The 72,089-nt window shown below is 40.9% G+C and overlaps 4 protein-coding genes, 1 long non-coding RNA gene and 1 other non-coding gene across 6 annotated transcripts; 2 read left to right on the forward strand and 4 right to left on the reverse strand.

The window, feature by feature from the left end:
* The first annotated feature begins 22,217 nt into the window (after positions 1-22,217).
* On the forward strand, positions 22,218-24,237 carry LOC121757755. The gene is made up of 3 exons (XM_042153249.1): positions 22,218-22,244; positions 22,862-23,386; positions 23,617-24,237. The coding sequence occupies exons 1-3, from the start codon at positions 22,218-22,220 to the stop codon at positions 24,235-24,237; spliced, it is 1,173 nt and encodes a 390-aa protein (XP_042009183.1).
* A 4,863-nt stretch (positions 24,238-29,100) lies between these two features.
* On the reverse strand, positions 29,101-30,161 carry LOC121757756. Its single transcript, XM_042153250.1, has 2 exons — positions 29,820-30,161; positions 29,101-29,711 (listed from the first exon to the last, which is right to left on the reverse strand). Exons 1-2 carry the CDS (start codon positions 30,159-30,161, stop codon positions 29,103-29,105), a joined length of 951 nt encoding a protein of 316 aa, XP_042009184.1. The 3' UTR covers positions 29,101-29,102.
* Positions 30,162-32,100: 1,939 nt separating this feature from the next.
* LOC121758486 lies at positions 32,101-33,778 on the reverse strand. The gene is made up of 3 exons (XR_006041480.1): positions 33,644-33,778; positions 33,434-33,551; positions 32,101-32,720 (listed from the first exon to the last, which is right to left on the reverse strand). It is a non-coding gene; the product is annotated as an uncharacterized LOC121758486 (long non-coding RNA).
* A 6,591-nt stretch (positions 33,779-40,369) lies between these two features.
* On the forward strand, positions 40,370-47,525 carry LOC121759443 (la-related protein 6B-like). Its single transcript, XM_042155019.1, has 10 exons — positions 40,370-40,976; positions 41,259-41,340; positions 42,121-42,215; positions 42,324-42,395; positions 42,992-43,071; positions 43,440-43,521; positions 45,916-45,963; positions 46,058-46,126; positions 46,507-46,662; positions 47,016-47,525. Exons 1-10 carry the CDS (start codon positions 40,620-40,622, stop codon positions 47,277-47,279), a joined length of 1,305 nt encoding a protein of 434 aa, XP_042010953.1. The 5' UTR covers positions 40,370-40,619; the 3' UTR covers positions 47,280-47,525.
* Positions 47,526-48,627: 1,102 nt separating this feature from the next.
* TRNAR-UCU lies at positions 48,628-48,700 on the reverse strand. Its single transcript has one exon. It is a non-coding gene; the product is annotated as a tRNA-Arg (tRNA).
* A 551-nt stretch (positions 48,701-49,251) lies between these two features.
* Positions 49,252-50,086, reverse strand: LOC121757757 (secreted RxLR effector protein 161-like). The gene is made up of 2 exons (XM_042153251.1): positions 49,517-50,086; positions 49,252-49,425 (listed from the first exon to the last, which is right to left on the reverse strand). The coding sequence occupies exons 1-2, from the start codon at positions 50,084-50,086 to the stop codon at positions 49,252-49,254; spliced, it is 744 nt and encodes a 247-aa protein (XP_042009185.1).
* Between the last annotated feature and the right edge of the window lie 22,003 nt (positions 50,087-72,089).

A 72,089-nucleotide genomic window follows, 5' to 3' on the forward strand; every position in this document is an offset into this window, starting at 1 on the left:
GTATATATCAAAAAGATGGCCAATCAAACCTATTTTATTTCTCGATTCAATAGAAGCTCAAAGAGGTGAATAGGGCCCCCCCAAAAAATTAACGAGAGATATGGAAAAAGTAAATATTAAAAATAGTGTCGTGAATAGTAACATGAACAGTGTGAACAATGCTAAATAGTAGTACTCCATGGAAACAAGAAACATGTGTTTTGACTTTCAAATTATCCACAAATACATTTTGAACGCAAGCTTCACAATCGTAAGTGGAAACATCGATAAAACGAGGCATTTGCCTCAACGTTGCTTACACGAATACATTCTATAACTTCCCAACACCTACTTTGTTATTACATACAAAATTTTCAATCAAATTATCTTCATCAAAGTCTCAAGCACAAAAAGGAAGGAGACAATAGATAATTGTAATTTTCATCACTCAGGCCAAAGTCTTTTTCTTCCTTTATTATTTGGGCAAGTCCTTTATCAAATATTCATACTCCCTCTATCCTTAAAAGGATGAACATTTGGTTTGGCGCGAGTTTTAATATATACTTGGTAAATAAAATGATGTGAAAGGGTAATGCGTTGTTTTATTCTGTTCATATTTTTATGGACGAACTAATAAAGATATAGTTCATACTTTTCAGGGACGCATGAAGTATTATCTCCAGCATGTGTTTTGTTGAAAAATAAGAAGTTTTAAAACAGCAGTCACTTTGGAAGTTAAGAAAGAAAGATCTAACGGTTAAAATTTGATTTCCTTCAGCAGAATGATATAGTTTATGAGACATTATTTGGACCTCCGATGGTGAGCAAAACTAAGATTGTCCCTTCTTCGACGAGAAAGATATAGAATGAGAGAGATGGAGGAATATGCATTGCTTACTGGAGTTTTGCAAAGTAAGAAATAAGTGAGAGAAGTTCATTAGTATTCAAATTTATGTTCATTTAACCATTAAAAAAAAGGAAATGAGTGAAAGAAATGGGCTTTGATTGGTAGTAGAAATTTTGTCCTAGTTATTTGATGGATGGACTCCTTTTATTAAATGGTTTGGGCTTCAAGTATTCAGTTTTTGGGCCTTAGACTTTAATTTGTGTTTTGGATTGACATATCTAGTTTGTATTGGACAAAATAATTGATAAAGTATTCTTTTAATTATTTGGACTAGAATTAATTAATTCTTGGGTTGGAATTATTTAATTGTACAGCTTGTGTATTTTAGAGTATCTAGACCAGTTCACACAAATTATCAAGTTTAACTAATTAACTCTAATAATACTACAATACTGCAAGATTACAGTGTCGCAGTAGTATTTCAAGTGTCGATCCACAGGGAGGTAGGAGATTGTTTAAAACTTAAAAACTTAAAAAGATGTAACATAAAGATTTAATTTTTGGTTTTGAAAGATGTTGACAAAATGAAGTAAATGATTAACTAAAGAAATACTTTTCAAACGGAAATTATGTCACTCCAAGTTGCTCACTAGAGTTGTATTGTTGTTCTACACCTTTAACAATGAAACATATGAAGGGATCAAAACATCCACCTAATCATATACACTGAACATGTACACGATGAGTAGTTCTGAACACATAACCTATGAACCAATTTTCAATGTTTATAAACTCCTGCGGAAGCGCTGGAGAAATAAACATCTACTATGATCGCCTACTTAATCCACTATCAAATTATCCTCTAAACAATTCTAATTTGATAGTATACCAACAATCAATCACTCCTAAACTACGTTAAAGAGACAATAGCAAAGGAAAGAACAACACTACATTATTAACAAAAAACGTAGTGTATAAATATTGAGCACGTTGTTGGTAACAAACACATGAGTTCAATGGTATAGAAACATCCATACAAAGCCTAGATTACAACTTGGAGCAACATAAAGAGTTTAGCCTAAACACGTGGTAGAATTTGCAACAAAAACCAAAGGAAGCATGCTCTCGTTGAGTGTAATTGGGATTTGGAGATGGATCGTCAGAATGTTGGCCGGAATTTCTTCACTTTCTTCTTCCTCCTCTCTTTCTCTCTTTTCCCCTCTCTTTTCTCATGTCTGAATATGCCTGAATACCTCCAAAAACTGCTCCAGAAACGAATTTGATAACTAAAATTCGACAGTTTCCGAGAAAAATGCCCGACCCGGGCACAATGATGCCGACCCGGGCGTTTCTGGACCCGGGCGTTTTTTAGTCCGAAAATGCCCAAGTCGGGCATTTTTGCACCGCTCCGCGCAGCCTTCATCAAATTGCCATAACTTCTTCATTCGAGCTCTGATTGAGGCGTACAAGGTACCCACGCGAAGCTCTTTCAAAGACAAAGATAATGGTGATAAGATAAATGAATTTGGACATTGTCTTGAAAGGAAACGAACACTTTGAATCAGACCCCACCGTTTTGGCTTATTGTAGCCACTCCACATGTAGATCTATCAACTAATATATAATAATCAGACTTTAATGATCGATTGAAAGATGATTTAAATATACAAAATAGGAAGAGTAAAATTAATATTATTTGATTTACATCAGATACAATTCCCTTGAATATTTTTTAATCTAAGAAAATCCTCAGATTTATTTAGTTAATTACCTTTCAAGAATTAAATCTCCTAATTTAGTTAAATCGAAAAGAGTTAAGCAAGAAGTTGAGATGCATATCCTACGTGTATATCATTCGCTTTTATTATTTCTCGAAGCTAAATAGATTATTTTATATTGGATAAGGTCCATGTTAAGAGACACCTTCTATTAACGAAGCGAAAATCGTCTGTTAACGTACGAAACACAGTAAAACGGAGCCTAGAATAGGGTCGGCGGCCAAATGATGAAACTGGCGCAGAGGAATTCTCCGTCGGCAGTGAAATAAATTTGAGATTTGCTACGCAAGTAGTTTGGGCAAATAATTCTTTATTAATTGAAAGACGGAATTAATGAAAGCCCTATTTATAACCTCTAAGGACCCTAGGGTTGGTTCTACCTAATCCTATTTATCGGGAAAGAACTAACAAAGAAAACCCGATTAATTAAGTTCGATAAAATAATAAATCCATAAAAAACAATAATAAGTTTAATATAAAAATAAATAAAAGACTAACTACTCCACGCTCTTCTTATCCTATTTGGCGACGAAGTCATGAAGACGATCCGGTGGCTTGAGCTGGTCTCTCGGCCGGAGCTGTCTTCCCACCGGTGCCTCCTCTGCTGCTACGGTAGGCTACTCTTCCTCCGGTTCCTCCTCTGTAGGTGGCTCTACTTTCCTCGCATTGTGCAACTCCGTCGGTGAGTTAGTAGTGTTCGTAACAACTCCCCTCCCCTTCGAAACCTCGTTGTCCTCAAGGGGGAGATTAGGGAAACACTTTTGTCTCTTCGAAATTGATTCCCAAGACGACGACTCTGTCCCGTCCGACTATCTGATCAAAACATGCTCCACCGACTCGCCTTTGTACCACATAACCTGACAGTCCAAGATTTCCACAGGGTGAGCTATAGGGCGGTCCCCTTTGAACTTGGCCGATAGGGCCACCGTCTCGCCGCCCTTCACAAAAGCACGTAAAAGGCTAACATGGAAGACATTGTGGATCCGACTCCCTTCGGGTAGGTGCAATCGGTAAGCTACTGGTACGATGCGCTGCAAGATCTCGAACGGCCCATAGAACCGTTTGGCTAGCTTTGCCGAAATCGGTTTTGCCACCGAGTGTTGCCGATACAACTGTAACTTCAACCACACAAAATCACCTACCTCAAAATCCAAGTGTCGGCAATGCCGATTAGCAGAAGCGCTCATGCGTTGTTGCGCCCGCTCCAAATTCCACCGCAATTCCACCAATAGGACTCCACGTTGCCGAATTAGTTCTGCCGCATTGGGTGGCGTTTTGGCCGAAGATGGTGACGCCACCAGAAGCAGAGGCTCACGCCCATACAACGCCCGGAAGGGCAACGTCCCCAAATTTGCACTGTAAAAGCAGTTCAATGCCAATTCAGCCCATGATAAGAAGTTTGATCACGTCGAAAGTCTGTCCGCCGTAAATGCTCTCAGATACTGTTCCAATCCCTTATTCCTGATCTCCGTTTGTCCGTCTGATTGCGGATGGTAGGCGGCGGTGAAGATTAACTTTGTACCACTGAGCCGTAGCATTTCTTCCCATACCGCATTCAAAAATACTGAATTGATGCACTATTTATTAGCACTAAAAATACTTGCAAGTATACAAGGTAGATCTAGTATAGCTAAAGGTCAGTACCGGGATATCGAACACAGGGAATAAGATTGCAACTGTCTATTATATAGTACGCATCTTATACTATTTAGAGATACACGATTTTTTGGTTTTGGATTTATAAACTAGGCAAAAATATAAACAAATATAAAAACAAAATATACAAATCAGGCTAAAGAATGTAGAGTTTTAGGATCCAACTACTACGACCTAGTGATGAGTAATCTCGCAGAACCTTTACCTTTATGTGTCTCTAGGATTACTAGGAAAGTCATGATTCTAGAATAAGCCCTCTCTCGAGTGCACCTATCTAGTAGATTAGACTCTAACTATCAAAATCTCCTTCCAATAGATTAGATTCTAACTCCTTAAGTTCCTAAGTCTCAAGTCCTCACAAAGGGTCCCCTCTCGAGTGCAGATATACCTATGTGTTGTACTCGTTCCTTTTACCACGTAAAACTAGTTATCTCTCGATTAGTCTAGTTAAACGGACATAGTTCTAAAGTTGGCTAGACAAAAGAACAATAAAAGCACATGAACAAGCAAAACAATCACAAGAGCTAGGAAAAGGTTCAATTCAATAAATCAAAACATGTTCATGATAGTTTTTACCAAAAAATCTACAAATGATGTTTAACTACTCATATATAAGTAGTAAAAACAATAAAAATGCTAGACATGAAAGAAATCGATAAAACCCAAGGTTTTTTTTTTTTTTTTTTAGTTAAAACCCAAGGTTGAATCTTCAGTCTTTAGTCTTCACTTGCCTGGATCTGCAGAGCTCTGCTCCAATGAAAGATGGATGAATTATGCGTGGAATATGGAATGGAAGAATGTGTAGAGGGGGAAGGATTGGAGGCTCTGTGATCGAAGAAGGTGTAGAGATGGAGAAGGATTGGAGGCGGTAGAGAGGGAGAACGATTGAAGCCTCTGAGACAGAAGGAGTAGAGATGGAGAAGGAGTGGAGGCTCTGAGATCGAAGAATATAAATTAGGTTAAAAGGTATTTACAGGGTGGAAAAATGTTTAGCTTTGATAATTTTCGTGCCCTACAATAAATGGGAGAGATTTGGGCAACACTTTATTTTATTCCTTTAATTTCCGCCTATATTTCCGTCAGCTTTGACTGCACTGCGCAATATTCGTAGAATGATCATAACTTTCTCTACAGGACTCCGATTGAGACGTTCAACGTATCCACGTGAAGCTCTTTCGAAGACGAAGAGAATGGCATGTAGTAAGCATTGATAGGACTTTAAACTTGCTGGAAGAATGGGCTCGAACAGAGGCTGCTGCACCTTGGCCTTTTTGCTCCTTTTTTCTATCTTTTTCTACCTTTGATCAACAAACACATCAAAAATACCAAATGTATAACATATGCAATTTTAGAACATAATTTGCATGATTGACATTTAAAATGAGACAAATCTAGTCCTTAAAAACATGATAAATCCGTGTTTGTCACGAATCCCGGTCGGACACCAATGTCTTTGGAAAACCATGGTGGCGTACCACCGTGTTGACAAATAGATGGGCGACTCGTAGAGCATCAAACCGTGTTGGCAACGTAGCAAAATGAGCATACTTTGATAATGTATCAACCACCACCATTATCGTCGTGTAGCCCCGCGACTGCGGCAATCCAGTGATGAAATCCATCGACACATCATCCCATACCTGCGAAGGCACATGCAAAGGCTGAAATAGTCCGGCGGGTTTCTGTGTGGAATACTTTGTTGACTGGCATATTACATCGCAAACATCCTTTCGCATTTTTGGCCAATAGAAACCTGCCGCCAGTATCCGGAATGTTCTCTCGTGGCTCGGGTGTCTAGCTAGGGGGGTGCTGTGGTGTTCTTGCAGCAACAGGTTCTTCATAGCTGACAAAGAACTAACCAGAACGCGACGGTTGAAGTAAACTAATCCCTCTGAAAATGATAAGTACGCAGGGCCTCGCCGGACTGAATTTTCCACACCAATTCTTGTAGTTTCGGTCGAGACGCAGTCTCATCGCGTAGCACTTCCAACACTCGCGACAACGGGTGTGCGAAGGCGGTCAGAACCGCACCATCCGCGACTGCCTCTGCTGGGTCAACCTCAGCCGCTACCTCCTCCATGGGTTCCGATTCCTCGCGACGCGACAAAGCGTCGACTGCTTTATTCAGAATTCCCTTCTTATACACGATGTGAAATTTATACCCCATCAATATCTGCACGTACAGTTGTTGATATGGGGTCTGCACCATTTGTTGTAGCAACTCCTTCAAGCTCTTATGGTCGCTACGGATTACAAACTCTCGCCCCAATAAATATTGTCGCTACTTCTGTACTGCTTCGACGATCGCAAAGTGCTCCTTGTGGTAGGTGGAAGCCATTTGATACTGTACCTATACCCACATCTGATGCATCGGTTTCGACACAGAAAGGCTTTGTAAAACCTGGTAAACTTAACACCGGCGCGGTGGTAATAGCTTGTTTCAAGGCAGTAAATGTCTCCTCAGCAGAGGTGGTCCAGCCGAACGAATCCTTCTTAAGTAGGTCTGTCAATGGTGCTGCGATCACTGCGTAGTTCGCCACGAAGCGGCGGTAATACCCCGTTTAACCTAAAAATCCCCGCAACTACTTCACATTTTTTGGCACGGGCCAGACAATCATGGTCTATATTTTGGCTGGATCGGCCTTCGGCAGTCTCTCGGTTATCAAATGGTCGAGATACTCTACCGTTTTACTGAAGGGGTTTGCTGCGGAAGCGTGCGTTCTAACGGATCACATAAAAACTGATCTATTTAGCAGATTATTTAGATAAACTCTATTCGCGTAATTCTCACATGTATCATGCTCACAACTTGAATTTAAACATGCTTTAGCACAAATAATCCCTAAAACATGCTTGCTACGGAGTTAACCAATTTACCTCGTTGATTTACTTAAGAAATGAAGATGGCTTGCGTCTTCTCCACGTGAAGATCTTGAGTACTCGACCTTGGATCTTCTGACTGGTATCCCAGACTATAATCTGATATTTGTGTGGGCAAATCTCATCAGAAGACTAGGACTTGAATAAAGAAGACAGAACCCTGCTCACGGAAGGAGAGCAAAAATCGTTCCTCTTCTTAGAATAGGGGGGACGAAAATTGTTAAATAAAACAAGTGTATTTTCTGTCTCCTTTATTCTCCTATTTATATTAAGTCACATATTGGGCACAGTCATGGATCTAAGGAAGAATTTGGATATGACATCCCCCAATTATCTTTTTACTAATTAAATTGAACCATCAATTTAATATGAGCTTATATTGGAATATTATAATCAGCCACTAAAGAAGTAATATTGCACTGCCCATCCAAATCCGAAATTACAAGTATTCCGGGTTTCCATTTGTTTGTCATTTATTTCCCTCGCTTAAGATAGAAACATCCATTAATTAATCAATGTCTGCTATGCACATAATTAATTAACATATTACAAACTACAAGAGTGGACTTAGCAAGAAACTCTTATTTATTATTCATAGATTAATCAAACTCCAACTAGCTAGGTTCTGAATAATAAAACCTTGTTTCGAGCTCCTCTTGTGGATGTTATCAAACGAGACTCACCTCGCGCACGATTCAATATAATAGCAATCCTAGCACCGCTAGATATTAATCGCCACTGCCCAAGATACCATGATCGTTGGGTTACGAAAAACCCGCACCTATTGGTAAGTCAAAGTAGTAGATAATCAATATCGTATGCTCAATGCTAATGTACATTGATTAAGAAATTAATTATCAAGACCTCGTCTTTCAGTAGATAGCATAAAGACTCGTCTTGCCGTTTAAGATCCAATTCAGTGCTATACCACACCAACGTCATCTTATTTCAATAAGGCTTAGAAATAATCGGACTGACATTGCAACCTTTCACGATAGGTAGTCTAGGTCTATCTAGGTTGTGAAATTCTTATATTTCTTTGTTCAGAACTGACCGTGTTACCTTAAAGTGGACGACGCCCACAACCGGCCTACTAAAACAAATACTTAGACTTTGTTATGTTCGCTTATACATTTAAATATGCAATAAACATCCATTAAATGTAAAATATAACAACATTATGACAAAATTAATCTGTTGCATTCATTGGAAAAGAATATACAGAGTTTTACAAAGGTGATTTCTAGTATACAAAACTAATTTGTTGCATTCATTTGCCTTCAAGGTCCCAGCTTTCGACTGAAAAACGCTATCGGGTGGCTATCCTGAATTAATACTGCACTTATACCCACATCTGATGCATCGGTTTGGACACAGAAAGGCTTTGTAAAACCTGGTAAACTTAACACCGGCGCGGTGGTAATAGCTTGTTTCAAGGCAGTAAACGTCTCCTCGGCCGAGGTGGTCCAGCCGAACGAATCCTTCTTAAGTAGGTCTGTCAATGGTGCTGCGATCACTGCGTAGTTTTCCACGAAGCGGCGGTAATACTCCGTTAAACCCAAAAATCCCAGCAATTACTTCACATTTTTTGGCACAGGCCAGACAGTCATGGTCTCTATTTTGGCTGGATCGGCCTTCAGCGGTCTCTCGGTTATCAAATGGTCGAGATACTCTACCGTTGTACTGCAGAAGGAACACTTCGACATCTTCACGAAAAACTAATGGGTTTGCAGTAGTGATAGGACGCTGTCCAGGTGCTCGTAGTGTAATTCCATGGTCGGGCTGTAGACCAAAATATCATCAAAAAACACAACGACACATTTCCGTAAGAGTGGTTGGAAAATATTATTCATTGCGACCTGGAAGGTAGATGGAGCATTTTTCAGTCCGAACGGCATCACCAAAAACTCGAAATGACCATCGTGCCTTTGGAAAGCTATCTTGAAAATGTTTGTCTCGTGCATCCTTATTTGATGGTAACCCGAACGCAAATCAAATTTCGTGAAGAATACCGACTGTCCCAGCTCATCGAAAAGTTCATCAGTTGTTGGGATGGGGAAGTGATCCGGTACCGTTGCCAAATTAAGCGCCCGATAATTGATGCAGAAACGAGACGTGCCGTGTTTCTTTCGGATCGACAATACTGGTGAGGAAAAAGGACTCTGGCTTCGCTGTATAATGCCCTGCTCTAGCATTTCCTGCACCTACCGTTCAATCTCGGTCTTTTGAAAGTATGAATAACGATATGGTCGCACGTTGACCGGCCTCGTGTTTGGTAAAAGGTGGATTCTGTGATCAAATGCTCGTTTTGGAGGTATCCCAACCGGCATATCAAAAACCTGCACATAAGCCTGCTGAACATTGTGAATCGGCTGTGGCAAGCCTGCTGGGAGCTCGGCCTCGGCTGACAGCAGCGAACCCGCACTCTCTTCGGCCTCCAAAGGAACTATTTCGTAAAACTTATGTTCCGAAGAATATGAGGTGATCAATGCCAATGAATGTAGTGAGATCTGTCTCGGGTTATGTAGATTACCCCGCAGTAAGACTTTCTGGTCGCCCAACTGAAATTCCAAGGTTTTGCCCATGATATCTGCGCGCACACATCCCAAAGACTCCAACCATGCCATGCCCAATATGATATCCGGGCCATGGATGTCAACTGTTTCCTGCATCGGCTGCTTAAGGCTTTCGATGAATATCGGGATCAGGGCGTAATCAGGGAAACCCTCAACCCAATTTAGGTATTTCTCAAAGGTATCATGGTATTCTGTCACTGTACCGGTTTGCACGAGTTTGGCCAAGGGACTGATATAGTTGAGAAAACTCTGCGGGTCGAACCTGTGGCGAATGTTCTCCAAAAAATCCGGCCACTCTACAAACCAGTTATTAGCCCAATAATTGAAAACCCATTCCGCTGTAGGAGGGTCAAACAGCATCACAACGTAGTGCAATCTGTCTTCTTCCGGTACCGAGATATGGTCGAAATAGTACTCGACTCTTGATATCCAATTCGTCGCATCCGACCCATCGAAGTGCGAGGCCTTCATCTTCACCCCACGTCTATTATCATCCCCCTGGTTACGATAAGCATAATCCCATTGTTGAGGCGGATCCTAACACGTAGGACGACGCTAATCCCGCCTACCACGATGTCGAACTGCTGGTGGGTCCCAACTGGATGTTCGCCAGTTAGTCCGACGCGATGAGCCTCTATCCCGTCTATGAGCCCCACGGTAAGCGTGTGCCCCTCTGCGGCCACGCACGGTCGCCCCGCTATCGCGAGCCTCAATCAGGAAAAATCTAGGGTTAGGGTTTCGCGGTTCGAAGTTGCGCTCGCGATGTGTCGCGTATTCCCGATCATCCGAGTCGTAATCCTCGTCTGCAGATTCTGAATCTCGATCAAACGGATTCTCCAAGTTTTTCACCATGCGATCTCATCTATCCATACGAGATTCAAGTTTGTCAAACCCTTGTGTTAGAGGGTCGATGGCGGAATCGTCGCCCAACGGCCACTTGCCCGACGGATGGTCCCCGCGTGGTGGCAGGCGAGGATGCCCTCCAAAATCATGGTTGCTCCCCATATGTTAGCGGTGGGGGGGCCCTATCGACAATTCCTACGCGTTTCCACCGGTTAAGACGATCGATGGATCACTCACGTCGTTGTGAGTCTCCATAAGTTCAAGGATGAAAAGCACCAGATGTTAAGAGATACCTTCTCTTAACGAAGCGAAAATCATCCGTTAACGTACGAAACATAATAAACCGGCGCCTAAGAACAGGGTCGGCGGCCAAACGATAAAATTGGAGTAGAGGGATTCTCCGTCGGCAGTGAAATAAATTTGAGTTGTGCTACGCAAGTAGTTTGGGAAAATAATTCTTCATTAATTGAAAGACAGAATTAATGAAAGACCTATTTATAACCTGTAAGGACCCTAGGGTTGGTTCGACCTAATCCTATTCATCAGGAAAGAACCAACAAAGAAAACCCGATTAATTAAGTTTGATAAAATAATAAAGCCATAAAAAACAATAATAAGTTTTAACATAAAAATAAATAAAAGACTAACTACTCCACGCTCTCCTTCTCCTATTTGGCAACAAAGTCATGAAGACATCTGGCGGCTTGAGCTGGTCTCTCGGTTAGAGCTGTCTTCCCACCGGTGCCTCCTTTGCTGCTATGTCAGCTCCTCTTCCTCCGGTTCCTCCTCCGTAGGTGGCTCTACTTCCCTCGCAGTGTTCAACTCCGTCGGCGAGTCAGTAGTGTTCGTAACAGTCCATCACAAGGAATTTAATTCAATTTATTTTGCGAAGTTTGGAAGCACACAAGATGAATTGGTCAATCCTACATGGCTACATACAAATGTGGATGAGAGCATGAAATATTTTTGAGATGATATTTATTTATCTGAATGATGTTGTCTTGCCATAAATGATTTGTTTAATGTATAACGTCTATCTTTTTCGAACTAGAGGTGCTATGTCAAAAGTTATTAATTGGAATCGGGTCTCAGTAAGGGGAGAGTCCCTACTCGGACTAGTGTACACATGGACCGTGTGTCATCATAAGGGTTGGTTGGTCCCGTGTCCGTGGATAGTGGAAACTTTTGCGGGACAAAAAGAGTGCTCAGATATGCGAAGTACAGAAAGAACTTAGTCTACAGACGCACCTTTAAGAAAGAGATTTTAGTAAGCTCGGGCCTTTTAAGAAAAATCTCTGAGTATTATTGTGACGATGGATTGAAAATATTTTCAAATATATAATTATATCTTTTGGCAGTTTGAGCTGTGAGAATGGAAGGTGCTGATCCGAGTGGGCTTACTCTTGTGTTTAAATAGTATTCTTGGAGGTTCATGTCATCATACATGGAAATAGGGGTGGCAAATCGTGCATGTTGTGTCATTATCGTGTCGACACGATAACGGCACGACACGATAACAACAAACACGAATAACTCAAAACTCAAACACGAACACGACCCGCTACCCTCAGACACGAACACGGCACAAACATGACACGAACCCATTAACGACACGAACCACTTTGGGTCAACACGGCACAATAACAACACATATATGACACGACACGATAACGACACTATAATAATAATATTATAATATATAAATATTATTTCTAATATTAAATTTTAAATTTTAATTTTAAAATTTTAAAAATTTAAAATAAATAATTAAAATAATAATATTATAATATATTAATATTATTTCTTAACGTGTAACACGAATACGACATGAAGTTTTCGTATCGTTATCGTGTCGACACGATAAGAGCATCCCCATCCATGCTCTTGCCAAAGAGCATGGATGTGGGCCCGGACCCACTTTTATTAATTTTTTACTCCCTGCCACATCCATGCTCTTCCGCAAGAGCATGCTCTAGGGTCCCACCATTCTATTATCTAATTTAAATACTTCAATTACTAAAAACATTTCCACAATAATAAATGCATTAATAATACACGAAATACTATTACAAATTACTAAAAAATTAAAAGTTACATAATTAAAATCCTAAAATTTTTTAAAAATCCTAAAAATTGAGATTGAGAGAGATGTTTGGTATAATGTCCTTTTTTGTGTTTGAAATGAGAGTATTTATAGATGAAAGTATAAATTTTGGGGTAAAATAATGAAAAAATAAATTAAAAGTGTGAAAAAATGGATATATTTTATTAAGAAGTGGGAAAATATTTTTTTTAGATTTTTTAAAATTTTTTCAGATTTTTTCAATTTTTTTTAAAAAAATAATAATAAAAAATGATAAACCAATGACCAACTAGAGCATGCCACGTCGGCTGCTCGTGCTCTTGCCGTTGGTACGGACGTGCTCTATGTATCGAGCAGGGCCATGCCGTTCGAAAGAGCACAGTGGCGAGCAGGGGTCTGCTCTTGCCGACGGCACAGATGTCGTCCTTGCGCAAGAGCACCAATGGGCATGCTCTAAGGACACGAACCCAATCTTTGACACATACCCATTAATTTCGTGCGGGTTCGTGTCGTGCCAAAAATTGTCAGTCCTACATGGAATCGCGTTCAATTGTTCTATTGTGTTATTCAACAGTTAAATTCTACCTTCCCCTTAAGACTAATAAATCGTATTATATGAACCTTTAACTCGAATATTTATGATCGAGCGTAACCTATTCAAGTATTCCCTTTGAGACACTATGGCTGAAGAAGTTGATGAGAGAACTAGGGCTCAAGTCATCAAAACCATGCCAACTGCGTTGTGATAACAAGGTAGCAAGTATATCAGAACCCAATCCAACATGACTGAACCAAACATGTAGAACTGGATCGACAATTCAAAAAAGTGAAGATCAAAGCTAAAGTTTTGGATATCGCATTTGTGAAATAGGAAGACCAAGCGGATATTCTGACAAACTTTGTTAGAGTGTTAGTTCAAACATTATGAACTTCAATCGATGTACCAATCCTAGGGGTGGCACGGTACGGTATACCGCACTCAAAATGTCATACCGCATATCGTACCGCAAATTGCGGTATGAGAAAATATCATACTTATACCTTACCGAATTTTTCGGTATACCTCATTGCGGTATACCGCAAAATTCGGTATGATTATTTTCGATACCGTTACCATACCGTCTATGCGGTATACCATACCGTATTGCGGTATACCGTACTTTTACATTATTCCGAAATAAGGTATGGCATATCGAGTACGGTATACCAAAATAAGGTATGACATACCGTAATACTTGTGTTTCATACCAAAAAAATTCTATTATAGCCAAATATTTAAAATAAAATTTCACGTATTTAAATAATTTCCAAAAGATTATAACTACACCATAATCAAATCTATACAGTGGACTTGATTTGCATCCTTGCATATGTATGTTTGGGGTTGGGGGCGGTTGAACTAAAATATGAAAGTATGGTTAGGGATTTTAACATATTGTAACACCCGTACTTTTTAAGTACTAAATTAATATATGTCATGAAAAAAAATATAATAATAATAAATAAATAAATAAATAATAATAATAAAATTATTTCGGATATTATGCTTCTCGTTAATGTACTTTGGAATGGAGTGTCGTGTTTATGTGTTTGATGTGAAAAGGGACGTACTTTTTATTAAATTGTGGAACTTTGGGAGACATGTTGAAAGTCTCGTTGAAATAATGATGATGATTTTGTTATGCTTAGCATAATGGATGAGATGTTTGAGATGGATGTTATGTCGCGCATAAATCGAGGAGCGGTCGATGTTTTTATATTTGGAACAACATTAAATATAAATGGTTACGATGGGCGAATTTAATCGTCGTTGGAGACGAAACAACGAAATTAATTAAAGTTTCCCCGAATTTTAATTATTTGAAAGAAATGTGAGAATGCAAAGTATGTATACATTTGGGCTTCTCAAATTAAATTAGAGACCAAATGTATATATATAAAAATGGCTTTGGGCCATAACTTTTAAAAAAAATCTAACCAACCCATTGATAATGTTATTCAAACTTGGGCTTTCAACTAAATGAGCCCAAATCAATTTAAATAAATTATGTTGAACCCAATACTTTTTCTAAAATATGGGAGCAAGCCCAAAGATCTTCTTTTTCTTCTCTTCATGGTCGACGGTTCTTCAAGTGGAGACTCCCCATCTTTCAACTTCTCCACTCTCCATCTTCCACCATTAATCCTACAAACCAAAGATCACACATTACTTCTTCATGTAACCTCTTCCCTAACTCCTCACAATACACACTTTACAACAAGCAAATTGAGAGAGAGGGAGGAGCCGAGAGGAGAAGAAGTAGAAGGAGTTGTTGTTTACATTTTGTTTCAACCACAACCAAGTTCAAATTCTTGAGGTATAATCCCTTTCCAATCCCAAAGCATGAAATTTTAGTAGCTAATTTCATACTTTCACTCTCATAAGAAATTCAAACAATTTAACAACAAAGAAGTAATCGAACATCGCCGTACTTCATCGAACACACGAAAGAACTTAACCTTTGTATTGAGAACGTAACTTGCGGGTTGAATCGGGGTTGTTCGGAGTGTTTCCGGGGAGGAGGAAGCTGTTGGCAGAGGAGGGAGGCGCCAGCAGCGGCGGGCAGCAGCGCCTGGCGACTCCAGCAGCGAGCGGCCGGTGACAGCAGCGGCACACCCCCCCCCCCCGCAGCAGCAACAACCGTCGGCGAGCAGCAGTGGCGATGCAGTGGCCGGCGACTCCGGCGAGTAACGCAGCGAGCAGCGGCGGCGTGTTCGGTACAGCGATGGATCGCAGACGATGGCGGTATTGGAGGAGACAACGGGATTCTGGGAAGGTCCCTAATTTGCCGAGAGAGAGAGAATAGGGAGATAGGGAGGAAGAGAGTAGTGTAGTTTCTGTCGAAGAGAGAGAGAGGAGAATAGGGAGAGAGAAAGAGGTGTGAAGGAGGAAGGAAATAAGATTGGGCCTCTACTTGTTTTTTTTTAAGTGGGCCTATTAATTAAAATGGGATGTTTGGTTTGTTGGGCTTTAAAATATTAATTGGAGGTATAAGGTGGGGAAATAAGTCTTGGGCCTTTTAATTAAATCTTTTGGCCAATAATTAATTGTGGGGAATTTCTTAAGTAATTCTTGATAAATGTCAAGGATGAATAATATATCTCAAGTCCGAAATAATTAATTCGAGGGAAAGTAATTGGTGAAAGTGAGTTACGCGCTTAATTAAATCCTACGTTCTGGAGGAAAATTATGATGAGTCAACGAAGGAGTTATAAGCGTAAACGGCCGACCGGCGTCGCCCGCGACGCCTTGGGCGGCCGCCGAATAATCGAAAATGCACGAAAACTGAGAAAACGAAATAAAAGACGTTAATTAGAGTGCATGCATTCTAAATGTCTTCGTTATGGAGATTGATGTGTACTTTATGTATTTTTCCGAAAAGGTGGTTCGCACGCCCGCTAAAGTCAGAACGAGAAGCTATTTAAGGATATTCTAAGCTTTCGAGGTGGGCTCTATTACTTAAACTCTTTTATTTGCAATGATATGTATATGGTGAGATAAGGGTGGTTTGAATGTTATGTCATGCCGTATTATATGTTTTGAATTGCCTATCTGATTGTCTACTAGGATAATGTCCTACTAGACTTTGATGGTTAACGAATTCGGGTCTGACTAGGGAGTGAGTCCCTACTCAGACTAGTGCACTGATGGGGATCGTGAGCCATCCTTTGTGGTCGGCCGGTCCAGTGATCGAGTTTGTGGCCACATTCTCGTTTCACATGATGGTTCAGATATGGTACATGATGGGGGACGATGATGATGATGGGCTGTACAGCCATGTTTTACGATGGAAATAATTTTAGTGTTTCTTGGCAGTAAAACCGAGTTTCACTCAACGAGGGCTTGATATAACTTTATTGATAAAATGTATTTTTGGGCATGAGTTCACTGAGTGCATCAAGTACTCAGCCCCTGCATATGTTTTCCCTATGTGCAGGTTGAGCGTGGACGGGAGACGGAGGATGTTGAGCATTGGACTGAGACCATATTCAATAAACGTTCCGGTTGCTATTGTGTCTTCATACATAGTAGTAGCTAACTCTCAAATACTTCCGCTACGTCAAGTTTTAGGACTCTGATGTTATCTTTATTCTGTTGGACTATTTTTCCTACGAACTTTGTTGCTTCGTTATTTCAGACTATAATTGGGTAATAAAGTTCATCTTTTAATCTACATATCGTACCCCTTGATTGTTTTCCCCTTTCTTCCCCGCTTCTTTATTCCCCCATTAGTCGCGACTCACCGTACTTTCTATCCTTAGGAAGTGCGGTCGTGACACATATTAACTATTTTTTTATATAAATTTTAAATACAATATATATATCAAATTTTTGGCAAATATCGTAAATGCGGTATATTGCGGTATACCGCGGTATAGGAAAATTTATACCTTTACCGTACCGATAGATATCGGTACGGTATCATACCATACTGCAACTTGCGGTATACCGCAAATTCGGTATTTTCAGTACGATAAGTACGGTATTTCGGTATTACGGTACATTTTGCCAGCCCTAACCAATCCCTATCAGAGTATGAGAAATATCAAATTTGGCCTAAACTTTCTAGTATTAGATGCTATTATCACCTTATTTTATTACCATATACTCTCTTCGTCTTATAAAAATATAAGCAATTAGTATGGTACGAGAATTAAAATAAAATTGGTAAAATAAGAGATTGATAGTTAAAATAGTGTTAGTGGATAGTAGGACTCACATAATTAGTAGTGTTTAATGGTGATATAAGTTGTAAATAAGTTGATGTATATGAGTAATAAATTGGGATAATTTTCAAAAACGGAATGCACATATTTTTGTGAGACGAACGAAATGGAAAATGCACATATATTTATAGAAACAAGAAATTTTTTATTAAGTAAATTCATGAATTTCTAAATAGTTAAAGTTATTTCTTTTTAGGTTTGGAATTTAACAAATTGATTAAAGTAAACGAATCTAGATCATGGCATAATATGGAAAATGGCGTCAACTTTTAACCTCAATTTGATTGTAAATAATTGTTAAAAAAGGAATGGTCATTGTAACGACGCAATAAACTAAAATGACCCACAACTTAAATATCCAACTCTGTTGTACCTTAGAGCATCTCCAATGGTCGGCGTCACCACCGGAGCGCCGATTTTTCGCCCACGCCGGTTTGACGCCGAACCATTGGAACCGGCGTGGGCGAAATCGGCGTCAAAATCGGCGTCGCCATGCCGATTCCCGCGCTGACGCCGGTTCCCACGCCGATCCTCACGGGCGCCATTGTGGCTCCCGGATCGGCGCCAAACCGGCGTCGGATTTAAATATTTTTTTTTTTCGCAAAACACAATATATACGCGCGTTGAACCTCATTTTCATTCGCACCACTTGTTTTAACGAGTACTCTCTCTCTACCTTACTTTCTGTACAAGATCAATAACGAGCAATGGAGAACAACTACGAAGGTACTCCAGTTAATCCCGGGGGATGGTCTCAGACTCCCCCGGCTCCCGGTGTAGGGTCTCAGACGCCCCCGACTCCCGGGGCAGGGTCCCATACTTCCCCGGCTCCTGGGGGAGGTGGTTGGCCTCCAATGAGCGGGTACTACAACGTGTACCCGTGGCAGCAGATGATTCCGGGGTGGGCACCCGGCATGCAGCCCCCTATGCAGATGATGCCGGGGTGGGCACCCGGCATGCAGCCACCGGCGCAGCAGATGATGCCACCGGCGCAACATATGATTCCACAGTCGCAGGCGACGCACGGGGGGGACAACGCCTATCGGCCGACTTTTGATTTTTCCACCGGTTCTTCGCACACATCGACCCCAACGGATGCACAGTATTCGGAGACCTTCTCCTTAGCGGACTTGGGTTTTGATATTAACGACGTTTCTGAAACTCTCATTCAAAGCCAGGGAGTAGGGCGGGGTAAGAAGAAGGGCAAGGCGAAGAAGGTCGGCGAGTCGTCGCAGCCCCGCGCCGAAATCCGGGGCCGGAGGAAGTGGACGGACGCGGAGAACGTTGCGGTTGCCAAGGCGTGGGTGAGTGTTTGCGACGATCCTCTCGTTTCAAACAACCAGAGGATCGTCAACTTGTGGGCGAAGATAGCTGCAGCCTACAGGGCATTTTGCCCTGAAGGGAGACCGTGCACCGGGGAGGAGGTCCGGAAGTGCTGGGACCGAATCAGGGCTGGCGTCTCTCGATTTTCGGGTTTGTACGCCAACGCCCTCCGCATGCAGACCAGTGGCCAAACAGAGGAAGACTGCAGGAGGATTGCGGAAAGAGCCTACCCCGATCCGGATAAGAAGTACTATGAGTTCACCTACTGGAACTGCTACGTTGTGCTCAACGAGTCGGAGAAATTCCGGGCAGGCGTCGACGCTGGCTGGCCGAAGAGGCAGAGACTGAACTATACCGGAGATTATAGCGGCAGCAGCGGTGGTTCGTCAGATCTCCCCGAGACGGCCCAGGAGGTCCCGACTCCTCGGTCGTTCGGTCGCCGACCTCGCCCGGTTGGGCAAAGGCGGGCGCAGCAGGTTGCGAGGGGGGGCACACCGAGTTCCCAGGATGTCCATTCGGCATCCCCCCTCGGCAGGTCTACCGAGGAGCTCAAATTCTTCGCGCGCCAACAAACGCGCGCTCAAATGGTGAAGACCTTAGCCGACTTCCAAGCGGCGGTGGACCCCGAGGTGAAGGATTTTCTTCGCGTATTGCTCCAGAGCCAGCGTGAAGAACTGGAGGCGATGAGGAGGGACACCGGCGGGAATAGCCGCGGCGTAGGTGGCGACGGAGGCGGCGGCGACGGAAGTGAAGAAGCGTTGGGCGACGACGGAGACGAGGACGGCGGCGATGAGTGATTTTGTTTTACTTTTTTAAATTAATGTACTTTTTACTTTTTGTAATTTTTTTAAATTGTTGTACTTTTTTTTAAAAGTAATGTACTTTTTAAATTTTAATATTATTATTCGAATTTTCCGTATTTGTCTCGTAAATTAAATTATGTATGTTGATACAATTTTAAATTAAATTATATAATTGTTATTAGTGATGTGGATAGGTAGTGTGAAGGCTATTTGATGGCTATTTGATGTCCAGTTGATGTGGCAAGCTGATGTGGCAGGAGAATTGTAGTGCTGATGATGTGGCAGTGTGAAGGCTATTTGACGGCTATTTGACGTCCGCCAGCATTGGAGATGCTCTTATCATTTCCAGTCCACACACGTGGAGAAGAAAATAATTCCGTATGTAATTTCCGGACTAAAATGTCTTCTTTATAATGAACTCCGGCCATGTTTGATTAGGGCTGGCAAATCGTGCGAATTGGGTCGTTATCGGGTCAACTTGATAATGACCCAACCCAATAAGGCCTAACCTGAACCCGACCTGTTAAGGAAACTGTAAATCCGAACACGAACCCGACCTGCTACCTTCAAATCCGAACACGACCCGCACCCGACACGAACCCGTTATCGGCACGATATAATATGGGTTGACACGACACGATAACAACCCGAACCTGATATTACACGATTAAAACCTAATATTACACGATTAAACCTTAATTTTTAACCTAATTTACACAATTAAAATTCGTTTTATACTATTTAAACCCAATTTATAAGAAATTAAAAAATTAAAGTAATATATATATTTTTAAATAATAATAAAAATAATAATATTATTTCTTAATGGGTTACACGTATCCGACCCGAACCCAACCCGAAATTATCGGGTTCTTAATGGGCCAACCCGATAAGGACACGGATCCAATAAAACTTGACCCCAACCCAATAATTTCGTGCGGATTCGTGTCAGATTATCGTGTCGTGTCGAAAATTACCAGCCATATGTTTGATTGTCAGGATTCTGTCTCAAAAAGATTCCTTAAATTTTAAATTCTTGTATTGTTTTGGTTTTTAATCAAATTGGGAAAGTAATCAGAATCCGAGAATAAGGAAAGTTAGTACAACTTTCCAGAATTCTGAATTTTTCCCCAATTTTAGGATTTTTACATATTTAACGCAATACTATATTATACTAGTAGTTTTTTTATTATTAATTATAATATTTTAAAAATAATTTAAAATTTTAAATTGTACTTAATTTCATTATAATAAATAATTGCAGTTAAAATTATCATAATTATTAATTATAACTATATCTTATAATAATTCATAATAGTAAGTAATAATTTATTAAATAATTAAAATATAATTATATAATATAAATTTTATAATAAATATTAATTATTATATTTTATATATTAATAAATAATCATAAACTCATAGTGAAATTTTAGATTATAAAATTTATTCAATTATAATATATGTAAATATTATTTATAATAATAATAATAATAATAATCATGTTTATTAGTATTATAATAAATGATTATAATATACTATGTAACTATAATTATAATTATATTATTATATATTTTGATGGAAATCCATATTTAAACTATCCATCATAATAATAAATATAATAATATAATTATTATTATTTGTAATTAATAATTTATTAAAAATTTTATATTATTATTTTTATTATAAATAAAAAATAATAAGTATATTTTTAGTTTGAGTTTAAATTAAATATAAATTTAAAATCTTGATATTTTACAAACACAAGAAAGTAAAGTTACTAGGAATCATATTCCCGGGATTTATTTTCCCAAGAATCATTATCCTTGCCAACTTTACTTTCCCGTCAACCAAACATGGCCATGTATAATTTGGAATTTATTTCAAAATAACATTTAATTTAAAAAAATAATTCTCGCTTGTCTGCTATTAAATGTATTTTTTTTATTTGCTAGCCAATAAATATTTTATCTCACTCATAGATTATATTATAAATTTAATTTATAAAAATAAGACTTATATTTCAATAATTTTTTCTATCCACTTTCATTATTTATGAAGTTAAATAATTTCTTAAAATAAAATAAATATTGGAAAGATAGTCTATTATTGTAAATAAAAGTAGAAAGAAAGATAACAGTAGTAGTTGATTGTTGTTGTCTGCGAAATAAGAAAGACAGAAATTGCAATAATGTCCTCATTATAACAGCAGAGGATGGAATACAGAACACTCACACACACACGTAGGGCTCGTTTGGTTGGCATGTTAGCCATAGTTACTCCTCACTATCTACCCTACTCTCCATGTTTGGTTGGCATGTTAGCAATCTTTGTGACCCGGTGGTGGCATCCAATTACCCGACACAGTTTGAGTTACGGAGAGCCAAAATACCGATAACTCAATCGGCAATTCTCCGTGCGATTGTGCACAATCCTACATGGTGAAGATTTCAAATTTCAAGCTCATTTACTGCAATACCCCTTCATTTACTCTTTCCCCATCTACCCACTGCCATATTGAGCCAACAATTGCAGATCGGCGAAAATTCTTGAGTATTGTAGGTGTTTGCGTGTGGAGTCAGTTGAGATGGGTTCAATCGAAGTCGAATTTCTAACTCCACATTTGTGTATATTCGTATAGGTCGCAACGACCGACCTGGGTAAATCGATCGCCGCGGAGCGATGGCCGACGACGAAGCTGTTCAGCCGGTTAGTTCCTCATAACTCCTAACCAGACGTCGATTCATACGTTGATGAATACACACTTTGGTGTTTAGGCAAATTCGAATAGATTGAATTGATTTCATCTGCTTTGAATAAACCCATTTGTATATACTGTATTTTTTTGTTTAATAGATTGAATTGATTTCACATGGTGTGACTGGCTAGATTGAAGTGCGTATGTTAACTGATTTGATTGCTAATTATCGCGCTCTTGCATACAGAGATTTGTTGTTGAGATAACTAAGCCGACCTATAGAATTTGCTCCTGAATACCCAAGGCCTTGACAATGTGTTTGTAACTGGCCGACTGGTATGCATAGCGAGAGGCCATGCATATTGCTGCATATACTGTATTGATTTGATGCTGCTACTGAAACGCTTGAAGTCCGTATGGGGTCCTAATTTGAGTTATTTATCTACCTTGTTATGCTAAGAGGTTATATGCACTAAACAATCACCTAATGTAGTTGATTAAAATATCTATGTTATGCATTTGTGATGACAATGTGAAGTGGATGCTCCTGCTGTGCTTGTTTGTCATTTGTTATTGTGCTACTGTGTGTGAAGCATTTAAGTAAGCTTGTTGATAAATGATCATATAGGTGGATGCTAAGGAACCAATCGAGCTACTGATTTTGCTTGAGGAAATACTAAGAAACCATAGGCAAAACATGCTCCTTGTATGCATGCTTATATCTGTGGCCAAATCCAATTCACATAAAAGGAAATGGGGTGGAAGGGGGATCCCAGAGGTAATGATTGACTCCATTCCTGCTCATGTAAAACAGTTGGACAGGCTTACTCGGGTTTCTGATCGTTCATGTCTAGACAATCTGCGTATGGATAGAAACACTTTCGGTAAATTATGTCGAATTCTGCGTGATCGCACTGGATTAATAGACCAAAAATTTGTAACCGTCGAGGAACAAGTTGCTATGTTTTTGTCCATTCTTGCACACCATAAAAAGACACGGGTTGTACGCCACGATTTCATGCGTTCTTCTGAAACAGTTTCTAAATACACACATATGGTGCTTCGTGGTGTGCTCAGTTTGCATGAGTTGTTGTTAGTTAAACCTGAACCGGTTGACGATGACTGCACGGAATCAAGATGGAAGTGGTTTAAGGTATGTGACATAGGTACGCCCCCATAATATTGATTTTTCACTGCCATGGAAGTGACAACCCGAAGCTCAATTTTTGTTGTAGGGCTGTCTTGGAGCGTTAGATGGGACTTACATACACGTACGAGTGCCTATTGCTGACACACCACGTTATCGTAATAGAAAGGGGCAAGTGTCAACAAATACACTTGCAGTGTGTGATCGCCAACTTCGGTTCATTTATGTGCTGCCAGGTTGGGAGGGTTCCGCAGGTGATTCGAGGGTATTACGTGATGCAATCAGCCGTCCTCTCGGCCTTAAAGTACCCAAAGGTAAAACATTTTGTTATCCACTCTATAGTGACGAGGGCAGGCTTGAAGCTAACCTTTTCATGGGCTTTCACATTTGCAGATTGCTATTACCTATGTGACAATGCGTATGCCAACAGCGAAGGATTCATCACCACGTACAAAGGCATTCGGTACCATCTGAAGGAGTGGGGTAACGGAACTCAAGCACCTCAAACACCCGAAGAATTGTTTAACTTGAAGCACTCTAAAGCACGGAATGTGATTGAGCGTTCGTTTGCATTGCTCAAGATGCGCTGGGGAATTCTTCGCAGCCCAAGCTACTATCCTATCGAGGTCCAAACGGGTTTGATAATTGCTTGTTTCTTGCTTCACAATTTTATACGTACTCACATGGAGGTGGATCCATACGAGGAATTGTTAGGAGTTCACTATGACGACGGGTATGTGAGTGATCACGATGACCCTGTGTTGGCCACTATCTCAACCGTCGCGCCGACACCAATGTGGTCGAAGAAGAGGGACGACCTTGCTGCTGCAATGTGGGCTGAGAGGAATACCGTGTGATTGACTTCTGCATCCAACTATGTCATTACATGTATAGTAACACATTGTTTTTTATGTACTGCGTATTTGTTTGACAATTTATCACTAGCATAAAGCGAAATTTCAATGACATGTTGCCAAGCTTAATATCCAAAAACAACAGCCATTTCATGAGAACATTTATATAAACAACATAAGTACTCCAAAATATGAGTCGCCTTGTACATTCCACATTTGAACATATAATTACAACGAAGTTACACTTCCAATCAACGACCACATAGGCAACTTAAAGTACGAAACAACTTAGTACTACGGTAACAAAAGATATGTAGATGGGTCGGTGAACCTCACAGCTGCTTACAGGGGTGCTTTGCGCGATGCAGCTGCCGGACTCCAAGACGCGCACGATGAGCCGTTAGGCGATGAGTACAACTGCTTCACCGGTAACGTCTGAGTTTGATTAAAGCTCCCAACTCGCCCAGCATCCACGCTAGACGACACTTCAGCATAATTCATTGACGGTTCATCGAAAAGCTTTCGGCGCACAAGTGTAGGCGGATCGATGAAGGGAGAATTCACTTCTTCCTGCTCAGCCAGCGAATGACCATATTTCCCACGAGTAGGTGCATACGGTACGGGTGAATCAGTTATCACGATCAACTCAGTGGTGTCGGATATGGTAATCACTTCTTTTGTCGGCTCCTTCTTCACACCATGCAGCCCAAACATGGTTGTTAAGCGGCTATACTCATCCTCGTCTCGGTAATAGTAAGCTCCTGCAAGGGGGTTTGTCTGAAGAAAAAAAAAAGGATACCACCGCGGTTATGTGAGTAGCCTGCGGCATGATACTTCTATGCAACATGTAACTCGCAACGTCATACCTGGAACATAAACATCCATGTTGATTCGTCTGCAACAATGAGCTTGTCGTCAAGGTCCCAACGCACTCCCGGTGTGCTAACAACTTTGTTGAACGTCTCGTAGCGAACCCGGAGTAGTTCCAAGCGACTGACAACATCGGCACAAGTTATTTCAGTCGAAAAGCGAAGCTTAATTACCTTACAAGCCTCATTCAGCTCCGCTTCAGTCACGGAGTCATCATTCGATGCGCGGCCAGCTCGCATTTTGATCACAGTAGAGAGTAGCAACGTATCCATCGCTGCGGTCCATTTACCCATGTAGAAAAACGTTGATTGCGGAGGGATTTTCTTGTTCATGGATCCAATTTGCTGAGTATTTGGGGGGGAAGTTTCTTTCGATGTGTTCTGAACGTGGCACCTTCTGTTATAGCCGGGGAAAGGCACGGTGGTACAACTCCATCATTAGTGCGTCCATACGTATTACATCAAGGTAGATAACGGTCACCTCCCACATAAATTAACTTACACCGCCGATACCACGTACCTCCCCTATGCTGCATAGCTTAACTCATATCATGTATATAACACCACATGTATCATGAAAGTGTTGCGTGTAGCTTGAATACTATAGGGATTACTTCTTCACATTGTAGTAAATGCACAACAATATCATAAAGACCCCACTTCATCCACCACCCTGTTCACGTATGGAAACATGCATCGGTTCAATGCATGAAGTAATTGCAAACCAACCCCTTCAACCTTTTCAGTCAATTTTCATTGACATAAACTGTGACATTTGTCCAAGGGTGTTTATTAAATTTTGGTCAATCACCTATTAAGCCATCATAAATGCTGGTCACTATTTTCTGCACTAAACGTAGCATGAAACGGCAACACTTTTTGGTCAAGGACCGGTTCAAGCTTCATAAATGTTAACCTCCTTCCTCACCCATTCTCTTTAATACAAATGCTGTAGCTTTCAGTATAAAACACACTATGAACCATGTACCCGGCATGCTAGAAACGCTCTACACTGTACTCGACTATTACGACAACTTTTTTCGACTATCTTCAACCAAAATGGCAGCTGATGGTCCGCACGCCGTCCCGAACGTCGGCCCTGACTATCAACGAATCCCTGCATTCATGACGGTTTTCCACCAGGGGCGATTCCATGATGACATGATATGTGGCCTTATGTGTTGATATATTATGAAAGAGATGGCCCGGATTTGATTGCACGTCAACTTTTTCATGCAGCGACTGCCAGACGATTTCGTTGGGGTTAACGGCCATGACATACCGTTCGATTGCAGGCTTGTATGGCCGAATGGAATGCGTTATAGAGTGCGAGTTCTAAAGCTTGGACATGGGTTCTTCTTCTCCTCCGGATGGAGAGATTTTATTCGTGACACCGGCGTTTTACACGGCGATACACTTACCTTCACTTTGGTAGATGTAGGAATGTTCAACGTTAAAAGGTTTAATAGCGAAACTCAATGCCCCCCGCAAGGAGACGTCAACGGTAATCTAAATTCAACTCATTTAGTTTGTTCACCTTTGGTTTTACCACACACATTCATTTTTTGTAGTTGTCGACGAAGACGATGGGGAAGGTAGCCATGCAATGGACCTCGCAACGTCCGAAGATTACGTGCCATCTGGGACTGACTCTGAAACAACGTTTGATGACGATTATGTGGATGATAGCAGGGCACTACTCATCGACGGCTTCCCTACATTCGCCGTTACACTCACCTCGACGAACATCAATCGTCGTCTGGAGATTCCATATTGCTTTTGGCGCCGCCATATCCCAAACGGTGCAATACATGCAGGCGTGTATCTATCAACCGAAGGTGGGACATGGCTATGTACTCTAAAACACAATTCGACGAAGCTATGGGTGAAACATGGGTGGACTCGCTTCAAACACGACAACAATATAGTTGTTGGGGTGCGTTGCCACTTCAAGCTTGTTGATGCATTTGCTCCACAATTTCAAGTTTGGTTTGACCGTCCTTAGTATTGTTGGATGTAATAACTTAATCCGTGTGAAGGCTTAGTGATACGCGTGTGAGCGTATGTTATGTTCGGTTTGTGTACCTGCCTTTTCGGCAAAATTTTCAATGCAAGTGCTCTTGATTAGGTGATCAAAGGGTTTAATGTTTGTTGTTTTTTGGTTAATGGTTGTCAAGTAGGATATGGATATAAGGCCCATCTTTGCAACACTTAACTGAATTCGTCTTGGTTCACACAATTGCTCGATAGTTTTTATAGAATCAAAGTAAAAAAAAAACCCATTACAATTCGCGATTTTGGTTTGGTTAATTCGTGTGTGTAACAAAACGTCAACATTTTGACGTAGATTCATTAACAATAACTCCACCCACTACCAACCATACTGTTTGCATTTGGACAGCTGATGTTTTCAATACATTCATCAATTGCAAACCAACCCATTCACCTTTTGGCAGGCTTTGCCAATGACAAATCATGTCATTGGTTGTAAATAAGGTGGGTTTTGATAGGTAACGAAGACCAATAAATAAGCTACCACATACTAAAGTAGCCTTGCAACTTCATTGAACCTATCTATGGCATACGACGACTCGTATGACGCCTACCATAAGCTTCCTTCCTTCATCAAAGTGTTTTCCGGCGCTCGCAACAAAGAGGAGATGGTATATGACATATACTGCGCCCATTTTAATTTAGTTCATTATGATTAAACTAAAATTCTTTGCCAAATCTATGTTGTATGCAGCGACTACCTCCACAATGGGTTGCGGAACACGCGGAAAATCTACCGTTTGATTGTCGACTTGTAATGCCAAATGGATCCAGTTGGCCAGTCCGTTTGTTGAATATCGCGAGTGGGTGCTACTTATGCGTTGGATGGGCTGACTTCCGGCGTGGGAATAATATATGCCATGGAGAGATACTTACCTTCACCCTTGTCGACGGGGGGATTTTCCATGTCAAAAGATACAAGTCGGGGACCGGGTGCCCACCTCGCAGCGATCTCGCCCGTCAGTATCTTGTAAATCCATCCTTTTTTCCTTCATCGATACTTGTGCATGTATCTAATCACGTACCTAATATTTGTATATTAGAGTTGGACGAAGAGGATCTTGACGATGAGATCTACAACCCCGACATTGATTCTTCGGATGATCATGCCCCATCCGACGTGGAAACGGAGTCGGCGGAGGATAGTGAGTACGACGACGAGCGGGGTGCGCTTGACGATGATGCGTATCCCACATGGACATTGAAACTGACCACATCAAACATCAGGCGCACAATAGAAATACCGGCCGACTTCTGGAACGTACACGCCAGTGCCGCGCCTCAGCAGAATATGGTGCATTTTCTGGTGGATGGGAAGACATGGCGGGTGTTTCTCAAGCATAGCAAGGGTAGGATATGGGTCAAGCATGGATGGCGTCGATTCAAAGAAGCTAACGCTTTGTTCCCGGGCGTTCGTTGCCATTTTAAGCTCGTCGATGCTCAAGACATCCAGTTCTATGTGTGGTTTAATCGGCCTTGAAGAGGGGCTGGTGAATTTGATCGTGTGGTGCGCCTATGCTATTAGTTTCTATGGTTTGGTACCTTAAATCTACTTTGGTGTGCGCTGTGTCCATTATGTAGTAAAGCCACTGCTTGTGTAATGTAGTTGTTTCTATAACACGTTGCCTTTTATCGATAACACGTATTTTGTGGAGTTGACAAGAATGGAGTTGCACATCAGCCAGTGTCTAAATGAATGTTAGAATGAGACCAAACAATGCTTCGCATCACATAAACATTACAATTGCAATTCAGAATATATAGAAATTAGCTTACCAAATATTGGATTGATAATAGTATAATCCGTTAGTTCAAAATATGGCTATCCATCCCCAAGGTAGTTTTCATAGTACTTACTGATGCAGCCGGCCTAAGTAGTTACATAGCATAATGTTTTAACTACGATAGATAACAAAATAAACACAAAAGCCACATAATTTATCAATGTCAAATCATTCGATCTGTCTCAAGGAGATCAAGCACAAACGCCGGCCGTGCCCATTCATCCAATCCCCTAAAGAGATCCATAAGCTCGGGCTCCTTTACTAATTTTTTTGCCGCATAGAATTGTTGTTTGAGGGTCAGCCCGGGCATGCCTTTAAGCTGGTTGAAGACCTCGGTTCTCTTTGTGCTTAGATCAAACTCATAACCAATTCGTGTAGATATGTCCTTCAACCGATCGTTGGTGTCTTCATGGATGCGATTCATCAAAGCAAGGACACTGTCCATCTTGTCCTCGGCCTTCCTCTTTGTCGGTAGTTTTTTCTGTACCCTTGTAGGTACTCTCAAAGGTGTCGGTGCCGAGGTGCTCTCATCAACCATCTCAGGCATTACACCGCCAGGGAAAACTTCATCGGGGAATAGTTCATCTAAAGTAATTGGTGAAGATTTAGCTGAACTGTCACCAACATCAGCCTTATAACCATATATCTTTTGAACAGCCTCCCCGGTGTCCATGCCCTTTAGCCCATCAGCACGGTCCTTGCCGAAAATCTCCTTCCAGTCACTGAACATTGGCCACGACTTATTCCTCATGTACTTGGCATTGCTGTCTTTCTGAAAATACATTAAACCAAAAACTCCAATGACATAGTGTACAGCCAGCTGGATAATGCATAAACCCATACTACTATATAAACATACACAAAATGAGAATAGTTATACCTCCACAACTTGTGCCCATTGTTCATCATCGATGTCTATCTTGTAGTCGCCGTCCGCATTGAAACCAACTCCACTACGGTCAAGTATTTGCATAAGAGAATAGTAATTCTTTTTCCATGTGGTGATTTTCGACTTGATGTGAGGGTGAACAACAATATCAGTTTTTGGAAATTCACGTTTCAGGGCCTCCAGAGCACGGGTTAGATAACCTGACTGGAACCCATTATCGGACTTCCAACCAGTTGCAGCCAACTCTTTCATAGCTGTCATAAGAATCGTCTCCTCGCGTTCTGTCCAACAACGCCGTGCGCCAGCTGCTGTTACGCTTTTGTTGGGAACCATGTCCGAGCTACCTGCACCGAATAAGCAGTTATCTATGACGGTCGTCGCTAATACACACAAGAATGGAGCTTAAATGAAGACATTACCCTCTGGTAATGGACTGCCGTGATTGCCATTACCGCTGCGGTGTTGAGATGCCATTAAATCAAACGGTTGGGATACTAAGATCCTGGTATTATTGGCATCAAAGCAATTAACAAACACAAAAGGTGAATATCTACGGATGCAGAATGGCATTGACCGAACTACATCAAACAACTCAACCTGAACGGTTGGACCCAAACTAATGGTTGTAATATCCTACTTTTAATTAATTGGCATTCGCCGTGTTCACCCACATAACTCTACAGACAGGAAAACGTTCAAGCATAAACATTTAGGCCATGAATTGATGACCAGTGGTTTCCAAATGTCATCACACAGGTATACCATCACATACGGAATTTATGAAATACCTCAGATGACCGAGGCGAGCGATGGTACGGTGGAGCGTCAATGTGTAGTCGTCGGCGTCGATTCCACAAGGTTCGCGTCAATTTTCACAATTTCATGCGTGGGCGGGAGCTAGGTTTTGCTGGTGCTAAAACATGGCATCCCCAATTTAGGGATAAAGAGGCCCAATTTGGGTATTTTTACAAATAACCGAGGATAAAAACGTCATTACGTTTGGCTATCTACACTTTCTGCATCCCATACCAAACAGAGTTCTTACTTGAGAGGGGATATGAATCTGTTCAACCAAACAATTGGGTATGATTGTTAACTCCATCCCTAAACATACTATTGGAGTCTACAAACTTCAAACTTATGTTGGAGAATCATGCCAACCAAACGAGCCCGTAGTATATAGAGAGAGATACAGAGAGAGATGGGTGGGGAAAGAAATGGCGATGTGGAGAAATCGACGATCATGATTCCCTCAAGTGAAGTTCACAAAGCTCTTCATCAGTGGAGAGTTCGTTGATTCTATATCAGGTATGTATATCTACTTAACTAGCTTTTATTCCTTATGAATTATGACCACATCAAAACATTCCCTCATTAACGAAAGAGTTTAGATTTTCTTACTGAATGAGCATATCAATAGAGTGTTTTAGTTCGGGCATGAGTCATGATCTTAACATAATTTAGAGTTAAAATTTCTCGTTGACTTAATCTTCGTAAATTAACGTTCAATTCCAAGAAGAAAAAAAATACTCCTATCCCTATGTATCCTAAAAATAGGTACTTTGTAAACGACACATATTTTAATGCAAAATTAATAAAAGTTAGAGAGAAAAAAATGGATAAAGTAAAATAAAAGAAGAGATAAAATGCGTAAAGTGAGACATAAGAAGAGAATTATTGTTAGTTGATTGTAAGATCCATTTTCTAAAAATGAAGAGTTACTATTTTTAAGAACGGATTCAAAAAAGAAAGAATTTTTATTCAAAAAATATGCCTATTTTTTTAAAACACATCGTCGTTGCCAAACAAACATAAAATATTTTGTGCTAAACTGTAAGAAAATTTGATAAACAACTACGATACACGTTACCAAATTGATATGAAATTCGATAGGCGAGAGATTAGCCGTTGAAAATATAAAATATTCGTGAGGAATTAAAATAAGGGAGGCAGTTAAACCTTATTTTGTAATTAATTGCCATAATCTACAAGTATTTCACTCAAAATTCCCTCTGTTTCCGACCACTATATAGTTTTGCTTGGAAAGACGTGGACATATATATGTATGTGCAGTGGCGGACGCAGGAATAAATCTTGGCATGGGCTTCACTAAAAAATCTTAGCCGGGGAGAGAGACACACACATATATATATATATTATATAAAAAATAATAATAAAAATTCTAAAAATAAATAAATATCTAACACATAAAATAAATCCAAAACAAGTTTGACAAAAAGCATAATAATATAGTTTGCTAAAGCGGCGGCAACTGAATTCTACGTGTTTTCATCGATTGAAAACGCTGCAGGATCGGCTCGTTATCAATCGTTGAAAAAATATCCTTCTCAATGTACACAACTAGACCGTCATTCATCCACTCGTCTCCCATTCGATTTCGTAAATCAGTCTTGATAGTCTTCATTGCAGAAAATGCTCTCTCAACAGAAGCAGTAGCAACAGGTAAAACCAAGGCCAACTCAATAATCCGATACATCAATGGAAAAACTAAATGCTTCTTAGTTTTGACCATTTTCATAGCAAAACTTCCCAAATCACTAAGCGCAACAAATTGAGGATCACACTGCACATTAGCAATAAAATTACTAACTTGTCGTGGAAGATGTAAACATTCGCTCGCAGAGAAGTCATCGGGATATAAAGTAGCAATATGAATGACTTGATGCTCATTGAATTCAGAGAAAGAATTTCTTGGATCAAGACACGCTATGCATTTTAGCAAGTCGGTGCTAGCTTCAGAAAAGCCTCTATTGACTTTCGTTTTCCTGGATCAGCATCAATATCATTCAAATCCAATTCAACTACAATTCTAGCACTTGAAGAAGATGAAGAACCACCACTTTGCATTTTTTTAAAGTAACGTTCCATCTTCTGTATTAGCAATTTAGCAAAATAGTTCAATAAATCACAAAATACTATGTAAATAAAAGTTATGAATATAAAGTATCTAACACATTGTGATTGTGTAAACTATGACAAAATAAAAGGAAAAACTGACCTTACTCTACCAATTAAAGTTGTGAAGAAGACAAGTAATTCTCTTTTGGAATTTGGGGGAAATTTTCATTTTTTTTCTCCGTTTGGAATTTGGGTAGGGCTCGACAACTTTTATTAGGTTTAAATAGGGAATAGGGCAGATTTTTTTTACTTTTATTATTTTATTCATTTAACTTAATTGTAAGACAGTGTCGATTAAATAAGGAATAGGCAGAATGCATAGACTTTTTGTACTTATATTATTTTATTAAATAAGGAATAGGTAGAATGCATAGACTTTTTGTACTTATATTATTTTATTGGGATAGGCAGTAGTTAGGTATAGACTTAACTTTTATTATTTTATTCATTTAACTTTAATGAATTTACAAGTTAATCGTCTTCCTCCTCAATTCAGCTCCGCCATTGTTGCAAGAATTCGTCTGTAATATTAATTTCAGCCCCTCCTTTCTATTAAATCTCTAATAATTTAGACATCAGAGTTATTAACTTGGCGAGGGCTGACTATAGGTTCGAATTTTTTTTTAAAAAAATTGCAGTAGAAATTTATTTTAAAAAATGGTTTGGGAGTGGCTTAAGTCCCTCACCTCCTCCACCTGCGTCCACCACTGCTTGTATGGCATCCACAAAGTCATGGCACTGGATTGTCTCGCAATTCGGGTAGGCTTTCACCGCTGCATCCTCCCCATACGCTCCCGGGACACCCTGCACCACCCTACTTACCGTCAAAACCAAGATATAGACCGAGACCGAGACCGAGACTGAGACTGAGACTGAGACTGAGAGGTAGGGACGACCTGGTAGGCTATTCGAAGCTTTGGAATGGAATGGTTTTGGAGATGACCAGACATCATTGAAATTTTGTTATGGCTGCAGCTGCTTAATATTGCTATTTTGTGTAGAGGGGTATCAGGGAGCCTCTTGGCGAATGCTAATTGCACGGCTAACATTCTAAACTCTAAAACAAGACAACCAATATTATAGTGGTATGATATTTTGATTAAGTGTAAATTTGTATACACCTTCCTGTTCGTATAGATATACAAAAAGAGGCACGTTTCATCTTATGAGCTATTCAAAAATTTTATCGTTTACGCTAAAAATAATAGCACACCTTCAAATTTAATTTTGGAGACAAAATAAGCAGTTCTAGATATCCCACTAATCCCAAATTAGAGGTGGGCAGGTGTTATGGTATATAATGAAAATAATGTGTTATGCTACTTTATATTGTAAAATCTACTAACTGATCATCATTATAATCCATATCACTCGTATTATACTAGCCCTCCCCTAATTTGGGAGGTGACAGGCTCTGGACTGAGCGCCGTGTTCCAACTCCTTCGCCTGATCATAACATTTATAAGTTCCCTTCTTTCCAATATATTACAGACATAGTACGTGGTATGTTGGGATGTCGAACCCACAGAGAATGGTGATTGCGATGTTTGCGTGATTTCACATGCCCGAGCTAAGGGGGTTGGCTATGCAACCACGCTTTAGCTTTGGGTGAACTAATCTACGAGAGAACTTGGGAAAAGCAATTATGTAAAGTAAATCTACCTAGAAAACAGTAAGTATGAAAGCGGAAAACAAGGAGCAAAAGCAGGAAAAGGTGTCTGCTGATCTAAAGTGTTTTAATGCACAATTGATAAAGTAAGAATGAATAATCTTTACTAATCTAAAGTGTCGGTCGGGTGAAAAGACACTTTTACCCTTTTTAGAGGGAAAACGGGAAGCTGTTGTGTAATGGAGATGAGGTGTCCTTTTATCCACAGCAGGACTGCATTGTTATCTCAAAGGCATGCGTTCCCCACTCCATATTTTTGCAGTTTATTATGAGGGTGTTCGGTTTACAAGATTGTATCCAGGATTAAATTTATAGTGTGTTTGGTTTATGAGATTCAACCCCACAACTCAATCTGATACACCTCAACATCACGAAGCTACTACGAGCACGCCGGATGATAGGGTGCTCGACGAGGAAGATCAAGTGGAGGAAGCGTGCGAATCGCCGGAGGCAACGGAGACAACCCCAACGGCCGTACAAGCATCCATTGCGAAGACTAAGCCGAAGAGGAACGCACGCCCGCCAAACAGACTCGGCGACTACGTTCCAAAGTAGAAGAGAAGTTGGTTTAATGTTTTTTTATTATTATTTCCTTTTGAATATTTCTTTTTGGATATTAGTATTTTTTGTTTTATTTACATTAAGAGTCGAGCGTAATTATAAGCTCCGTTTCGGGTTTTCTTTGTTGGTTCTTTCCCGAAATGATTAGGAGGTAGAACAAACCCTAGGGTCTTTAGTTATATAAATAGGGCTTTTGTTTAAAAGGAATTCATTGAATGAGAAATATATAATTTGCCCTATTATTCTTGCAAGACAAGTAATCACAAAAACCCTAGACCAGACGACCAAGTATTCAACCCAGAAGCCTGCAGGCTTACTGCAGCCACTACCGGTTCCGTCACAGGTGTGGGAGGATGTGTCAATGGATTTCATAACGTGACTTCCCCATTCACGAGGTTATACTACTATTATGGTGGTGGTGGATAGGTTGTCAAAATACGCACATTTCGCTCCTCTGGCAGCCCGTTTTGAGGCTTTGAGGGTGGCGCAGTTATTTATTAATGTTGTGGTTCGCCACCATGGGTTCCCTAAGACGTTAGTTTCGGATCGCGACCCAGTGTTCTTGAATAAAGTTTGGGATGACATTCTATGCCTAAGTGGTACAAAATTGAACTTTTCTAGCAGCATATCACCCGCAGTCGGACGGTCAGATGGAGGTGAGAAATAGAGGCCTTGAATAGTATTTGCGAGCGTTTACAGCGGATCGGCCGTCAAAATGGGCGAATTTCCTGTCGTGGACGGAGCTGGCCCTGAATTGTTTCTATAATGAGGAATTGAAAATGTCCCCGTTTAAAGCATTATACGGTCGTGATCCACCGCCGCTGATTTGCGTGCCGCCGTCTGCCTCTACCCCACCCTCGACGGTGGAATTAATTCGTCAACGTGGCGAGCTATTTGTTGAGTTGCAGCGCAATTTGGAGAGCGCACAACAAAGGATGCGGGAGAGTGCTAACAAGCACCGCCGTCATGTGGAATTTAAGGTGGGCGACATGGTATTGTTGAAATTGCAGCCGTACAGACAACATTCAGTGGCGCTGCCCCTTTCCGCGAAGTTGGCACGTCGTTTTTATGGTCCATTTGAGGTTATCGCCCGTATCGGGCCAGTTGCGTATAGGCTGCATCTTCCGGAGGGTAGTCGAATTCATAATGTATTTCACGGTAGCCTGTTGCGGCCATTCGTTGCAGGAGAGGATGAGGAGCCGACGGTAAGCTTACCGGCGGAGTTCATGGGCGACCGACCGGTGGTGTACCCGGTGAGGGAATTGGATAGACGTGTTCTGTGGCACGTCGGGCAGCCGAAAGAGCACGTTCGGTGCGTTGGTCGGATGGGTCAGATTCACCGACATGGGAACCTCTAGAGGTAATCTGTAATAAGTATCCTAATGTGCTCCTTGAGGACAAGGAGGTTGCTATCGAGGAGGGCGTTGATACGCCTCAACGTCACGAAGCTACTACGAGCACGCCGGATGATAGGGTGCTCGACGAGGAAGATCAAGTGGAGGAAATGTGCGAATCGCCGGAGGCAACGGAGACAGCCCCAATGGCCGTACAAGCATCCGTTGAGAAGACTAAGCCGAAGATGAACGCCCACCCGCCAAACAGACTCGACGATTACGTTCCAAAGTAGAAGAGAAGTTGGTTTAATGTTTTTTTATTATTATTTCCTTTTGAATATTTCTTTTTGGATATTAGTATTTTTTGTTTTATTTACATTAAGAGTCGAGCGTAATTATAAGCTTCGTTACGGGTTTTCTTTGTTGGTTCTTTCCCGAGATGATTAGGAGGTCGAACCAACCTTAGGGTCCTTAGATATATAAATAGGGCTTTTGTTTCGAAGCAATTCGTTGAATGAGAAATATATAATTTGCCCTATTATTCTTGCAAGACAAGTAATCACAATAACCCTAGACCAGACGCTGTCCGACGGGGAAGATCTCCTGCGCACAGCCTCTGTCTTCATCTGCCGACCGCAGTTAAGGGGAAATACCCTTAACACAATCTTAGATGGATAATCATTGGATAATTAGTCATAGCTAACTCCTATGACTAAAATAATCTCACAACTCAATCTTAGATTGTATCTTGGTATTATTTTATCTTGGAAACCGAACATCACCTATATTTACAACTTCTGTTTTCCCCTATTTTAGGGAGAATTTATTTTTATTTTATTTTATGTTTTTTTAATTATTTCATGCATTTGTTTTTTTATAGTACTCCGATATGTTAAGGAGGTGGATTTCTCTCTCCTTAATTATAATATTATTTTAGATGTTTTTTTTGTTTTTTAAGTGTAAACATATTTTTTTAGATATTCTTTTAGTTTGGTTTATTGATATATTTCGTATTAATTTTCTTTTAAAAAATTTATCTTTATCCATTTTTAATATTTTGTTCTGTTATTGTTTATTTTAATTATTTTACTATTAGTAATCATAAATTGAGGAATGGTGTTAATTTTCTTGATCAATTTTAATACTTAATCTCTTTTTCATTTGAGAGAAGTTAATTCTTTTTTTAGCATATTTTTATACGTTGTATTAGTTTCCCGAATTTTTGAAATAATCAATCTTTTTTTTACATGTATACGGTATTATTATTTAAATTGAAATATTTTACTACATAACTAATTTCATCTTAGCTGAATATTATTATCTAATACTAAATCTTTTTAAAAATCATTTATGATATGGAAGGTCTTTTATTGTTCAATAAAGTGTGTTTTTTTGGGGAAATAATTAGACTAATGTAATGGACATTCATTTTTGTACTTGAAAAATATCTAGGTCTGTTGAATGGCCTAGTTTTCTATATTTATATCCATTATTATTTAATTTTTTCATCTATATCAATTTTATTATTTTTTGTTGTTTTCCGTCTATATAATTATATCTTTTTGATATTGATAGATTTTTATGATTATTATATTCTTTATTACTAATTTCGTTTTTGTGTTGTAGGTGATGTAGATGGAAGTTTAAGTGTTTTATTATTATAGACGATGATCCCGGTATATTTAAATTTTTTTTCATAATTTATATTTATATATAAATTTTCATTTTTATTTACTATTTTTTATTCTTTATTTGAACTCAATTATTTTTACTTTTAAGTTTGTTTATAATATTTTTAATTATTTTTAATGTTATGAATATTTATTTTAATTAGTTAATATTCTTAATAGTAAATATATTTTTATATTATTTACTCTATATACTTTAATTTAATCTATTCAGTTGTAAATATATCTTCATTATTTGAAATTTTTTTGTCCCGTGCATAGCACGAGTGCTAACACTAGTTGGTAAAGTAAAAGAGAGGAAAAGAAAAATAGATAAAGTAAGATAGAAGAAGAGAAAAAGTAGTGGAAGTAGTGTTAATGGATTGTGGAGTCCACGTCCTAAGAGCATCCACAATAGCATGGACTAGCAATAGCCTAGCCAAAACTTCTCATTCCACATCATCATGTCCTTCCCATAGTCTAGTAATAGGCTAACCAAACAACAGTCTAGTCAACAATTCCCTAGCCCAACAAATAAATTGGCAAATACGATTTAATTCATTTTAATTGTTGGTGTTTATCAAATATTAAAAAAATGATTTAATTTCATTTTTGTGTTGTAGGTGATGTAGATGGAAGTTTAAGTGTTTTATTATTATAGACGATGATCCCGGTATATTTTTTTTTCATAATTTATATTTATATATAAATTTTCATTTTTATTTACTATTTTTTATTCTTTATTTGAACTCAATTATTTTTACTTTTAAGTTTGTTTATAATATTTTTAATTATTTTTAATGTTATGAATATTTATTTTAATTAGTTAATATTCTTAATAGTAAATATATTTTTATATTATTTACTCTATATACTTTAATTTAATCTATTCAGTCGTAAATATATCTTCATTATTTGGAATTTTTTTGTCCCGTGCATAGCACGAATGCTAACACTAGTTGGTAAAGTAAAAGAGAGGAAAAGAAAAATAGATAAAGTAAGATAGAAGAAGAGAAAAAGTAGTGAAAGTAGTGTTAATGGATTGTGGAGTCCACGTTCTAAGAGCATCCACAATAGCATCGGACTAGCAATAGCCTAGCCAAAACTTCTCATTCCACATCATCATGTCCTTCCCATAGTCTAGTAATAGGCTAACCAAACAACAGTCTAGTCAACAATTCCCTAGCCCAACAAATAAATTGGCAAATACGATTTAATTCATTTTAATTGTTGGTGTTTATCAAATATTAAAAAAATGATTTAATTTCATTTTTGTGTTGTAGGTGATGTAGATGGAAGTTTAAGTGTTTTATTATTATAGACGATGATCCCGGTATATTTTTTTTTCATAATTTATATTTATATATAAATTTTCATTTTTATTTACTATTTTTTATTCTTTATTTGAACTCAATTATTTTTACTTTTAAGTTTGTTTATAATATTTTTAATTATTTTTAATGTTATGAATATTTATTTTAATTAGTTAATATTCTTAATAGTAAATATATTTTTATATTATTTACTCTATATACTTTAATTTAATCTATTCAGTCGTAAATATATCTTCATTATTTGGAATTTTTTTGTCCCGTGCATAGCACGAATGCTAACACTAGTTGGTAAAGTAAAAGAGAGGAAAAGAAAAATAGATAAAGTAAGATAGAAGAAGAGAAAAAGTAGTGAAAGTAGTGTTAATGGATTGTGGAGTCCACGTTCTAAGAGCATCCACAATAGCATCGGACTAGCAATAGCCTAGCCAAAACTTCTCATTCCACATCATCATGTCCTTCCCACGGTCTAGTAATAGGCTAACCAAACAACAGTCTAGTCAACAATTCCCTAGCCCAACAAATAAATTGGCAAATACGATTTAATTCATTTTAATTGTTGGTGTTTATCAAATATTAAAAAAATGAAGTGCAATGAGTTATAAATAGAGAGTATAAATAAAAAAATGTAAAAATATTAAAAAAAATCAACTAGCCGATCGTTCGCCGCACAATAGGCGGCTAGCGATCGGCTAGCCGGTTAGTCCATGCCCGACCTCCCGCCCATCGTGTTAACCTAACGCAATAGTGGACTAACGCCACGCCCGAGCCGCTAGCCGGTGGCTAGGGCGTTAGCCCACTATTGTAAATGTTCTAAAATACTTATAAAGTTAATAAAGTTTATACGACCGAAATTGGAAATAACTTCTATTTTTAGGGAACATAGGTAGTATGAATTTTATATTAAATGAAATTTCAATTTAATTATATTTTTTAAAATAATGCTATAAGAGATTCCTATCATAAATATCGTGAATGGGTAGAGGATTTAAATAATTGACTCGACGTCAATATCATTCATTTTACCAACCAACCAAGTAGGAAATGTGTCGCGGAAAACATTATTTTCAAATAAGATAGAATTAAAATCTCTCTGAGAATAATTCTCCATATTTTGGCCTCCATTTCCAAAACCCGAAATCTTGTTTGTCTCTCTCAACTGCAGACTCTACTCATCTTCTCACTCTACTCCGCCTTCCCTCTCCAAAGCTTTCTCTCTCCACAGAAGAAGAGAGATACTCAAATTTAATTTAGTTGATCTGCAGATCATCCAATCATTTCGAAAAACTCGATGCTCCTATTCCGCATTGATGGATCAGGAGCATGCTTCCGATGCCCTAAATTCACCTTCAGCTGCCATCGGCAAAAAGCTCAGCGCCAAGGCTGCTGAATTCGTCCCCCGCACCTCCTCCTCCGCCGTCGCACCACCTCCGCCGCCGCGCCTGCTTCAACCTATGTACACGAGGCTGCCGTCCTTTGTATCGCCTCTGCCACCGCCTTATTTTGGATACGAGGCCTATTACCAGCAAGATGCGGCACCGTTCTATGCGTATAATGTGAATCCAGGCGGTCGGGGAGAGCGTTCGCCTGATGGCAGCACTGCTAGCTCTGCGGCTTCTTCGGCGAAGAATGGATTGTCCGATGCACACCAGAAAGTAGTCCGCCAGGTTAGGTTTTATGTATCGTTTTCGTTGTAGTTGCAATTTGTATCCGGCGATTTAAAATTCTTTCTGTTGTATGTATTAGATGATCTAGTATGGATGCTATTTTTGCCTGTACGATTCCTAGTGGCTTCTTTATCAGCTCTCTCTTTGTATTTGTAAATGAATACATTAGTGTAGATCATGTATAACAGTCGCTTAGTATTTACATAAAAATTTAATCAGTTGTCGAATGTTTGTGTTTTATTGTAAATATAAATAACATCTCCAATTATGTAATTGCTGCAGGTCGAATTCTATTTCAGTGATATCAATTTGGCAACAACTGATCAGTTATTTAGGTTTATGTGCAAAGATCCTGAAGGTTATGGTGAGGGTCTTCTTACCACTGTTTTTTCTATATGATGTGTTAATCTTTTGCTTCCTTAGTTGAAATTATTTTTGTTCTGGAAATATGATATCTGGTGGTGGTTCATTAATTTGGTTTTGGTTTGGCATTTCTGTAAAGCCTGTATAATGAAAGAGTAGAAGCAGGTATGTAGTAGGAGTAAAAACATTCTCATTTCCATCTGTAGAGATCTTGTAATGTAGGAGTAAAAACGCCATTATTGTTGCCTAATCAATGCTCCCTCCTGTGTCTCTAAACTAAAAAGAGTGGTAGAAACTTTGGTGGTGATGTCTTAAACTTACCTCCTAACCATTGTGTTAACATATGGGGCATAACTTTGATATGAAATTTTCGTTAGACACCCTCCCATTGCTGGAGATCCTATTTGCCAATTTCTTGGTTTTGATTTAAAAGGAAAGACAGATTGTTGTAGAATAGTGCTGAGATCTTGAGTCCCTTGACCTTTTGAAATTGTCACCTTACTACTGGTTATGACTTAGAAAGAGTCTTGTAGGAGGTGTAGCAAAGTTGATTTAGATTACTATGCATTAAGCTCCTAAGACTGAAAGGAAACCATAATGTTGATCGTATGATTAAAAATGTGTGAATACACTGTTGTGACCTTTACTAATAAATTTATGGTAGCATTTCTTGGACTCTGTAGCCACACCTTAATCAGAAACTAAGGACGAGGGAGTATAGTTATGTTATTACTACACCCATTTACTGCTGTTAAATGTTGGTCCAATATTTGTCATGCAGTGCCACTTTCTGTTGTTGCATCATTCAAGAAGGTGAAAAGTGCCATTACCGACATCACACAGCTTGCTAGTATCCTGTGGAGCTCTAATAAACTGGTAATTTTGCAATCACCGAGTCCCCAATCCCCAACCTATTTCTATGGTATTTGCTGGTTCTGCAGGTTTTGACTAATTAATTTTTTTGTGGTGTCCTTTGGCCTCCAGTTAGTAAGTGAAGACAGAAACAATGTTAAACGCCAGCATCCATTAACTGAATCCGATATGGAAGAGCTGCAAGTATGTGTTATATTTTTTATTTGTCCTTTCTTATGTTTGCAACATAGTTCTAGTTAGAAACTGCAAAATTCTGAAATCTTTTATGCTGTTGATATCGATTACTAGGAATGGAAATGATGGTGATTGGATCCAAGTGATTGCTGATTTCTAGGCCTATTGCATTATCTTTGATTTAGTTTTAAATTAAGAAAGTTAGGATTTCATGGGATTTGAATAAATTAGAGATTGATTGAATAATTGAATTAATTAGAGCAAATTTGGTGGGATTATTGTCTACTGCACTCCTATATATTCCATAGGGGAGCTTGAAGAATGTATCCAGAGAGATCAAAGCTATTAGGCGGTGAAAACCGAGGCCTCGGTGAGAGGATTATTATCTATTTTATTTCCAAGTTCTGTTGGTTCTTGTTTACAAAAGCTTGAGAGTCATTTTATGTTCTTTATCTTTGAGTTGTTTATCCATTGGTTCTTACTGCCTTACCACTCCATAACAGCTGTGCTCTAATTATTTTGAGTTTCTATATTTTTTTCCTCAAGTTAAATATAATTTCATTGTTCTGGTTTCATCCTCAATGATATCACTTTTTTTTCTACAGTCTCATATAGTCATTGCTGAAAACTTGCCCAAGGATCACTCCCACCAGAAGCTCATGAAAATATTCTCATCTGTAGGAAGGTACATGGTTACCCTGTTTTTGCACAACTAATACTCCCTCCGTCCACAAAAAAATAGGCCTATTTATGGATACACAAGTTTTAATTAGAAATTGATAAAGTAAGAAAGAAGGAGAAAAAGTAGGTAAAGTAAGAGAGATAGAGAGAAAAAAGTTGGTAAAATATGGAAGATAGGAGAAAAAGTACGTAATATATTTGATGTGAGAGAAGCTTTCCATTTTTAGAAATGAGACTAATTTTTGTGGACACCCCAAAATGGCAAAATAGGACTATTTTTCGTGGACGGAGGGAGTACAAATTACAAAAAAATATATTGTTCTATTATTGTATATTTGTATCTTATATACACTTTTTTGATTATATTTCCAGCGTTAAGTCAATCCGTACTTGTGCACCTCAGAATTTAAATGGAAAAACAGGAAAAGGTGACAGATCACAGTGTGCTGGCAAGGTATTCACTTAATAAAAGTTTCATTTCATACCTGATGAGGCTACTTCGATCTTTGAAGATGCTTATCACCTAAAGCCTATTTTCTTGTTTCTTGGTTTTTCAATCTAACGTTTATTTCATGCCTCATGGGGCTACCTAGATCTTTGTCTAGGGCATTTAAGATTCATTTTTCACTGTGTATGTAGCACTTCACTTACTAGGAAATCTACACCAGCTGCCCATTGCTTCAAAGAAAAAGTTTGACAAAAATCCTTGATGTTAGATTTCTGCACAATCTCACATGGATTAAACAGTGTGTACGAGAACACTAAATAATTAATGATGGTCTGGAAGGAAATTCGGACTCTTAATAGCTTACAACATTTCGGTTCTTATGATAAATGTTCTGCTCGCCAGAACTAATGTCAAAGGAAATTGTCCTGATTCTTAAGACTATACTATTTTCGTAATGAACATGTAAAGTTTTGTATCCCTCAGTATCTGGCCCTTTTTGTTTTGACAAAGAGTCCTTGTCAAGGACACTAGACAGTAATGTGAAGAATTGGCATTAGTTAAGAGAAAATGAGCTTAATATCTGCTAAACGAAAAACTTGCTCTAGTAACCTTTTATATATTTCCCCTCCGTGTTGAATTTTGCATTGTTACTGAAACAGTGAAACTATAAGGTACAAAATTTGGCAAAATGGGGGTTAGAGTAATCATTTATTCCAAAAGTCTATTTGCAATCATTGATTACCTTCAAATGGAGTTCTCTATTCGGAAGACCAACACAAATATACAAATGTTGTTGAAAATCCATTCGAAATGGGTTTCCAAACAAGTTCTGAATACCAAATAAGCTATTACAATCTCAAATTATGTTGCTCGTGATTTTCCTAGATTTTCCTACTTTTAATTGATGAATATACTTCTTTCTATGTAAGTTTTGTTAATGCCAATGTTGTCAAAGCAGTATAGCGGTACATGGCGGTTCGCCCGAAAAATGCCACAGGGATATAGCGTATCGGTATGGCGGGATATAGCGGTCATTAATTAAATATATAAATAATATTTATATATTCATATATAATTCAAAAAATTAGAAAATAATAAAAATATAACATTAAAAACTCTAAAAACATGTAATAAAGCATAAAATAGAAAACAATTATATAAAAGTCTAGCAATTAAAGTCTTTAGTTCAAGTGTTCAACAAAACATAAAACCATGATAAGCTCAATAGACATCAATCATCAAGCTCAACATAGTCTTCTAGCTCATCATCATCACTATCATCGGCATCCATTTCATCTTCATCCTCAATTGCTTCATCCTCTTGATCTCCACTTACACTATCCTCAAATTCTTCCTCTTCCGATTCTTCATCTACAAGCGCAAGCCTTTTCCTTTTCCCTTTTCCTTTTCTAGGTATGATAGGTTCTTTTTTCTTAGAAACTCTAAGACAACTTGAACTAGATGAAGAAGATTCTTTCCTCTTCTTTGACCTAGTATGTGTCCTAGGCTCTCCAACACCCGAAGCCTTATACATCATGTTCCAATCAAGTGTATCATCGTCATCATGAACCAAATGATTACCACCATCAATATCATCATCATCATCATCCAACTCTCCAACTAGCCACTCATTGCACTCATCAATATCATCGAGAATAATAGGATCAAATTCATCGGTTGCACTAAGCTTGTTCCTATCATGCAATTTTTGGTTATATTTCACATAAACCAGGGTGGCGGCGGTGCGGGGGTGGCGGTGTCAAGTGGCTGGGCGGTGGCTGAGTCACTGAGTGGGGATGATTGTGAATAGGAGGGGCTGTAGGGTGCAGATTGTGAATAGGAGGGGTTGTATGGCTGGGCGGTGGCTGAGTCACTGAGTGGTGCTGGCGGGTGCTGGCTAGGCTGCAACAGGCGGCGGCAGCGGCGGCGGAGGCGGCGGGGGCGGCGCGACAGTGGCGGCGGCGCGACGGTGGGTGGCAGATTGTGGAAGGACTGAAGGAGTAGAGATGAAAAGCGGCAGATTGGGGCTGTGGAATTAGGGTTTAGAATTATTGGGGTTAGAATTATTGGGGTGGGCTGATTGGGCCTATGCAAAATTAAATTAAAAAATAAAAAGCCCAATAAAAGTCAAAATTAGCACAAAAAAGTCAAAATTGGGCTAAAATACCGCTATTGCGGGATATGGTAGCGCTATGGCGCCACGACCGCCACGGGTATGGCGGCCGCCACAGAAAAATGCTACGTATCGGTGTGGCGATAGCGTTTTCATTAAAAACTGATGTGCTATAGCGCAATATCCCCGCTATAGCCGCTATTTGACAACATTGGTTAATGCCATAACTTATTCCCATACTTGAACACCCGATGTTTTCTAACCTCTTATTTAATACTTTCATGTAGTTTCATGCTTTTGTGGAGTATGAATCTGTTGAATTTGCTGAGAAAGCGGTATGACATTTTGATTCCATAAACTATGTATGATCCTGTCTAGCTTGACACCTAGAGTTCTTAACAGATGGATATTTGCTGGCTCTATATGCAGGTCTCTGAACTGCAAGATGAGAGCAACTGGAGGAATGGTCTGAAAGTTCGTTTGCTGCTTGATAGTCCTGTATGTCTACCAGTTTTGTTTATCTACACAAGCAATTTTTCCTGTAAAGTTAAAAATACTAATCTCTTTAAATATAAATTCCGCTCAAATGTCAAACAGTTATCGCTAATTTTTCAGGGATGCATTTGTAAATAATAAATATGTGTCGATGACTGAGCCTACATTTATTGTAGAATTTGGTTATGGTTGATTTCTGACCTATGTTTGTTCTGTCCTCTATTTTTTTTGTCATGCTCCTCTATTTCCTTTTCAAAGCAATACCTATGCCTGCCAGCAACATGTCAAATTTTACTGTGTTAAGTTATTTTTTGTCACCCATTTCTGTTGATTCTATATTGGCATAAGTTTTGTTTCTGTATGCTTATTTTTTAGATCTGCAGGTAAAATCTACCCAAGCACGAACAAAGAAAGCTGGTCATGAGGGTCAGCCCTCTGGTAAGAAAGACGAGGCAACTGTTAGGGAGATGCAGGGTTTCAAGGAGAATCGGTTGGAAGAGTCTGTGTGGAACTGTGATGTACGAAATAATGAGCTTCAGGTGAGGGGCCTAATTCAAATGAACACCAAATTTTTCCGACTCAACATTAAGAGTTGATTATTCTAGTGCTGATGATTTTGTCAAATCCAGTTGAGAAATTCGATAGCTCTCAAATTCTAAGAAGTTACCCTTGCCTTAAGTGGCCAAGTTGGTGGTGTGTTGTAACCTTTTTCTACTTCCAATTTAACCTACTTATTTACTGGAAAATGTTTGATAACCCAGTCTAAGTCTTGTATCCCCCCAATGATGATTAATGAATCCTAATCGAATTTAATTAGACTAGATGCTCCATACAACCCAATGTATGTAAGTTTTTGTCATGCAAATTATAGTAATATCTTCCATGTGTGCAGTTGGAGGATTACACAAAAGGCAATGGACAGAAGAAGGGGCGCAATTCTGGTAGTGGTGGTGGTAAGGGCAGAGGAAAAGGGAAGGGGCAGGGACAGAGACAAGCACGCGGACGCCCTCATCACGCGGCTAATGGAGGAGGTGGTTTGGGACCGGCATCGTTAGATGTTCCAGTGTTGAACTCATCCAAGGAGTCTCCTGTTCCTCGTATGCCAGACGGCACAAAGGGATTCTCTATGGGTCGAGGGAAGCCGTTAGTCTATTGATTTGGATCAGACTATGCCTTGGAAAAGAGCTATAGTAACATTCCTTAATCAGGTTTAGAGGGGCCCTCACTGTAGATAGCCTGACATTCCCCTCTCCATCCATATATAAATCAACAGCCGTAGACGAGCTATTGGTTTTACCACTTGTTTGTTTGAGAGAACCTCAATATTCAATCACCACCGCCAACACAACATTCAAACAGTTGTTTTATATGAAATCGAATTGTTTCTTTGTGGATATGTTTACCAAATTGAGGTGCTACTGTGATAGCTCTTCCACTTCAACAGCTTGCACTACCTTTTGCATTATATCGAGCATTTTGCGCACGTTTGATTATGATACGAGGCTCGACAATGAAGAAAGATGACGGACGACCTGATCGGTGGAAGATGATTGATGACTGGAAATGCAGTAGCTATAACCGAATGGCCAAGAAGTAGTTAGAGGTGCTTACTCATTATAGATTTACAAATGTGCAATCTCATCTACAAATAGCAATACAACTTTTATCTCTACCTTCTTCCTCTCTCGTCTTCTCTAATTTTGGTGAGTCTCTCGTGTCCTCTACCGTCGTTCTATTCCCGGTGATCCTGAACAACACCAAGTGGTATCGGTTTCCTTGTTCGGTACGATGTAAACTGCTCATCACAGTTGAAGCATAGGTTCTCACACTGAGCCTACATTTCGGCCCAAGACAACCGTCGTGGTTGCGAAGGGTTTGCTGCCACGGATGATCGAAGTCGGGCAGCTGAGAATGCTCTTTCAACAACAGTAGCTTTTAGTGGTAAACGTGTTGAGGAGTATCCATAACACCGAGTTCTAGGTTATTCGTCAGCGTGCCTCATTAATTGTATCACATGTTCCAACAAATGAGGTCGAAAGAAACGTATCTCTCTCGCCAAATCGTCTTTAGCTCCAGCCAAGAATGCCCCAGTAATGCCTTATCCTCCCAATGTGGTAAACGATTCACCAATCCTTCGAACTCCGCTAAGTAGGTACGAAAAACACCAGTTTGTCGAAACCGGATGATGTCCTCATCGACGTCCTCCATCTCGGTGGTGCCAAAACATTGCAAAAGCCCTCTCTCGAACATACTCCATGATACCTTTTTATGTCAAGTGCAAAACCCCATCCACCATTGGTTGGCCTCATTGTCAAGATGCCCAACCGCACATGTTTGTTAATGGGAATAATCTCTTACGCACCAAAGTATTGTTGTGCTTGCCCTATCAAGCCACACCGCCCGGATAACTTAGTGAAATCCATACAAACGGGATTCTTCCATGTCTTTCCATAAGTATTGGGACAGAGGGAGCATATACAAAAACACTTAAAATGTAGAAGCAACACGCCCGGTGGGACTCGAACCCACAATCGCTTGATTAGAAGTCAAACGCCTTATCCATTAGGCCACGGGCGCTTCATGGTTTTAAGCTGATTAGATTTTTATTACAACATGCTAAAACTATTTTTGTGTAGATATTCTTTTACAATCCCAAATTTGTAGTTATTCATTTTAAACAAATTTGTTAAATCATAAGTTTAGTATTTGTTAAATCATTATAAGAATTCAAATAAATTTCAAAAGTTTTTCGGTCAACATGTATTACAAAATTTGGTTTTGTTACTGTTCAATAGTAATCAATTTTATGTACCTGTAGGCTGTATGTATGGTAGTCGATAACTTAAAATATCAATCTACATCATCTCAATTTGGTCCTTTCCTAAAGAACTTAGATGTATGTGTTAGTAAAAGCAATGACAATGAATGATCAATGAAGCAAGAACCGAGAAGAAGGAGAAGTATGAATGTGGGAGAGAAAACCAAATCTTATTCAATGAATCAAGAAATGTTTACACTCTATCAAAATGAAGCTCTAACTTCATCAACTAACTAACTCATCTATTTATACACAATCAAGAAAGAAAACAAGTGAAGAAGGCTTCACTTCAAGAATTGGTTATAACTAACTAACTAACGGCCAGTAGCTCAACCACTTTTTGAACTCCTTGCTTTGATGTTGTGTAGTCCACATTAAGCTCCATGCATCCCATGCACACGCATTGATGTTGCTCAGCCACATTCTCAACAATCACCACCTTGGCTAGCACACCAATGACTTCACTGCAATCAAGTTCACAAATCTGCAGCAATAGCCAAATTTTTCTTTGCTCGGAGCTTTGGTCAGCATGTCTGTTGGATTATGAGTCGTGTCTATCTTCATCACTCTCTCACCCTTCCACTTTCCACTTCATCCCTGATAAAATGAAGCCTTACATCTATGTGTTTGCTGCGTTCATGGAACATCTGATGTCTGGCTAAGCAGATGGCTCCATTGTTGTCACAATGTATTGAAACTCTGTCTTGCTTCACTCCAAAATCAGATATTAGTCCCATCAGCCATTTGCTCTCTTTTACAGCTGAAGTGAGGGCCATATACTCAGCTTCTGTGGTTGACAAAGCTACCACATTTTGTAAGCTCGACTTCCAACAAACTGTTGAACCATATAAAGTAAAAATGTAACCAGTTTGGGATCTCCTTGTGTCCAAGTTTGCTGCATCATCTGAGTCACAAAATCCCATCAATGGCTCTTTCTCATCTCTATTTCCTCTTGTAAACAATATTCTCAGCTTATCAGCAACTTTCAAATACCTCATGGTCCATTTCAAAGCACTCCAGTGTTGCTTTCCATATTCTGTCATGTATCTACTTGTGGTGCTTATGGCATGAGCTATGTTTGGCCTTGTGCAAATCATCATGTACATCAGGCTCCCTACTATGTTAGAGTAAGGGATCAGCTTCATTTCCCTCTTTTCTTCATCATTCTTTGCTTCTGTTCCTTTGAAAGTTTGAAGTGAACTGCTTGTGGAGTAGCAGCTTCCCTCATATTATCTGCCTTGAATTTGCTCAGTGTCTTCAGAATATAATCAATTTGAAATAATCACATCTTCTTGTTGCCTCTGTCTCTGATTATATCCATTCTTAGAATCCTTTTAGCAATTCCCAGGTCCTTCATTTCAAAGTAGAAGATATACGGGATCCTTTCCTTGCTGCCTCTTCACAAATACACAACTATCATATAGTGACCTTGTGAATCCCAGATTTGTTAAGCTTTCTCCAAACTTCAAATACCACTGCCTGTTGCTTTGCTTTAGCCCATATAGGCTCTTTTTCAGCAAGCAAACTTTCCCTTCCGAGCCTGGAACCTCGAAGCCTTGAGGCTGTGACATGTATATTGTTTCTTCCAGATCCCCATTCAAGAATGCAGTCTTTACATCCAACTGCTCAAGCTCCCAATTCATTCTAGCAGCTACTGACAGCAGCACTCTTATTGAATTGTGCTTAACTACTGGAGAGAAAACCTCATTGAACTCTATCCCCTCTTCTTGATTGAACCCTTTAGCCACAAGCCTAGCCTTGAACCTGACTTTATCTGAGCCAGCTGATTCAAATTTCTTCTTGTACACCCATTTGCAACTAATGACTTTTCTGAATTCTGCCTTATCAACAAGAATCCAAGTTTTGTTACTGATCAGGGAATCAATCTCTTCTTTCATTGCTTGTATCCATTGCTTACATTCTGGTCCCTGATGGCCTCTGTGTAAGATGCTGGCTCATTTAACTCCAATTGCTCAGCAATATGCAATGCAAAAAACAACATTTCTGAATCTCTAAATCTTGCAGGAGCCCTTACATTAGTTCTCCTTTGTCTGTCTCTAGCTAACTGATAATTTGCTAGATCAGGCTGATGTTGTTGAGGCTGATCCATTTAAGATTCTTGAGCTTCATTATCTTCTTCAGGGACATCACTGGCCTCATTCTCAGACTCAGTATGCACTAGTGTTCTCACCACCCCATCTAGCTCCACCTCAAATTGATCATCATTTGGAATTCTGGCATTTTCTGGTTCTTTATCAGATTTGTGCTCCAAATATGGCATCATGTCCTCTATAAAGACTACATCTCTGCTCACAATCACCTTTTGATTCCCAGATTCAAAGCACCACAGCTTATACTCTTTCACACCCTTTTGATATCCAAGCATGATGCACTGGATAGCTCTGAGATTCAACTTCCCTTGCTTCTGGTGTGCAAAGGCTTTACAGCCAAAAGGTGTCAGCCTTGAGTAGTCAGTCTTTCCTCCATACCACCTTTCACCTGGAATCTCACCTTGAATCCCAGAAGCTGGGACACTTATTAATCAAGTATGCAGCAGTTGAAACAGCTTCTGCCCAAAAATTCTTGCTAACTCCAGATGAAGATAGCACGCATCTTACTCTCTCAACAAGAGTCCTATTCATTCTTTCGGCCACTCCATTTTGTTGAGGATTAGCTGGTACTGTTTTATGCCTCTTTATCCCCTTCTCATGGCAGAATTGATCAAACTCCTTTGAGAGAGATTCAAGGCCATTGTCTGTTCTCTGTTAGGATCGTCGACTGCAACATTAGTTTGATATTGTCCGCTTTGGGTCAAGCCCGCACGAATTTGTTTTTGGGTCACTCCCAAAAGGCCTTAAACTAATTGGGGTTGGACAGGAATTATACACACCTTCCAACTTCCCTCACTCATCCGATGTGGGATAGGTTTGTAACCCAACATTCTCAACACCTTTAGCAAGGACCCTTTCTCCACTTCAACCTCTTTACACCAAATGTTGAAGAATTTAAAGGCATCAGACTTCTCCTTAAGCACATAGACCCAGACTTTCCTAGACCAGTCATCTATTATTGACATGTAGTACCTGCCTCCACCTTGACACTTAACTGGAGCAGGCCCCCACAAGTCTGAGTGAATATAATCAAGGGGTGAGACAGAGATGTGTTTACCTGTAGGGAATGAGAGCTTTTTAGCCTTTCCTAGCAGACAATCCTCACACACACCAAGCTTCTCTGATCCATCACCATCTATCAAGCCTTTCTGGATCAGTGCCTTGAGGCTTCCCTCTACTGGATGGCCAAGCCTGAGGTGCCAGCTCCTCAGACCAATTCTGATAATGGAGTTAGCTTCACCATTCACCATAGTAGCTTGCAGATAGTACAGATTCCCCATTCGTTGAGCAATCATCATTGTTTTTGAGTTCTTGCATATACTCATCTCACCATTCTTTGAAGAAAATGAGAAACCCTTCTTCTCAAGAGTTTCAAGAGATATCAAATTTCTCTTTACTTGTGGAATAAATCTCACATCAGATAGCTTCTTTACAGATCCATCATGAACTCTCAAGAAAATGCTTCCAACTCCTTTAATAGAGCAGGTTTGATTGTTGCCTAGCAACACAGTACCAGAGGTCTCACTTAAATCTTGAAACCAAGCTTTGTGAGGACACACATGAAATGAGCAGCCTGAATCCATGATCCATGATCCCTTCTCATCCTTCTCCATCACATTCATTACCTCATGTGTCTCATCAGCATCACCACTGACCACATTGGAATAAGATACACCCTCTGCTGCCTGCTTCTTCTTCCATGCATAACAATCACGTTTTAAATGCCTAGGTTTCTTACACCAGTGGCAGCTCCGAGTCCCCTTGATCCCTGAGCTCTCAACCTTTGGTTCCTCACCTTTCTTCTTAAACTTCTTCTTGCTGAATTTCTTGATATTCAGAGATTCTGGTTGAGAATCTTGTTTTCGAGGTGCACCCTTCTGTAACTCCTTTGCCATGAGTGCAGCATGCGCCTCAGCCAAGGAGATCACCTTATCTCTCCCATACAAGATTGCATCACGCATCTGATCATAGGAATTAGGCAGAGCATTAAGAACAAGGATGGCCTTGTCCTCATCACTGATCTTGACACCAATGGCCTCAAGATCATCAACAGCCTTGGAAAAATCTTCTAACTGCTCCATTATGGACCTATCTTCAGAGAAGCTATATGAATAAAGCCTCCTCTTCATGTAGAGGCGATTAGCAAGAGACTTATCCATATAAACCTTGTCCAGTTTAGCCAAGATTCCAGTCGTTGCAGTCTCACCTTGAACTTCCCTCAAAACCTTATTAGCAAGGCATAGAATGACAGCGCTGTGAGCCTTCAATTGCATCTCATCAAGCTTTGCCTGAGCCTTCTCATCAAGGGCAGGCTCCTTCCCTTTATTCGTAGGGTCTGCTGGAGCAATCACAGCCGCAAGCCCTTGTTGGATCAGCACTGCTTTGATCTTCATTTTCCATAAGCCGTAGTCGTTTTTGCCAGTAAATTTCTCAGCCTCCATGCGCGCGGCCATCTTTAACTGCTTCTTGATCGTTTCCCACAGACGGCGCCAATTGTTGTAAAAGCAATGACAATGAATGATCAATGAAGCAAAAACCAAGAAGAAGGAGAAGTATGAATGTGGGAGAGAAAACCAAATATTATTCAATGAATCAAGAAGTGTTTACACTCTATCAAAATGAAGCTCTAACTTCATCAACTAACTAACTCATCTATTTATACACAATCAAGAAAGAAAATAAGTGAAGAAGACTTCACTTCAAGAATTGGTTATAGCTAACTAACTAACTAACTAACGGCTAGTAGCTCAACCACTTTTTGAACTCCTTGCTTTGATGTTGTGTAGTTCACATTAAGCTCCATGCATCCCATGCACATGCATTGATGTTGCTCAGCCACATTCTCAACAGTATGTGAGCAAAAAAAGGTACTTATAAGGCCATCCACAATAGGAATAGCCCAGCAATAGCCCAGCCATAGCCTAGCCACTGCCACATCATCAGCACTAAAAATCCTCCTGCCACATCATAAATAGCCCAGCCATAGCCTAGCCACATCATAAATAGCCCAGCCACATCAATAGCCACATCACTAATAACAATTATATAAAATGACATAATTAACAATCACACAATATACAGAATTTAATTTACGAGACATATACGGAAAAAGTTTAATAATACTATTAAAATTTAAAAAAGTACAATAATTTAAAAAAAGTACATTAATTTTTTAAAAAAATACATTAATAAAAAAGAGTGACAATTCACTCCTCGCCTCCGTCGTCGTCGCCTCCGTCGCTGTCGCCTCCGTCGCCACCATCGTCGCCGCCACCATCGCCGTCGCCTCCGCCGCCTACGCCGCTGCCGCCGCCACCGGTCTCCCTCCGTATAGCCTCCAACTCGTCGTGCAGGCTCATGAGCAAGGTTTGAAGCACGCTCTTCTCCACGGGATCCGTCGCCACCCGCCATTCGGCCATCGTCTTGATCAACTGAGCGCGCGTTTGGGCGCGAGCGAAGAATTTGAGCTCCTGGGTGGATTGTCCAAGGGGGGATGCCGACTAGACCTCCTGGGAAGCCCCGGCGTTCCCTCTCGCCGCCTGCTGAGCGCGCTTGCGCCCAATCGGGCGAGGTCGGCCACCGACCGAACGCGGCGTGGGGAACTCCTGCGTCGTCTCGGGGAGGTCGTGGGAACCTCCGCTGCTGCCGCTGTAATCGCCGGTGTAGTTCAGTCGTTGCTTCTTCGGCCAGCCAGAGTCGACACCTACTCGGAACTTCTCGGACTCGCTCAGTACAAGATAGCAGTTCCAGTAGGTGAAGTCCTTGTATAAACCCTTCAGCGGGAAGGCTTTCTCCGCTATTCTCCTGCAGTCATCCTCCGTTTGGCCACTGCTCATCATGCGGAGTGCGTTGGTGTACAAACCCGAAAATCGGGAGACCGCCGCCCTGATTCGGTTCCAGCCCTTCCGGCAATCCTCCCCGTTGCGGGGCCTCCCCTCCGGGCAAAATCTCTGGTAGGCTGCTGCTATCTTGCCCCACATGTTGACGATCCTTTGCTCGTTCGAAACGAGAGGATCGTCGCAAACACTCACCCACGCCTTGCTGAGCGCGACGTTCTCGTCGTCCGTCCACCTTCTCCGTACCTCCTCCTCACCCGGCTGCGACGACTCGCCGACCTTCTTCTTGCCCTTCTTCTTTGGGGCGCCACGCCCCGGCACTGCCCTCCCCCCCTTGAACTAGAGTCTCCGGAGCTCCGAGAGTATCAAACCCCAACTCATCTAAGGAGAAACTATCAAACCCCAAGGGTGTTTGGGTCGATGTGTGCGAAGACCCAGTCGAAAAATCAAAACTGGGGCGATAGACATCCCCCGTCGTCGCCGGGGACTCCCCAGGAGTCCCATGTGTAGCCGGTACGACCCCCGGAGTCCACTGTGTCGCCGGTACGACCCCCGGAGTCCACTGTGTCGCCGGTACGACCCCCGGAGTCCACTGTGTCGCCGGTGCTCCCCCGGGCATCATCTGCATCCCGGGTACCCACCCCGGTATCGGCGGAAACCCCCCCGGTGGACTCCCCCCCATTGGGGCCCCGGGCATCATCTGCTGCCGCGGGTACATGTTGTAGTACCCGGGCACCTGACCCCATCCACTTCCCACAGGGATCGTCGGAGTTTGTGACCCGCTACTCCCGGAACTAGGCTCGTTGTTGAGATCCATTTCCCGTTGTTGATCTTGAACAGAAATTAAGATAGAGAGAGTACTCGTTAAAACAAGTGGTGCGAATGAAAATGACGAGCAAAGCGCGTATATATAGTGTTTCGGAAAAAAAAAATTAATTTTCGCGCTAGGCGGTGCGCTGGGCGATCCGGGCGCTGCAATAGCGCCGAACGGACCGCCCAGCCGACCGCCCAGCGCCACATAACCGCCCAGCGCTGCGCGGTTTCTCTCTCCACTCAGCCGCTGGGCGGCTGCAATAGACCGCCCAGCGAACCGCCCAGCGCCTGCGCTCGGCTGGGCGGTCGCTGGGCGCCTATTGTGGATGGTCTAAGTTGTAAGGATAACTAAATTCAGTGATTGAAATTCTTGTTACATCATACTGAAAATAGAATTCAAAGATGAATGGAATTTCTATAGGAAATTACTCCAAGCAGCTATATTCCCAATGAACTTTGAAGATGATTGGATGGAGAGAGCCCGCAGACGTCTGAATTGTGGAATGACCAAGCTGAATTGATTGTGCAATCACAAGTTTCACTATAGTACTTCCTCCATTCCATTATAGTTGAGGCGAAACTTTTCGGCACAGAGTTAAAGAAAGTGATGTTGAGTGTGTGAAATAAATAGATAAAAAAGTAAGAGAGGCAAAAAATAGAGAGAATAAAGTAAGAAAGACTAAAGTAAAAAAGAGAAAAAAAAGTACTATATATGGAAATGACTCAACTATGATGGAACTTCCCGAAATGAAAAAATGACTCAACTATAAGGAAATGGAGGGAGATCCCCCCGTTTTAAGAAAGATAACTCATTGAGCGTCCCAAGTTTCACTAAGTTTTAAACAAACTTAAAATTTTGAAATTGATTTTTATGATCAACCGTGTAGCATTATTAATATACTATAGAGAAACTTGTGATTGCAAAGCCACATTTTGCAACATGTGAATCTAATCTTATTAATTATTAGTATATTCTTTCACAATTTTTTTTTTGGTGACGAAAGCCTAATCCTGTTTGATCGGGTTTGTGGATTAAGACCGAAAGTCTCATATGTGGCAGGGTTTGAACCCGTAACCTTAAAGTCACCATAGCTCCGCGCTGTCAACTGCGCTGCGATCCGTTGGTTCTTTCGCAACTTTTGATAAAATAATATTTCCGCGCAATCCATCCATTTTAACTTTTCTTTTGATTTCATCTCAATTTCAACTTCTCTTTGGGATTCATATCCATGCACAATCAAATTAATAATATGTTAATTCGTTCCATTCACACAACATAAAAAATAGATAGTCTATTATAATAAGTACTGGATTACACTTGTGCTAATAATCCAACATAAAAACATTTATTAAACCATAAATAAAATTCTCATAATTAAGAGAAATAATTAATAAACAATAATATAAAATTGTAGTATGAAATAAAATCCTAACAAACAAAACACTATATAACCATAATAAAATCCTAATTAAAGCAACTTAACCCTCATATTCTCCCTCACCAAGGATTTGAGTGAAACAAAATTCAGACTATGAATAACTAGGTTGGATCTAGCATGGTTCGCTCTCTTTCTTGATCTCTCAAATAACTTTAGTCGTATCTGAGTAGTAAAATAGTCGAGCAGATACATGCAAGGCGAGTAAGATCCCGCCATCTTTGAATGCTTTGATGGGATAAAGCATTTCATGACAGTGATTTTGGAAATCTATTAAGTAAATCAAGATTTTCCCTATTCGAAATATAATCACTATATAAATAATAATGAACAGATAGTGAATAATGCAAACCTTTACCGCGATTGAGAACAGTAATATCATGAGGACAAGAAAAAAATTCAAATAGCTCGGTTTGAAGATCAAGACAATAAATAGTAGAAGCCAGTGAAGATTCCCATTCACTAAAGGAGACACATACCCCCTTTGATACCAGAATGCCATTTGGCTCTCAATTGTGATGCTTTTCCGGTGCCCTATTCCTTACTTGACAGGTAAGGGGAAAGCCACCACGAGCGTAAACCCTGACAAGCTTGTACTCCAAACTCATATGCATATTGATATGAATAACAATCACGACCCATCTCGATCGTGACGTACTCTCGAGTAATGTGAATAGTTCGAATGTGTATTCAAAGTCGCCATTAACCGAGCTATGTATGAACGGCTTATTAGGCTCCGGAAAATTGTGAGTGTAGAGAACCGAACCTTTCGATGGTTTTTGTATAACTTGATTGCCACCAATAAACCCCAAGAGGCTGTGAGCCCGTGAGAATTTGAGGTCTCCAAAGGCAGGGAGGCGGGCGGAGGTCAAGGCCACATGATGAGAATGCAACGAGACAAAGTAAGGGGACTCCACTAGCAGTGGCGGATCCAGGATTTGTCATCTGGGGTATGAGTCATATGATAAATAATTACATAACACTAAAAAAAATAAAAAATAGCGGTAAAATAATATTTGAAATATTATTCAATTTTGAACTCGTGTATTTTAAAATAAAATAACCCAAAAACCATACATAATATTTAATTTATTTTTCTACGAGTCTTCATTTCCTCAAAGCGATTTGCTATATCATCATCAGAGACTTATAGAAACATTTCTTTCACGATGAAAGTCACCAAAGAATCATTCAAAGGTTGATCACCAATTCTATTTCGCAACTTATTCTTCACAAACGTCATTCCAGAAAATACTCTCTCCACACTTGCAGTAGCAACCGAAAGAATCAAAATCAACTTGATAAGCAAAAAGACAAAGGGGTAAGCCACATCTCTCTTTGTTTCAACAAGCTTCATTGAAAGAGAACTAAGATCTTGCAAATTCTGAAAGCCATTATCTCTTCTCATATCCTCCATGAATATATCAAGTTGACAATTAAGAGACCTCAAAGATTATATTTTGATTTATTTCCTTAGATGATTCTTCCTTCAATATTCATAGCTATCTTTTGGAATTTTTAATAAAACACATTACTAATAAAATTATTTATTTAATAATAGTAGTAAAAAAATGGGGGTACCACCGTCCCCCTTGTTTTTTTAATTCCCTCCGCCACTGTCCACTATATCGCGCCATGACTTACAAACACACTTGGAGATCATTATGGTTTGAACGGGGAGTCTTGACAGGATGTCGATGATGATTTCTTGTGGAAGATCATCGATTTCCATATAGAACAGGATTAGGGTTGTAACTTTGAATTTTGTAATGATAAAAATGGAAGGTGAGAAACTTTTAGGAATGGATAAAAATGGAAATAAGTGACAACGGAGAGAGTAATTTCTTTTGAACATTCAGCTACCGTTTTTCTTAAAATTGCAAGTTACTATTCCCTCCGTCCTTGAATAGAAGTCCTTTTTTTCATTTTAGTCCGTCCGCGAATAGGAGTCTCAGTTCACTTTTATCATAAATGGTAATAGGGTCTCATATTTCATTAACTCATTCAACTCACATTTCATTTAAAACTAGTAATATATATGTGGAATTCACATTCATTAATATTTTTCCACCTACTTTCTTAACATTTCTTAAAATTTATGCCACGTGGAATTACTAATGATGAATAGTGGGAGTAAACAAGGAAGTACTCCCTCTATCCCATTCAAGATGGTCATATTTCCTTTTTTGTTTATCCCAATCAAGATGATCACTTTCCAATTTTGGAAATGACCTCCTCTCTCCTTTCTCCTCATTAAAATATTCAACTATTTTTTTTCCTCTTTACTTTATTCCACCTAACAACACTTCCTAAAATCCCGTGTCACTCAAGAATGTAGTCATTTTGAGTAGGACGGAGGGAGTAGTATTAATCTGTTTTTGTTGAGGATCAAGGTGGGGTCCTTGTCTCCCTCTTTCTGACCGTACTCACCCTCTCTCGCTCTCTTTCTATACAATAACTCACACGCACACCCTCCTTCCGAGAGCGGATCCCCCCTACTCCATAATTCATACTATACTCCTACTCCACCTACTCACAACAAAATAAAATAATATTATAACTATGAACAATTTTAATAAGCGAAGGTGGATTATTTTATTTTGTTATGAGTGTGGAGCAGGAGTGGAGTAGGAATTGTGGAGTAGGAGATCCGCTCCGACCTCTTTTACCCTCGGTTTTCTGAATGGACAAATCAGCGAAAATATGATTAGCTAGCAATTATTATTATTATTATTATTATTATTATTATTATTATTATTATTATTATTATTATTATTATTATTATTATTATTATTATTATTATTATTATTATTATTATTATTATTATTATTATTATTATTTCTAAAATCAAATCAGCGAAAATATGATTAGCTAGGAATTATTATAATAATAATTATTATTATTATTATTTCTAAAATATGATTAGCTAAGAGCATCCACAATGCGCGCCGCCCGCGTTCCGCGTTTCGCGCCGGAGGAACGAAACGGGCACGCGACGCGTTGCAGACATGCGTTCCGTGCCTAGGCCGTGCCCATGCCGTGCCGTGTGCCGTCGTCGCGAGACGCGGCACGGCCTGCGTCGCCACGCGCTTCGGCGACGTGGCGCGCCCCTGCGTCGTGCGTGACGCCCACTCGCCGGCCCGCGAGTGGGCGTCGTCATTTATGACGCAATAAATCTTTTTTTAAAAAAAATTCAAATTTATAAAAAAAATTAAAAATTAAAAATGTGTAAACGGTAATATTACTTTTTTTCTTTTTTTTTTTAATTTTTTTTTATTTTTTTACTCTATAAATACTCCTAATTCATCCTCATTTCACACACAACTACACATCTATTCTTCCTAAAATCAACTTCATTTCCTCTCCAATTTTCATCTAACATCTTATCAAAAAATATCCGGCGACAGCAATTCTGGCGGTGGCGGCTCCGGCGGGTGGGATCTCAACACGTTTACCGATTGGGATACCATGTACAATACACTTGGTGGTTCCGGTTCGTCGACGCCGGGCACGGCGGGTTCGGCGACGCCGGGTGGGTACCAACCACCCACTTTCGACGTGGATGCATACGCTCGACCCTCCGCCCCACGGTATTCGCAGGGATTATCCCAGATTCGGGAGGATTTCCCCGTTGAACCCACTCTGGGAGGAGGCCGAGGCGGGCGAGGAGGAGGAGGGGGAGGAGGCCGAGGCGGTGGAAGCTCTAGGGCGGAGTCGGAGGCGGGCGAGGAGGAAGAGGAGGAGGAGGCCGAGGCGGTGGAAGCTCTAGGGTGGAGTTGGAGGCGGGCGAGGAAGAGGAGGAAGAAGAGGAGGATCTAGGCCGGCATCCGTACAGCAACAATGAAACGATGGCGGTGTACAACGCCTGGATCACCGTCTCGTACGATCCCATCGTCGGGAATCAACAAGCCCACAAGCGCTTCTGGGAAAAGGTCATCGAGATCTACCACCAGATTAAGCCGAAAGGCTCCCGGAAGCGCACATATATAATGTTCCGCTCTCACTTTGGCCGAGTCGACAAACAGGTCAAAAAATTCTGCGGCAGTGAAGTGGGTCTCGCTCGACTCTAATGTCGAATGACTAGACTCAGGAGTAAGCGAGTGTGCACATATGAGAATTAATGCAAAGCTCGGTCCAGACACAACGCTCCTTAAATCCGCTGGATCACTGGGTCCAGGAACTCTAGAGAACTACAGTGTTTTTGTCGTTGGACACACTCGACTCCCCTTCAAAAATAAATCCCTCAACCCGAATACTATGAATTAGTATAGGGAAGTGGGGTCGATCCCACAGAGATGGATTCGCAAAGTAGTGCTAAGAAACTATGGAAACAAACGGCTGCTGCCACACAAAGGGGTTGAGATTTAAACTACCACTAGATCTAGGCAAGAAATGTAAACGCTAGACCTAGGACACAGAAAACTTACTGGAATCAGACATCAATACCGAAAGACACAATTACTCCCTAGACTAAGTAAACGACTACCTAATCTAGCTAAACAGTAAGCAACTAACAGTGGGGACCATATTTCCAGAAATAGCAAGTACAGTAAAAAGCTGCAGATAACCAACCCATGCTCCAACTAACTACGACATGCAACTTTGCAACTAAACTAAACTCGCAGATGAAGAAAACAGAGCACACTCCTAGATTCAAACAGAATATAAAGATTTGGACGCCGGAAACTTGCTATGAATCGGAAATACATCAGATCTACATAAACTAGGCGAAATGAAATGAAAACACGTAAGCTAGGCATAAAATTAAAACACTCCTGCTCAGAATCACTTCAGACGCTTAATCCACTCCGGATCCAAGCCATCCGAACTCAACAACCAACAAAATCAACTCCATAACTCTGATTCTCACAGATCTGCTCCGATCAACTCCAAATTCCAACAATCACAAACAACTCCACAACATCAGCAAAACAAAACCCCGATTCATCCACAAACAAACTCCATTCTTCCAGATCTCACCATTAACCTGCAATAATCCAGAAAATAACCACGAAAACAACCAACTCCAACAATCCAACTCCAGAATTCAAGTAAACACAATCAATCGACAGAAATCATCACGATCGACGTAAGCGAAAATGAAACTTGCATAAAAGTAGAGAAATATCCAGAAACAAAAGAGGACCGAGCTTCGAACAGCGAAGCTCGGCGAATTCAGCAGAAACGAAAAAAAACAGAAATAAATTGTTTCTTCGCCCCAAAGAAGGACGGTGTTACAACCCACAAACACTATCGGAAAGCTAAATGTGAACCCCAGCGCGAACCCGAGATCCTCCGCGAATTAGAACCAAGTATGTGAAAAGTGAACTGAGCAACAGGCTGTTCGTGAGGCCTCCACCGAGAAGGTCCCTCCAGCTTGCATGCTTCTTCCTTTTATAGATGCGGACATAGCCTTGTAGAGTCTTCGTAGAAATCCCTATTCTACCCTTCAACTCCGAGGCTTCCTCCGTCAAGCAATTTCTTTCATAATGTTCGCTCTTTCGCCAGTTTCCTAGGACTATGCATGCGTCCTCTTCTTTTCCTGGATCTAGCGAAAACCTTCACACACCTGGCTTAAAACATGCGTTAGACCCAGTAATTTCACGAAATAAAACCCCTAGACCGATGCATGAAATTAGCCTTATCAGGCATCTACTCGACCGAAGCGGAGTACAACCAAAGCGGAGCTTCGGGAGCCGACATTCTGAGGGCGGCTTTGCGCGTCTACAACCAGGAGACCGACAAACAATTCAGATTTGTTGATGTTTGGCCGGCTGTCAAGGACGAGGAACGGTGGGCCGGCGGTGTCTGCTCCAGCTTGAGCTCAACCTCGAAGCGCACGAAGCACATGGCTAGTGTCCAATACTCGTCTGGTGACACCAGTGAGGGCAGCGGCGGACAAGAGGGTGCACCGCAGGAGTTTGCGGGTACGGCCGGCGATGACGGGGGATCCAGCCGTGCGCGCTGTCGGCTGCAAGGGACGAAGGCAGCGAAGGCAGCTAGAGCGAGGAAGGGCCGAGGCGAATCAAGCCAGGCGGGTCAGGTTGAAATTGCTTCCTGCCCTTGAGGATACTGATATTATATTTATTTATTTTTTTATTTTTTCCTGTATTATATCCCCTTTTCCCCTGGACTTCGTCCAGCTTATACCTCCAAATTTTTTTTTTTTACTCCTTCCGTGGACTTCGTCCAGCTTATTCCACCTTTTCCTAGACTTCGTCCAGCTTATACCTCCGAAACCCATTTTTTTCTCCTTCATACTCTACTCCCTAAGCATCAAGTGACAGCCCAATTTACATGTTAGCACAAAAAAGTGTTTAGGCTTATAACTCGCTCTTATAGTAGGGCTGCACAGCTGGGTTATCTAAGGCTTTTTCCATCATCCCAACTTCATTCAGACCGCCTTTGGTTTATTAAGGAATAAGGTGTCAAAGTTGACATGCATTCTCTCTTCAATCGCTCTCACTAAGGGAAACCTGCCTTATTATCTCACTAGCTCATGCGAAACACACATCCTAAAGACTCTTAAAACAGAAAGAACACAAACACCATACTTACTCCCCCCCTCCCACTTCACTCAAGCTTGTCCCCAAGCTATCCTAGTGAAGGGGGGAAAAGGAAGTAAGAACAGCAGACAACAGACACAAACGCAAACAAAGCACAAAAACAAAACAAACTTCTCACACTTAGACCGAACATCGGGCTAAGTGGGAGAAAGCGCAACATACAAAACCAAAACAAAACAACCCCTTCTCACACTTAGACCAAAAATTGGGCTAAGTGTAGGAAGGTATAACACATATATACAGAACGATGCACTCTGGCACATAAAAACACAAGCGAAAGAAAAACGAAAAGTAAAAGACAGAAAAGTAAAAGTTACTTGGTTCTGGGGGGAAATTCAATTCGGGTTCTGGCCCCCGCGGGAGCCAGACTTGGGTGGCACTGTCTGTTGGGTCATTTTAACTTTCTTTCTTGCCGGTGACTCTGGCGTCTCCTTCTGATCTTCTGTGGGTCGGGGTACGGTTTTCTTCAAAAGCACGGGCCTGGAGGAAGACCGGGTGGTCTGAGGCCTTTGGGCTTGTGGCGGCTTCTGCACAGCTAGACTCCCTTGACCCGGCGTCTTGGAACCGCCGCTAGGTTCAGGAAGTCCCTTCGGTGTCTCGGGGAACTTCGCTTGAAGCCACTTCGTCATCTTCATCATCAGTGCGACGGCCTCCGCCATCTTGTCGGAAAGCCTTGATGATTCTGCCACTAGGTCGGTGATACGCCCTGAAAAGGACCTGGGTGCGTAGGTGTCGTTCAAGCAAGGATATATCCTACTGATCAGGATAGAGATCCTAACTAACCTAGACCTTGGTTTCAAAAATTCCTCACCCACTTCTACTGATCAGTATAGTGGTGGTAAGGGTCGAATCCCACAGAGATGGTGCATTCTTAAACTACCGCGGTGACAATTGGAAGATTTGGTTAGCTACCACGCTTGGGTTGAGTTTCTACCTAGGCTGGAACTTAAAGGAGGTGTTCTACTGGTCAGACGGTAAGGAAAACATTTGGAATGTAACTGTGTACGTGGAATGGGGAGACAATTTTGTAACAGAAAATATTTGGAAGGTACGGGTTTCTATTTTGGGCTAAACAGAATATTCAGAGTGTAGTGGAAATTTGATGACTAGGCTGACAGGGCTTAACTAAAAGTGAAGGACAAAAGCAAAAGCATCTCGAAAAGTAAGTGGTCCCCTCCAATTGAAATAGACATCATCTTCTTCAACAAACACTTCCAAAATTCAGATAACAATTCCAGATTCAACACGGAAAACTCAGATTAACAACTCACAAACACAGATCCAAAACTAAGAAATCAAATCTGAAATCAAACACTGAAACTGGACTTCTGCATACTGGTCAACATGAAAGAACGATTCAGAAATTAAAACTAAGCTTTGCATGCAACGATCTACTTTCCGATCAAACAGTACTTGTTTATCTATCCTAAAGAAATTTGTCACGTAAACGGAATTGAGAGATTCAGCACTTTAAACACCGAGAAACTTTAGATCTAAGCTAACTAGGCAAGGGAATAAAGAAACACCACAATAAACGAAACGGAAATCAACTTCATAGCATAAACACGTTCGGATCTTCAACAAAGTACTTCAAAAGCAGAAAATATCCAAAGGCAAACAAGATCCAACGTAAGGAAAGCGAGAAATTTAAAACTACGAAAGCAATGTAAAAGTGTTTTGCCACTCCGGGCGATGAGACTCTAAACTACGATCTTGCTTGCTGGAATGGACGATGACTGGAATTCTGGGAACATCTGAACGTCAAGTGATCATGGCTACGGCGAGGCAAGAAGCGGGACACGGCTGAAAGACTGAAACTACCGAGAAAACTTTCTACCTAAAAATGGTGGTGAATGAGTGAATCTGTGTATGTCTCTCTCCAATTTGGCTTCCTTTTATAGGGAGGCTACCCTTGATTTTAGGGTAAATCCTCGTTGCAATTTGACTTCTTTGCCCTTAATTGTGGGTAATCCGTCCCAGCTATCCGTCTTCTCCATCTCAAGCCGTTTTAGCACGAATACTGATCAGTATGAGATCATGCTGGCGCCTCCTTCACCTGAACATTCCGAAACTTCCCTACTGGCTAGAATGCTTAACCTGCACACTTTAAACAACTGTTTTGCAAATATAATCAATTAAGCACATCATACTGACCCGTAACCAAGGCCTAGAATACGACTTATCACGCCCCTTCAGGGCTACGGCCTCCTCTCTACTTCTCCCAATTTCCCTCCGTATCTCCGTCACTTCTTTTCGTACACCGATTACCTCCTTCCTCACATTCTCTACTTCGTTTCTCACTTCCTCAACTAACTTTCTGACTTCTGCATCCTCAGCACTGTCCCTTCCTTTACCCCGTAGGGCCACAATCCCCTCCAAAACCATTTTCATCTCTGACCTCATCCATCCAACCTCTTGCCTTACTTCTTCTACTTCTATCCTGGCTCCGGCTTCCATGTCAGCAGTATCCTTCGCCTCCACCATCTCAGGCTCCTGCTTCGTCTGCGCCTCCTACTGACCAACCTCATAAAAGCACATGTCCCTTCCCTGTGTAATGAGCAGCCCCTTATTGAAAAAGTAGTCCACGTTGAACACCTCCGGGGGTAGACACATCTTCACTTCTCTGCAGGACTTGTAGATTTTCATAATAACGTTGCGTTGCAGGTAAGCCCCTAGAAGGTGGCATATGTAAAGATGTCGGGAAGGGTTGGCTGTCACTTGATGGCAGGCTTGGGCTAACCAATAGCCCAAGTGAACACGGACTCCCTTGGCCATGCACCAAGTAAAGTACAAGTCGGGGGTCGTCAGAGCGTTGTTGGCTGTGCCCATCAGGTTGTAGCTAATGAAGGTCTGGGCGAATCGCAGGACCCTGTTCTCAATATGGTGGGCCTTCGACCAGCTGGTTTTGAATTGACCTACCCTAGGGTGAGCCACAAACTCCCATGCGTTCTGCGTTTTGAATCCCGACGTCAGCTTCGGCGGACCAATCATTCTCTCATCTGTGCGCGTAAGCAGTCCCATCCGTAGAGTCCATTCACGGATGCTCATCACATGCTCTTCATTGAAGAGCCGGAATTTGATGGAGTCAGCATTCAGATCGGTGGTGGACTTAAATCGGAAGGTGGAGAAGAATTCCCTTGCCAGGTCGATTGGAACTTCGGCGGTGCTGTGCTTGAGCAACCAATCAAAGCCGATTGCGTCGATATAAGTTCGGAATTCATCATTGCAAGCGATCTGCTTGAGCTCCGATGAGCTGTACATTTTTCCAGACTTAGCGTACTTGCCCTGGGCACTCTTCTTTTTGTGGATGGTTGCGCGTTTCGGGTCGTCAAACTTTCTCATCTCGTCCAGGAGCTCTCTTGTAATCCAGATCTCAGTTGGCTCAAAGTTGAGCTCCTCTTCTTGTTCTTCTTCAGAGTCACTAGACCCAGCAGAATCCTCGGGCTCTGCAGCGTATGGTACCTTGGCAGGTCGAGGAAGTGGGGATTCAGTGGATTTCCCTTTCGCCTTCTTGGTCTTGGAAGGAGCAATTTGTTTCCCCTTCCTTTTCTTCTCGGCCGCGTGGCGGCGTTCCTCTGCATCACTCTCCCCTCTGCTCGGTCTGGGAGATTCTGCCTGCTCAGGTGCTGTGGCTTCTGGACCCAGCATTTCTTCCTCCGTCTGCTGGACGGTTTCATCTATCTCATCAAGCAGGCTCCGACGAGCCTGTCTCCGCGCTTCCCTTGCGTTAACCGGTGAATCGGTCCCTTCGGGGACATCAGTCAGATCCACTATCAAATCCAACCCGACATCGACAGGTTCTTGGACATTCTCAGCACCGAGGGCTTCTCCTTCCTTGTTCAACAATGGGGTTGCCCCTGAAAAATAAACAGGGGTCTCTATCCCCTCCAAACCTTCTCCAACGTGGGTTTCTGTACCTGCAGACTTCTCAGGGGTTTCCCCCTCTCTGACATCTTCCTCAGTAATTAGGGCTTCGTCGCCCCCAACCACTTCAGGGGTTTCCCCCTCCACATCTCTTTCAGCATCTAGGGCTTCGTTGCCCTCTGGAATTTCAACTCTATCAACAGGGGTTTCCCCCTCAACAAACTCCTCCAAAACAGGGGTTTCCCCCTCAACACGGCTATCAGTAACAGGGGTTTCCCCCTCAGAAACACCAACCACTCTATCCTCTAAAACAGCGGTTTCCCCCTCAGTGGCAGATCCTAACCTGAGTGCACTTACGGCCAACAACTCCAACCCCGCGGCCAGATCTGCTTCGTCTTCACGAGTTTCTGCAGCGGTTGGTTCTGAAACGGCGGCAGTGGGTTCTGCGACGGCCTCTGGCTCAGCGGTGGTTTCTTGAACGGTCTCTGGTGGTGGTGCGGAGGATGTTGAGGCGGTTGGTACGGATTTCCCCATTACAGCCGCGAACATGGCAAACGCCTCCATCGCCTTTTCTGGTCCCCCAAATTTTTGTAGCATGTCTGCCATAAACGCCGCCGCACTTGAATCGGCGGATCCTAAGGTGTTCCCGGCACTTTGCTTGTTATCCATGGAGAATTCTGCAGAAAATCTCTTTTTTTTTTGACAAAGACTTGGACGGAAACTTCTTTGATTAGGGTTAGAAAAGAAAACCTAGAGAGAATTTGGGATGTAGAGAGAGAGAGAGTAAGTAAGTAAAAATAAAAGAACACGGTTATTATCCGATAAGTATGGGCGAGGACGGTTTTTGCAGGCGGGTTGCAGGCATGACGCTAGCGACTGTACGCCTCCCATAAAGGTGTCTTTTGAAATCCGAACCGGTGCCAACTCCCTCCAAAATTTTACTTCTCAATTCCCTGCCCAAGTAACTTCCTTCTGCAAAATCAAACTTAGAGAAAAACATTAAACTAAAAAAAAGGAAACGCCAGACTCCCCGGGTCTAGGGTATGACAGTATCAAAAACATTCCTTAAGGAGTCTAGTATTTCAAAAATATTTTTGGAAGATTATTTTTTTTCTAATTTGTTTGGGTTTTTCTTGATTTTAAGAAAGCGATTAAATATTTACATTTTATGTTCAAGTGTTCTCAAGATTCCCTAGGTCAGGACATGTTAAAACTTCTTGGATGCTGGACCTAGGAAATTCTCTAAGAACACTCACTTCCCAGACTGATTAGGCGATATCAGGGAGTGCGCGTAGTGGCATTTCGTCCACTACACACATCTCCGAATTATCCCTAAATACCTTCACCCTATGGCCATTGACAAGAAATGGAGTAGAGTTTGGAGCACTTCCCTGGATCTCTACTGCTCCATTTGCACGAAGACTCACAACAGTGTATGGTCCGACCCATTTGGACTTCAGCTTACCAGGCATCAACTTGAGCCGGGATTGGAATAGGAGAACTTTCTGCCCAACTTGCAATTCCTTGACTCGGAGGTTCTTGTCATGCCAAAGTCTTGTTTTCTCTTTGTACCACATTGCCGATTCATATGACTCCAGCCTTAGCTCCTCCAACTCCTGCAGCTGCAATTTCCTCTCTTCCTCGCAAGATTCGGGTCTCATGTTTATCTCCTTGACCGCCCAATATGCTCGGTGTTCTACTCCCACGGGCAAGTGACACATTTTGCCGAACACAAGCCTATATGGTGACATCCCAATAGGCGTCTTGTACGCCGTCCGGTAAGCCCATAGTGCGTCTCCAAGCCTCTTACTCCAGTCTTTTCTAGACGGATTAACCGTCTTTTCCAGTATCGCTTTTATCTCTCTGTTGGATATTTCCGCCTGGCCGTTAGATTGAGGATGATAAGGTGTAGACAGTCTGTGGTGGACGCCATACTTTCTCATCAAAGCTTCAATAGTCCGGTTGCGAAAATGCGTCCCATTGTCAGATATTATAGCTCTGGGCACTCCGTACCGATTGAAGATATTAGCTCTAAGAAACTTCGATACCTCCTTAGCTTCGCAAGATGTGGTCGGCTTGGCTTCTATCCATTTCGAAACATAATCCACTGCCACTAGTATGTATGTATTCCCGTATGAAGATGGAAATGGACCCATGAAGTCCATTCCCCAAACATCGAAAATTTCACAAACGATCACCGGGACTTGCGGCATTTCATCTCTTCTGGAGATTCCCCCAGTCTGTTGACACCTCTCACAATTCTGACAAAACTCGAACGCATCCTTATGCAATGTAGGCCAGTAAAAACCACTATCTAACACCTTCCTTGCGGTCTTCCTAGGTCCAAAGTGACCTCCACAAGCTAGGGCATGGCAATGATTCAGCACATCCCACTGTTCCCACTCCGGAATACACCTCCGGATTACTTGGTCGGCTCCCATTCGCCACAAATACGGGTCATCCTAGAAATAGTTCTTGGCCTCGCTTTTCAATTTCATCTTCTGGGCCCGGGAAATTACTTGCAAACTGGGCACCTCTCCAGTGACTAAGTAATTTGCCAGGTCTGCGAACCATGGCTCAGCGTTTTGATGACATTTCCCTTTTTCGGCATCCCCTGGACCTGTTAACACCATAATCTCTTCTCAGCTGATAGGTCGAGGAATTTTTTTTACGTAGTACAAATGTTCCTCCGGGAATGCATCCGGTATTGCTTCCTCGGTCTCCCCTTGAAATATCCTGCTCAGATGATCGACTACTTTATTTTCTGTTCCCTTTTTGTCTCTGACTTCCCAATCGAATTCCTGCAAAAGCAACACCCATCGGATTAATCTCGGCTTGGATTCTTTCTTTGCCAACAGGTACTTTATAGCCGCGTGGTCGGTGAAGACTATCACCCTCGACCCAAGCAAGTACGGGCGAAATTTCTCAAATGAGTATACTACCGCCAGCATTTCTTTTTCAGTAGTGTCATAATTTCTCTGAGCTTGATTCAGCGTTTTTGAAGCATAAAAGATCACATAGCTTTTCCCATCAACTCTTTGACCTAGCACCGCTCCCACGACATAATCGCTTGCGTCACACATAATCTCAAAGGGTAGATTCCAGTCGGGCGCTCTAATAATAGGCGCAGATACTAGCCTGTCTTTTAACAACTGAAAAGCCTTTTTGCATTCCTCATCAAAGACAAAATCAACATCGTTATGCAACAAGTGGGTGAGTGGCTGAGCAATTTTTGCGAAATCTTTTATGAACCTCCTATAGAATCCTGCATGCCCTAGGAATCCTCTCACCTCCTTCTGATTCGTCGGGTAAGGCAGTTTTGAGATCACCTCAATCTTTGCCTGGTCTACCTGTATACCTCTTTCCGAGACTACGTGCCCAAGGACAATTCCCTCAGGGACCATAAAGTGGCATTTCTCGAAGTTCAAAACCAAATGTTTTTCCTGGCACCTTCTCAATACTATATCCAAACTAGCCAAACATGAGTCAAATGAATTCCCGTACACAGTGAAGTCGTCCATAAAAATCTCGATGCAGTCCTCCAAAAGATCCGAGAAGATACTCATCATACACCGCTGAAAAGTGCATGGCGCATTGCACAGGCCAAACGGCATCCTCCTGTAAGCGTACGTGCCGAAAGGACACGTGAAAGTTGTCTTCTCCTGGTCCTCGGGATACACATAGATTTGAAAATACCCACTATACCCGTCTAGGAAACAGAAGTATTGCTTGCCTGCTAGCCTCTCCAGCATCTGGTCAATGAAAGGTAGAGGGAAATGGTCTTTCTTGGTCGCTTCATTTAACTTTCTATAATCGATGCACATCCTCCACCCAGTAACTAGTCTGGTGGGCGCCAATTCATTCTTGTCGTTCTTGACCACCTGTATTTCTGACTTCTTGGGTACCATATGGACTGGACTCACCCATTCACTGTCTGGTATGGAATAAATGATTCCTAGGGAGAGTAGTTTCAATACTTCTTTCAGCACTTCCTCCCTCATGTTAGGATTCAATTTGCGTTGAGGATCTCTGCAGGCTTTTGCTCCTTCCTCCAAGCGGATGTGATGCATGCACAAATCTGGACTAATTCCTACCAGGTCAGAGAGTGTCCACCCAATAGCCTTCTTGTTTCTTCGGATTACCTTCAGCAGTCCCTCTTCTTGTCCCTCGGTCAAGCTGCTGTTGATAATCACAGGGAAAGTTTCGTTCTCCTCTAGATAAGCATACTTTAGGCCTGGTGGAAGTGTTTTCAACTCTTTCTTGGGAACATCTTTTTCCTGGGGCAAGGGATTTTTCTCTGTTACTTCCGTTGTCATTCCCTTCCTCACCACATAAGGTGTATTCCTTGACCTAGCTAGCTCCGGATTTGCACAGAATTTTAGAATTGCTTCAGCTAGCTCCTCATCTGATAACTCGCTTGTGTTCATTGCTTGACACCAACTGGCCACTTCTCTATCAATGGCAGGCGGGCTCGGGCGGAAGGCTCGAACACCCTTATGGCGGTGTACATGACCGCCACAAT

This window comes from Salvia splendens, chromosome 12 (genome assembly GCF_004379255.2).
Source record: "Salvia splendens isolate huo1 chromosome 12, SspV2, whole genome shotgun sequence".
Lineage (NCBI taxonomy): Eukaryota > Viridiplantae > Streptophyta > Magnoliopsida > Lamiales > Lamiaceae > Salvia > Salvia splendens.

Bases quoted from the DNA above. Each gene is read 5' to 3' on its own strand.
- LOC121757756 (XM_042153250.1), bottom strand. From the start codon at position 30,161: ATGGTTCCCAACAAAAGCGTAACAGCAGCTGGCGCACGGCGTTGTTGG. The intron at 29,712-29,819 runs GTATAACTATTC...ATGTATTTTCAG, and splicing joins AATGGGCACAAGTTGTGGAG to AAAGACAGCAATGCCAAGTA.
- LOC121759443 (XM_042155019.1), top strand. From the start codon at position 40,620: ATGGATCAGGAGCATGCTTCCGATGCCCTAAATTCACCTTCAGCTGCC. The intron at 40,977-41,258 runs GTTAGGTTTTAT...TAATTGCTGCAG, and splicing joins ACCAGAAAGTAGTCCGCCAG to GTCGAATTCTATTTCAGTGA. The intron at 45,964-46,057 runs GTATGACATTTT...CTCTATATGCAG, and splicing joins TTGAATTTGCTGAGAAAGCG to GTCTCTGAACTGCAAGATGA.
- LOC121757755 (XM_042153249.1), top strand. From the start codon at position 22,218: ATGGCCGACGACGAAGCTGTTCAGCCG. The intron at 22,245-22,861 runs GTTAGTTCCTCA...ATGATCATATAG, and splicing joins ACGACGAAGCTGTTCAGCCG to GTGGATGCTAAGGAACCAAT. The intron at 23,387-23,616 runs GTATGTGACATA...ATGTGCTGCCAG, and splicing joins CAAGATGGAAGTGGTTTAAG to GTTGGGAGGGTTCCGCAGGT.
- LOC121757757 (XM_042153251.1), bottom strand. From the start codon at position 50,086: ATGAAGCTGATCCCTTACTCTAACATAGTAGGGAGCCTGATGTACATG. The intron at 49,426-49,516 runs GTGAGAGAGTGA...CTATTGCTGCAG, and splicing joins ATGAAGTGGAAAGTGGAAGG to ATTTGTGAACTTGATTGCAG.